Source organism: Medicago sativa, chromosome 5, assembly GCF_051527215.1.
Source record: "Medicago sativa cultivar Bolivia chromosome 5, Bolivia_mono, whole genome shotgun sequence".
Classification (NCBI taxonomy): domain Eukaryota; kingdom Viridiplantae; phylum Streptophyta; class Magnoliopsida; order Fabales; family Fabaceae; genus Medicago; species Medicago sativa.
The window spans coordinates 36,628,142-36,689,071 of record NC_140753.1 but is presented as its reverse complement, the minus strand read 5'-3'; the positions used below and the strand labels follow the sequence as shown (position 1 = coordinate 36,689,071).

The following is a 60,930-nucleotide window of genomic DNA, read 5'->3' as shown; positions in this document are numbered from 1 at the left end:
CAAACCTAAAAAATGGTGTAACTGCAGGGACTAATGACACATTTAAGCCTATAAAAAATAATCAGATTGTTAATATTATAAAACGTTTATAAATATTAAATGAAAAATATGAGTATTAATTTTTTTTTAGAAATTTTTTTTGAGTATTAATGTAATGTTAGTATTATTTGTTTTATTAATTTATATTTTATTATTGAAAGTAAAACTAAAGAAGTGAAAAATGTCCATGTACAGGACCCATGTGTAGAAAGGGGAAAATTGAAATTTAGGGTGTCATTTCAACCCAAATTGAAATTGAAATTGTAGCCAAATACGAAATTTATCATGCAATCTTTTCATCTCTGATCTATGGTGTGATTTTAAATCAGCACCCTGGTATTTTGACTACTTCTAATGTGCCAAGTAAAAGGGAATCCCCTCTTACTTTTAATTACAGGTTGTTTGTCGGGTCACATGTCCCAGACATTTCGGTGCCCGTTGGTAAGGAAGCTGGGAGATTAACCTCAAAGGATAATATTGTTGTTGAGCTCAAGGAAACGTGCAAATCCTTGGATAAAACTATCAAGGCCTACACAATAAGGAAGATCAGCCTTGAGAGCATGATAAAGGCTCTGACTGAGGAAGAGTGTGATGAGAACATTGCTGGTGATGAGGCAGGAAATGAGGATGTTGGGGATGCTAGGGATGATATTGGAGAGGATGGAGATGATGGGGAAAGAGATGCAAGTGCTGACTTCTGATTCTCCTTGTTTATCTTCTTTTTTTATTTTCCTCTGTTTTTTGGCTTTGTGGGCCATAGCCCTGGATATTTGTGCACTTATGTGCTTGGTCTGTAATAGCTAGTAACTCTGAATATTTTGCTGCTATGATGTTCTACTACCTTGGTTAATGCATCTGGATGTTTGTCAAATTATGCTAAAAAGGGGGAGTAGTAGTAGTATTGTTTTCTATGTGTTTTCTATGCATCATCTCTGAAGATATGTCATTTACGAGGAGTTAATTTTTATTGCTAGCCTGATGATATGAATGATGATATACGCTAGTATTGTGAAGACTTGTATTGTTTTGGGTTGAATGCATGTGTGTTTATTTTCTGGTATTCTAATATCGTGCATGATGTTCTAGACATCTTTCCATATGGGAGTTTATTTCTCTCTGGGTTGTTGTCATGTGAGAGTTTATTTCTCTCTGGGCATGTTATGATTTGTGAGAGTTTATTTCTCTTCGTGGAGTTGTATTTGTGAGAGTTTATTTCTCCCTGGGTATGATATTTTTGTTTAGTTTATTTCTCCCTGTGTGTTTGAAGCTTTTATGTGAGGCTGGATATTTCCGAATTCCGTTGTAGTATGCCTCTAGTGTTTTTGGTGAAGTTTTTTCTCGTGCGTTATTTTCATTTGAAGATTTCTTGTGAAGTAGCGTTGGCGAAGTTTTTCTTTCTTTCAAGATGTTTTCTGTGTTAACATGAAAGAAGGTATTTATGTATCCCTCATGCATACATTGGTTTATTATTAAAAAGTGTTTTAGCCAAAATTTGCCAAAGGGGGTTGTTGGGTTTTTATATTGTGTTGCCTGCATTTTGTTAAAACAAGAAGTTCTAGCAAGATGTTGGACCAAATGTCCTAGACATGTAAGTATGGCATTTTGTCTCAAGGTGTTATGCTTTGTTTCGCTTTCCTGGAAGATTTGCTTTTTGCGTGAGATCTCTGAAGATTTGATTGAAGATATGATTCACATAACTTGTTCTCCAAGAAGCGTGTATTCCTAGAAGCTGCTTATGTCAATTTGTGCATTGTCGTGTTTCAATTTTTATTGTCCTATATATAACAGCCCGATTTTCACTAGATTTAATTTAATTGTTTTTATATGTGTTTATATGTGCTCATATGTGATTAATTGCCTCTGTGTGTATTTTTGGTTGGGATTATTAGAATTCAGTGTTAGAAGGGTATTTTAGTCATTTTGGACTCAGGGGTATTTTGGTCATTTTGTGAGTAGGGGTAATTTAGTAATTTTAGTGAGGATTATTTTTAGTGCTTAGTGAGAACTATTATTATTTTACTAAGTTACTAGGGGGGTGTAGTAATTTATTTTATAACCGGTAAGTGATCGTTATTATTATTTTACCTTTAAATGAGTAGAAACATTTTGAATTGGTTAATGAGTGAGTTGAGCCCATTAGGACATTAAGGGTTAAGCCCAATTGTGTAGAGCCTATATAAACTCTAGTCTTTAGAGAAAATAGGGTTACACAATTATTTTACAAATTTTGAGAAGAGGTAGAGAGAGAAAGAGCAAGAGAAGAAAAATGGGTTTTGAAGAGGAAGAGCTAGGAGAGCTAGAGGAGGGTAGAGATTCAAGGGATTGGAGCTAAAGTGAAGCCTTAGATTCAAATTGTGAAGATTTAAGGTAAGGGGGTTAGATTTCAATCATAATCTCTTAGTTTAATTTCTTCCCTAATTCTATGCATAAGTGCTTATTTGAGATAAGTGATTATTATGAACTTGCTTGTTGAAATTTGTGCTCTAGTTTTAGTGATATGATTGGGTGTGTTAATTTGTTGATAATTGAATTGTTGATGATGAAATTGCATGTTCATGTTATATATAAACACAAACCGTTGAGGGTAGTTCTAGATCTGGTCCAAGACGAACTGTTGTAGGAGATTTATTGAAACCGTTGAATTCAGAATTGTTTTATCTTGGTTTTCGGGTGTCAAACATTGATTACGTTTGAACCTTTTTAACCTTTGATATCTCATTTTTTCTTGGGAAGGGAAAAAATAAGCAAAACCCTTGAGAATCGAGGTCCGGGAGTTGTTTTCGCTACGGGAAGGTGTTATGCACCCATAACGACTATAGTATCCTATAGGAACCGTCTTTACTTTCTACGCGCGCGCTTTATTTTTAAATGCTATTTGAAAAGTGATATTTACACCTAAGAGCTTACTAAGTCAAGAATTGGAGGGAGAAGAAAGTGTTTGAATTTTTATTTTATTTGAATTGAAGGAATTTTGATTCCTTGCCTACGTACCCGGTTAAGGGATCAAATCCGTCGTAGTTTGTTTCCAAAAAATGTTTTTGTTTTTGTTGATTGATTTTAAGTTTGAAAATGGGGTTTTGAAGAATGAGAGAGAGGCCTCAAAGGGCATAAGATTGTGAAATTGTGAGGTGGAATTAGTTATTTTGAAAAAAAAAGTCAAGTATGATTAATTTTCATTGAAATTTGATTAAGAAGATAAAGAGAAAATGCAAAGGAGTTTTGACTCCTATATTTTTTGGAAAAGGTTTTCAAGTGATGTTGTTCAAGTTTTTTTGGAAAATTGATTTTTCTAAGTGTAAAACCTAAGCATTCATCTAAACATTCAATCCTAAACATACATCTAAACATGCATATCCTAGCCATACATCTAAAGTAACCAAGTGAGGTGTGTGCTAGTGTCGGTGAGAGTGTCGGTGTACATCATTAGAGTCCATAGTCCTTTACATCATGCCCTAGTTTACATTCTATGGTCTTGCAAGAAATTAAAAACATAAGGTAAAGTACAAGAATTCCTAGGTATTACATTCTAATTTTTGCATGAACTTTAAAGTGTAAGAAAGATAAAGACCAAGAATATAAGATGGAGGATGAGATGCATGAAACATGAAGTAAAGTGGTTAGTAGCATAGGGTATTATAGAATGGAAATTATAAGCAAAAGAAACACTAAAAACTTGGCAAAAAATAATGAAACCCTTAACCTAAAAGTGGCAAGATATTCCTAAAACTTATCATAATATCAAGACAAGTGTATGACCTATAATCCTCACATCATGTCAACTCTCCTAAAGGTTTTATTACATTCAATAATATGAGGATTGTAAGGATACAAACAAGTCAAGAATCATGATATGTTCTAGACATATTTTGGCATTTTATTTTCACAAACAAACATTCACATGACTTGTAAGACAAGTAAACTCATACAATATATTCACATGCAGTGAAAAACACTCCAATACAGCAAGAAATCCATTACAAATTCACACTTCACAAATCAACATCATGTATCATGATTAGGGATCTAGAACATGTACTTTCCACAAATTTTTAATACAAAACATCACAAAATAGCAAGACAAGCATCATATTATTTTTTATCAATTTTAATATGCAAAATCATCGCAAAAAATATCACAAAACTAACAAGAAATATTCATGGAAAGTTTTTAGAATTTTAAGGACTTTTTAGACTCAAAAACATACAAGACTTCACAAATTTTATCAGAATAGTAAACAAATTAGCAAGAAATACTACATATATTTTCCTCAAGTTTTAACACATAGAAATATCACAAAAAATGTCAAGCAAAATATCAGGAACATATGGAAAATTTTTAGGAATTTTTTACAAGAGTTTTAGGCAAGGCAGAGGTGTGAATATCAAAGAGTAGCATAAAAATAGCAAGAAAGCATATAAAACCAAAAAAACTAACGGACCTAAGGTCCAAGCCCAAGCGCCAACTGGATTCGGATCTCAGGAAGCCACAAGAGCCACAGGATTGATCCAGAGACTCAAACCCTAAATCAAACGGTGTGCATACATGGTTCAGGTGGGAAACGAATGAACCGGTGTGGTTTAACTGAACCAAACGGTTCATCAACGCTAATATAAACGAAATGGAACTGGTTCATTCATTTCTCCCATTCACTTCTCTCTCTTCTCTCGTCGTGAGAGAAGCTCTCACTTCTCTCTTCACCGGTGTTCATCCTCCCCTGCCGGTTTCTGGAATGAAACGGTTGGAGACGATGAAGATTCATCGGAATCTTCATTGTCACCGCCGTGAATTCCAGATTCCGGCGACACTCAAACTTCTCCGATCTGTTTGGATCTAAACCCTAACTTGTTCTATTTCTTGTGCTGGTTACGAATATGAACATAGATTTGGAAAAATAAACGGTGAATCTTCGTAGATCTACAACTTAGGGTTTCAGTTTCAAACTTTTTCAATCTTTCTCAAACTTTTTCGAAAGAACAAGTTTTAAAACTTGTTGATCTACTCTGTTTCACCGTTTATTTTTTATTACGAACCTTCGATGATGATTTAAAACAAAAACGAGAAGAGTTCGTGTGTTTACCTGGTTTTAAATTGGAGATTCGAACGAAAGATCCTTGAGACTGCTTCAGATTCTCCTGGTGAGTTTGAACCGAAAATAAATCGGTGTTCTATCTTCTTCTTCTTCACCGGTTTAATTTCTCTTTGATCTCTCTTCTTCTCTTCCTCAAATCCTCTGTGATCACGCTGATTTGTCCTCTGGATGATTCGGTGTTAGAATTGCAGAGCTTATAGTCCGATGATGAAGATTCACTTCGAATCTCTGAGAACTGCGAAACAAATTGTTTTTAATTCGAACTGTTTTTGTTACGAAATTGCTGGATTTGAGTTTTATGTGATGAAATTGATAAGAATTTGTGATGGATTGGTGTGGATTTGTGAGGAATTGAGGTTAATTTGAGTTAGGGTTTATGATTTGGGGATGAAGTTCTTCATGAACTTCATCGTGTTCTTGATGGTTTTCTGGAAAACGGTTAGAGTTGGATCTTTGAGGCTGGAGAGAGAATTGTGAAATGTGTTTGTTGAGTTGGCAATTGGTGATTGATTATGTGTCCTGTTGCATTGATGACACAGCCTTATATAGGCTGACATGTGGACCTCTGGACCAATGTGTGACTGCCACATGATCTTGGACTGATGACTTGGACAAAAGGACTGGATTTGGACTTCTTTGCAATCTTTAAGAACTTGGGACTAATCTGCAATTACCTAGAAACAAAGGACCAAAATGCAAAAGACAAAAGGGACTAAAAAGCAAAAAACAGAATTATTAAAAAAGGACCAAAATGAAAATAACTAAAATTGAATTAAAAATGAATAAAATGGAAAAAACTTAAAGTGAAATGAAATAAAAAACACCAAAAGGAATAAAATGAACCAATTACTTGAATGAGGTACTTCAAAGTAACCTCTCTCTGCCAAAATTTTGTGTGAAAAGACCAAAATGCCCCTAGGGACTAAAACGACTCAAAATGACTCTGATGCAATTTGAAAGTGGTTTTTAACAAGGGATTAAAGCAAGAGTTTATACAAACTAAATGAAATAGAGACAAGTTTTTTGGGGATTTAAACAGAGCTTTAACACAGGAAATGACTAAAATGCCCCGAGGGGCTAAACTGACTCAAAATAACTCAGATGTAAACTTTGGAGTGGATTTTGACATGAAATTAGACAAAAATTCATTCAAACCAATTGAAATGACTCAGGGACAATTTTTCAAAGATTGAAAGAAATTTTAGCATAGGAAATGACTAAAATGCCCCTAGGGGCTAAACTGACTCAAAATGACTTCAAATATAATTTTTGGAATGGTTTTGGCAACAAGGACTTATACAAACCAAATGAAAAGACTTAAACAATTTTCAAGGACTAAAATGAGTTTGAATGCAGGAAATGACTAAAATACCCTTTTTCATGAATTTTGTAAACAATATTGAAATAAGATGCAGGGAAAGATGCAATTGATTAGAGACACATTCAAATGACTTAAAATGGAAGAAAAAGTTTTTGGATGGTTTTAACATGCAAGGAAAGAAGAATTGAGTCAGTATTTTTAGGTCTAAAATTAGGGTATAACAGCTGCCCCTATTTAAGTTTCTTCTTCCGGAGAGTCAAGAGACGAAGTCTTTGATTTGACGGGACGAAGACACTTAAATATTAACATTTGCACTGTTTTTGGACATAAAAATACGCTCTCAGATTTTCAAAATGTGAATGTCATGCAACGTTTTGATTATGAATGCAAGACAAACGAACTGGAGTCTACAGAGCATGCCATATCACTAGGGATTTAGGTAGACATTGATAGGGTAGACAAACCAGGAGACAAAAGATAGGTACAAGCTGTTGTTTGGATCGAACTTGCCACTTGACCGAGAGACACAAACAAGAGATGGGTACAAGCTGTTCTTTGGATCGAACTTGCTACTTGACCGGGAATAGAAGTACAAGACAGGTACAAGCTGTTCTTTGGATCGAACTCGGCACTTGACCGGAGACATAGACATATAGGAAGATACAAGCTGTTCTTTGGATCGAACTTGTCGCTTGATTGAAGATACAAACAGATAGGCAAATACAAACTGTTCTTTGGATCGAACTTGCTATTTGACCTGGAGGCATACACGAAAGGATGATACAAGCTGTTCTTTGGATCGAACTTGCGGCTTGATCAATTATCACAACATGTAGGTTGGTGCCAACTGTTCTTTGGATCGAACTTGTCGTTTGATCGATAACAAAACATAAACAGGGTACAAACTGTTCTTTGGATCGAACTTGCCGTTTGACCAGAAACATAGGCATATGAGCAGGTACAAGCTGTTCTTTGGACTGAACTAGCCACTTGACCAATAACAAGACATATAACCAGATACAAATTGGAAGTTTGATTTGAAAAGATACAAATTGAGAGTAAGTTGACATTGATTTGATTTGAAAATAGACATGACCATTGTTGTTGGCCCAAGAGTAAATTAAGAGTGAATTAACATTGATTGAGACATTGAATTGAATTGAAAGTTGATATTGAAAGAGACATTGAAAGTTGAAAATAGTCAGAGACATAGACATTGAATTGGAGAGTTGAAATTGAGTTGAATTGGAGATTGAAATTGAATTGAATTTGAAAGTTGAAATTGAGTTGAATTGAATTGAATTGAGAGTTGAGATTGATTGAAAGTGAAGATTGAGTTGAATTGGAAGTTGAGATCGGGAATGCAACATGTATGTATGGTATAACAAGATTATTAAATGTATGAGCACATAAAATGAATGATTATGCATGTATGAATGCTTGAAATGCATGATTGGTTTGTAGTTTGACAGAGAAATTTCACGGAGACAGACGAAACATTGGAATATTGGGCACGTAGTGGCTCGCGCTATAACATGTTCACATGGAAATCCTCTTTGGAGAGACCGTCGTTGAAAGACGTATCAAAACCATGGCTGAGGGCAATAAAACTTGTAGAGGAGGGACCCTTGGAAGATCCTTTGATACAGGTCGCCGTTGTTAGGCGTGTCAGTGCTGGGTAAACATTGGATGTTCGCATCTGTGGTCAATGCTTTTCATTCTTTCGTTCTTTCATTCTTTCATTTTTCAATCCCATTTTTGCATGAACCGCCCTTTCGGGTTTTCGATTCACCGGGAATAAATTCTTTTCATTGCCCCATTTTTGCCTGAATTGCCTTCATAGGTTGTCAATCAGCGGGGTGCTCATTTTTGCCTAAGCCGCCCTTTCGGGTTTTCAACCTAGCGAGCTTTTATTTTCATTTTCATTTCATTTTTTTTCTTTCATTCTGTTTTTTCATTCTTGCCATTGACCACAGATCATCCTGGGGAGTAACCAGCTCGTAACATGTATTGAAATAGACATCATTTATTCATGCATGTTTCACTGGAACGTACCCTATTGCTCAGGTTTGCTTTCAAAATAGACAAAAAGATTTTTCAATTTTCAAAAATGTTTGTTTCAGACATTGACATTATCAAATAGAAAGGAAATATTTTGTATATAGCATTGAAAATAGAAAGAAAAATGGAGTTTCAAATAATAGCACAGGCTCAAATTGATGTAGAAGAGTGAGAGTCAGCCAAAGGCATGACTTCACGGATTTACAAAGCTTGGAAAATGGTAATTTTATTGGTTGGTGGTACATTGAACATGATGACCGCTATATTTCATAGAAATTTTGAATTCACAAGTACAGAAGCTTCTGATGAAGACGATCATTGACAGCTGCAGATGCCCCAAAGGGTGATGGTGGTTTGCCAGATATAGTTACTTGTCTTTTATTATCAATCTCATTTTTGCATGAACCGCCCTTTCGGGTTTTCGGCTCATCGAGACGCTCATTCTTGCCTGAGTTGCGTACAATCTCAGCGAGCTTTTTCATATTCATTTTTTTTGTCCCTAACTTTTGCCTGGATCGCCCTTTCGGGTTTTCAATCCACCGGGAAGCGCATTTTTGCCTAGGCCGCCCTTTCAGGTTTTCGACCTACCACGCTGTTCTTTTCTTTTTAGACAAAGTATTTCTTGACTATATCGGCATTAACAGGATTTGGGAGTTCAACACCATCCATGTGTGTAAGAATCAAAGCACCACCAGAGAAAGCCTTCTTGACAACATAAGGACCTTCGTAGTTAGGTGTCCACTTGCCCCTTGGGTCGGGTTGTTGGCTTATCCTCCTTTTTAATACAAGTTCGCCTTCCTTGAATTCTCGAGGTCGGACTTTCTTGTCAAAAGCATTCTTCATTCGCACTTGATACAACTGTCCATGAGCCATAGCATCCATACGTTTCTCTTCAATCAAATTCAACTGATCGTACCGACTCTGACACCATTCAGCCTGAGTTAGTTTTGCTTCCATGATCACTCGAAGAGATGGAATCTCCACTTCCAGAGGGAGAACTGCTTCCATGCCATACACCAAAGAGAAAGGGGTTGCCCCGGTTGAACTGCGCACCGTAGTACGGTAACCATGCAAGGCAAACGGTAGCATCTCATGTCAGTCTTTGTAAGTAGTGACCATCTTCTGAACAATCTTCTTGATATTCTTGTTAGCGGCCTCAACTGCACCATTCATCTGAGGTCTATAAGGAGAAGAGTTGTGATGTTCGATCTTGAATTCTTCACATAAAGTTTGCATCATGCTATTGTTCAGATTGGAGCCATTGTCAGTGATGATCTTGTTGGGAACACCATATCGACAGATGATGTTATTCTTGATAAATTTTACTACCACTTGCTTGGTTACATTTGCATAAGAAGCAGCCTCAACCCACTTGGTGAAGTAGTCAATCGCCACTAGAATGAAACGATGTCCGTTGGAAGCCTTTGGTTCAATTCTTCCGATCATGTCAATGCCCCACATAGAGAAAGGCCATGGGGAAGAGATAACATTGAGGGCATGTGGAGGCACATGAATCTTATCAGCATAAATTTGACATTTGTGCCATCTCTTGGCATGTCTGTGGCAGTCGCGCTCCATAGTTATCCAGTAATAGCTGGCTCTTAACAGTTTTCTTGACATAGTGTGACCTGTAGCATGGGTCCCAAAGGTACCGTCATGTACATCATGCATCAATTTCTCAGCTTCTTGTTTATCAACACATCTCAACAAGACCATGTCATAGTTCCTCTTGTATAGGATTTCTCCGTCCAGAAGGAATTTACTAGCCCATCTTCTCAGGGTCTTTTTATCCCTGTTGGTAGCACCAGGTGGATATTCATGATTCTGCAAGAACTGTTTGATATTTTGATGCCAAGGTTTTCTGTTATTCACATCTTTATCAGCATGATCTGGCATATTTTCAATAGTAAACACATGAGCGGGTCTATCAAGACGTTGTACTTTGATTACGGGCACGTCATTCCAATGGTTCACACGAAACATGGAAGACAAAGTAGCAAGAGCGTCAGCCATCTGGTTTTCATCCCGAGGGATATGATGCAGCTCAACCTTGGTAAAGTATGTCAACAGACGTCTTGCATAGTCACGGTAAGGGATCAGCTTCTCATGATGAGTCTCCCATTCGCCCTTTATCTGATTAATAACAAGTGCAGAATCTCCGTAGACATCAAGGTGCTTAATTCTCAGGTCAATGGCTTCTTCAATGCCCAAAATGCATGCTTCATATTCAGCTATGTTGTTTGTGCATTCAAAAGTGATTCGAGCAGTGAACGGAATGTGGTGCCCCTGCGGAGTTACAATAATGGCCCCAATCCCTTTACCATAAGCAATGACAACACCATCAAATACCAATCCCTATTTGCTATTGGGATCCGGCCCTTCATTGACTAGTGGTTCTTCACAATCTTTCGCTTTCAGATACATAATCTCTTCATCTGGGAAATCAAACTTAATTGGCTGGTAATCATCAAGAGGTTGACAAGCGAGATGCTCAGCAAGGATGCTTCCTTTGATTGCTTTCTGAGCTTTGTACACAATATCATATTCAGACAACAACATTTGCCAACGTGCAATCTTTCCAGTAACAGCAGGCTTTTCAAAGATGTGCTTGATTGGATCCATTCGGGATATCAACCAAGTTGTATGATTCACCATATAATGACGCAAGCGTTTGGCAGCCCAAGTTAAAGCACAACAAGTCTTTTCAAGCATTGTATACCGAGTCTCACAGTCGGTGAACTTCTTGCTCAGATAGTAGATAGCATGTTCTTTCTTTCCAGTCTCGTCTTGTTGACCGAGAACACAACCCACGGAATCACCTAACACTGACAGGTACACAATCAAAGGCCTTCCTTCCACTGGTGGGACAAGGATAGGTGGTTCCAACAAGTATTTTTTAATGCTATCAAAAGATTCCTGACATTCATCATTCCATACAATAGGCTGATTCTTTCTGAGTAATTTGAAAATTGGTCCACAGGTAGTAGTCATGTGAGATATGAATCTTGAAATATAATTCAGGCGTCCGAGGAAACCTCTGACTTGTTTTTCAGTTTGAGGGGCCGACATCTCTCTGATGGCTCGGACTTTATTAGGATCAACTTCAATGCCTCTTTGGCTGACAATGAAGCCTAGCAACTTTCCAGATCTTACACCAAATGTGCACTTGTTAGGATTCAACCGCAGCTTGTACTTTCTTAGTCTTTCAAACATCTTTTTCAAATACACAATATGCTGCTCTTCATCACTTGATTTCACAATCATGTCATCAACATATACTTCAATCTCTTCGTGAATCATATCGTGAAACAGAGTAGTCATACCCCTCTGATACGTTGCACCAGCATTTATCAAGTCGAACGACATCACCTTATAACAGAATGTTCCCCATGGAGTAATGAAGGACGTCTTTTCCCTATCTTCAGGTGACATTCGTATCTGGTTATAGCCAGAGAAACCATCCATAAAGGAGAACACTTTGGATTGAGCAGTACTGTCAACGAGCACATCAATATGAGGCAATGGGAAGTTATCTTTCGGACTGGCTTTATTCAGATCTCTGTAATCAACACACATTCGAACTTTCCCATCTTTCTTTGGTACTGGTACAATGTTGGCAATCCACTCAGGATATTCAGCTGTCATGAGGAAACCCGCATCAATCTACTTCTGCACCTCAGCCTTGATCTTAAGAGCCATGTCTGGACGAGACCTTCTTAATTTCTGTTTGATAGGAGGACATTCAGGTCTTGTCGGTATCCGATGTTCCACAATCTTAGGATCTAGACCCGGCATATCTTCATAGGACCATGCAAAGACATCTGGATAATCCTGTAGAAGCTGAGTAATCATCTTTTTCACTTCTGGCTCAAGTGCAGCACCAATCTTGATCTCTCGTTTGTTCTCTTCAGTACCCAGGTTGATAAGCTCAATCTCTTCCTGGTGAGGCTGAATGGCTCTTCTTTCTTGCTCAAGCAGTCGAGTGATCTCATACGGTATCTCTTCATCATCCTCCTCATCTTCAGCTTTGTATACGGGGAATTCAAAATTTGGAGGAACCATAGGGTCACTGTGTTCAACGGGTTTATTGTGGTTCAATCTGCATAATATGATTGGGATGATTTTAGAAAAATGTTTTTCATGCAGATTTTTGAAATTAATAAGAAAATATAGATGTTTTGGTTTTTTCTGGCATTACCATTATTTCCAAGAAAAAGGCACTAAAAAGTAAAAAAACAAAGAGTCGCGGAAAAGACGACAACTTGTATTGATAACGGCAATGCCGAAACAAACATGCCCTTACAATGATATCACTTTCGCCTTGGGCAGAGCGAAAGGATTGTTATTTTGAAAACAAAAAAACATGAGCAACAAGACACATTACATGGAAGCATGCATGACTAAAGGAACATTAATGGCCTCCCAATTTCTCACAGTGCCTCCTGGTACAACAAATGTAGGCACATAACTACTTTCAGTAGCATCTTCAGCAATAGCATTAATGAACCCAGCACTATAGAAAGTTCCTGTGGAAACGCCTGAGGTCGGGGAGAATCCAAGGCCCTCTTTGCGCTTGTTTTCCAAAAATCTGTATCTCTTTGCCCCAGCCAGTAGCTTGCCCTTCTTGAACAGCTTTCTGGGCGTCTCTCAATGAAGCCATACTAGCACTAGCTCTTCGGGGTTCCGCACCTTCAACAGTCAAGCCTTGAAATGACGTCCCTTCAGCGGACCCTGCTTCAACACAAGAGAAAGATGACACTTGGCTAACCAGATACGTTTCTTCACCATGTACAGTGACAAGCTTACCATTCCTCACAAACTTGAGCTTCTGGTGCAGAGTAGAAGTTACTGCCCCAGCATCGTGAATCCACGGTCTTCCGAGGAGACAACTGTAAGAAGCATTGATATCCATGACCTGGAAAGTGATCTGGAATGTCTCAGGACCAATGGTAATTGGCAAATCTACCTCCCAAGAACATCCTTGTGAGATCCGTCAAAAGCCTTAACCAGATAGCTGCTTCCCCTTAGAGAGAGTCCATGATGACTCAACTGTCTCAGCGTAGACTCAGGCATTGCGTTTAAGGATGATCCAGTGTACACCAGCACATTGGATATCATGTCAGACTTGCAGTGCACTGAGATATGCAAAGCCAAGTTGTGGTGTTTCCCTGCTTCGGGGAGCTCATCATCACCAAACCCCAAGTTATTGCAAGCAGTAATGTTACCCACTATTCCATCGAACTGATCCACGGAGACTTCATGATCAACATAGGCCTGTTCCAGTACCTCCATTAACACTTTCCTGTGAGCTTCTGAGCTCAAGAGCAGAGACAAGATGGATATCTTTGACGGAGTTTGCAGCAGCTGGTCTACAATCTTATAATCGCTCTTTTTGATAAGCCTCAGAATTTCGTCCAGATTAGACTCTTCAATAGACTGGCCTGATGGGCCGGCATTCTTGTCAATAGGAGGAGCAACTGGTGGAGTTATTGTGGCAACAGGTGTAACCACCTTCTTCTGGAACAAAGGTGGGCGGACTTTCCCGCTTCTCAGAGCTGTAATTCCTCCAGCAACGTTATCAACCGTAGCTGGGGATACTAGAGGCACTTCCACCCCATTCTCAATCATAGTTGCATCATACTTGTAAGGGATTGCCTTAGTAGAGGCATAAGATACCGGACCAGGCAACCTGATTACTAAGGGTTCAACATTCCTTGGCTGAGATGCACTTTCAGCCGGAGAATCATGAAACACTGGCACAATCACGCAAACATCACTGGCAATCAAGTGTTTATCATCCATTAGGCTTTGTATATCACCTTGTACCACACAACAACCCATAGGATTTTGCAGACATTTTGAACAAGAAGCGTGATCGTGATTAAACAAAGAAGCTTGGCAAAGTTTGACATGCAGTGGCACCAAAGGAGTAGCAACATTACGGACGTCTAAAGTAAGAGCCTCTTGAGGAACATGAACTTTTTCGAAAGCCTCGATCATGTTAACGGCAGCATGGTTTGGAAGTGGATTGTCGAGAACATGAGGAACACTATTTTCAAAAGTTAACCGTCCTCTGTCTATCAGATCCTTTACCACATATTTCAGAGCGTAGCAACCCTCAACATCGTGGCCTTGAGCACCTTGATGGAATTCACATGTGAGATCCTATCGGAACCTCGGAGGCAACGGTGTAGGCGGAGGCTTGCCTGGTCTGGAGACACAGTGGCCTTTAGCAAGTAGGGTTGGGAGCAGATCAGCATACCGCATTGGTATTGGTGGGAAATAAGTCTTGGGCCGAGGACCCTGTTGCTGCTGCTGTTGTTGTTGAGCAGGAGGCAGCTGTTGTACTTGCTGAGCAATGGCATTAACGGGCACTGGCGGTTGACCCGGTGGCAGAGGATATTGCTGGTAGAATGGTGGGAAGAAAGGATGTTGAGCGTACTGCATGTATTGGTAGGGCCGGGGTAACTGAGCCGCAGCTGTAGACTGGTTACCAGATACCATCCCTACTTCAGATTCTTTCTTCTTATGGTGGTCATTACCATACTTTTTAGGTGCGCTAGCTGAAGACTCACCCTTTTCAAGAACAATGATACCTTCTCTGACAGCCTCCTCTAGACGGGTTCCCATAGTAACCATGTCGGAGAAATTATTCGGAGCAGAGACTATCATTCTTTCAACATATTCCTTCTTCAAAGTTTTCAGGAATGTCTGTGTTAGTTCTTCCACATCAAGTCGAGGAGAAACACGGGCAGCTGCCCCTCTCCATCTCTGAGCATATTCACGGAAGGTTTCATCTGACTTCTGAGACAAAGACTTAAGAGAATCCCTATTTGGCTTCAAGCGGGTATTAAACTCATAGTGATTTTCAAAGGCAGCAGCGAGTTCCTCAAAAGTATGGATATTGTATTTGCTCAAACCAGTGTACCAGTCTGCCGCATCTTCCATCAAGCTATCTTGGAAGCAGTGGATCATCAACGCATCATTATCTGCGTAGTTGGCCATCTTTCGGACGTACCGAATGACATGGCTATGTGGACAAGAAGTTCCATTGTATTTTTCAAAATCTGGCACTTTGAACTTCTTAGGAACCTCAAATCGGGACACCAGGCATAGATCACGAGCCTTAGCAGAAACACCGTTCCCACGGCTAGCTTTGACCTCACGGAGTTCTCCAGCTAGCTCTCTTAACTATTTTCTCATAGCCTCCATTATAGGGTCTTGTCCACACGGAGTATCGACATCAATTACTTGTTGCACTGTGTACAACAGGATCGGTAACAACAGTAGTCACTTGAGGCATAGAGATAGGTGTAGAGGCAAAAGTTGTCACGGGAATCTGTCCTTGATTGCCAATACCAGAAATACCAGCCGCAGTATTAGGAGCGTAGAAAGCTGAGAGTCCATAAGGGCATCCATTGGGCATAACAAACCGAGCATCAGACATCACAGTAGATAGTGGGATAGATGGAATCATTTCAGTAGAAGCTGGAACAGATATGGCTGGTTGTTCTTGTGCAGCCATCATAGCGGACATAACGTCATGAGCCTTAGCCAAGTCTTCTTTCATAGCAGCCAATTCGGCACGGAGCTGAGCATTTTCTTCTTCAAAGTTAGCCATGTTTCTTCTCTTGTACAATCTTGTTTGATGAACTCTATCTGGTTGGTAAACTTTACGAGCATGAGCCACTTTTCAGACTGCGGCAGAAGAAACCAGGAGGCAATGAGCACGAGAGAAGTCTTTTTGTGACCAATGAATGCATATGATGCATGAGATGTGTTAATGTATATGCAAAAAGACTCTTTCTTTTTGTGTTATCGAAGGGTTTTAGACAAATTAGAAACTTGTAAACATTACTAAACAATTGAAACGTCAAAACCAGACAAAACAATCAAACATCATAGAGTCTTACAAGATGATTCCCTTTGAAATACTAAGCCAAGGGATAGACTTTGAAATGTAAAACAACATAAACAACTGGAAATAACAACAGGAAAAAGAAATCCTCAAGCATAGGAAGTGGAAGCATCATCCTCAGACTTAGACTCATAGCTGTAGTATCGGGTATAGAAGTTATGGGCACCCCTAGCCCTCTTGGAGTCCCTCATAAGCAACTTATCCTTTTCTTCAATTTCCTTCCGAGCTTTAGCCAGCTCTTTCTTCAATGTCAGAACCTCATGAGTCTTCTGTTCATCTTTTCCATCCAAAGTCATGATCAAGTTCTCAGCCTCATAGTATCTAGTCCTCCACTGATGCTTCTCCCGACTCTCCATAGCTAGATGCTCCTGATACATCTCCTGAGTAGGCGGAAGTAGAGGCAAAGGCATGGTTGGAATAGATGCAGACACATATCTCATGGCGGGGTAAGGCATACCAATCTTCTCAGCTTGGTTTATCACCCACTGTGTATAGGCCTCATGAGCAACACCGGACCTTACACCCATATGCTTCACCTCTTTCTTCCGGAGTTTAGACCAAGCTTCTATGAAATCTTCTCTTATTCATGTGGGTGCATTGGAGTAGTGGAAGAAGTAAGGAGATGTAGCAAGATTGATGGGCTTTTCTTTCATCGGGAAACCAAATTGTCGCAAGGCGAGCTCCGGGTTGTAGTTGATTCCACCCCGGGTACCAAGAAGAGGTACATTAAGAAACTTCCCACCACCGAAGATGATTTCCTTGACTTTAGCAGCGGGAGTGAGCCAAACCACTTTATTAGGGGTGAGAGCCATGATCCTCTGTGAAATAGTCCAATTCTCTGGATTATCATGGAAAGACTTTGGGAGGTGCGAAATAAACCACCTATAGAAGAGAGGTACACAACAAAGAATGTATCCACGACCCTTGCCGGATCGATCGTGAATAGCATGGTATGTGTCAGCTAGCAAAGTAGGAACCGGATTCTTGGAGTGGAAGATCATAATAGCATTCATGTCCACGAAGCCATCAAGATTTGGAAAGAGAATAAGCCCATAGACGAGGAGTGCAAGAATAGCTTTAAGAGTGTCTTGACAAGTAGTTTTGAGGTTGGCTTTCTCAAGTAGATACTCCAAAGTGAACCCTCGGATGTGAGCCTTAGTGACAAGATTCTTGGAGACATCGGTGGTCTTGAGATAGAGATCTTTAGCAATAACCAATGGAGTAGGAGGATTCTCAAGTCCTGCGAAAGGTACCCCCTTAGCAATAGATAGATACATCAAGCAAGAATAAGCCTCGAGTGTGGGCACCAACTGAAAGTCGGGAAAAGTGTAGCACCGATAGTCCCGATCATAGAATTGCACTAGAGTGTGCACAAGCTTCTCATCCACATTAGTCTGGAAAAGAGTAAGTAAAGCCCCATAGCGGTGTCGGAAACCAGTCGGATCCTCGATCTTGAGTGCCAAATCTCTCAAACTAACCAAATCCACTTCCTTGAACTTGTAGGACTTAGTCTTCCCCATTCCTACAATGTTTACAAATTCAATTTGTCTAAGCCCTTCGATAAAATGCATGGAAAAAGTTTATGCATGTATGCATGATTATGTTCAAGTACGGAGAAAACATGGTGGGTTGAAATTCAAAGTCAAAGAGTCATGGGTGGACACGGTGTCCGGTGAAACTAGGGCTTTAGGAGATAGTAACCGGGTTCTAAAAAGTTCCCAAGTTGCAACCTCTCCGACGTATATCATGGTGCCACGAGACAAACACTCGCTCCACGATTATCCGTAAGAAGGTCTAACTTGAGTGTAGTATCGCGTGACGACTAAAATTTGAGACAACACTCGGTTTAGCCTCCGCACTACATTCTAGAAAATGGCCATGGATGGGTTCGGTTATCTACGGTTCATAGCGTCATAGAACAATTAGAAGTAAAGTGCCTAAACGCGACAACACGCGCCGACAACATCACCCCCAAAATGCCTCAGCTATGTGGGATTGATCGCATAATCCAATACACGAGGCAACCCTCGGAATGAATTGTCGACTATATCCCCCCTAAATCCTAAGTTCACTCAGCCCGGGTGTAGGACTTTTGATATTCTCACCCCACACGTTTGCAAGAATTTAAACATTTATTCACATAAGGAAGCAAGTAAAAGAAGCAAGTAAAAACGAAGGCGCAAGCGTGGAAATAAAGACTAGGCGTAACTCTCGAATCTCCCCAGTGAAGTCGCCAGCTGTTTTATCTTGGTTTTCGGGTGTCAAACATTGATTACGTTTGAACCTTTTTAACCTTTGATATCTCATTTTTTCTTGGGAAGGGAAAAAATAAGCAAAACCCTTGAGAATCGAGGTCCGGGAGTTGTTTTCGCTACGGGAAGGTGTTAGGCACCCATAACGACTATAGTATCCTATAGGAACCGTCTTTACTTTCTACACGCGCGCTTTATTTTTAAATGCTATTTGAAAAGTGATATTTACACCTAAGAGCTTACTAAGTCAAGAATTGGAGGGAGAAGAAAGTGTTTGAATTTTTATTTTATTTGAATTGAAGGAGTTTTGATTCCTTGCCTACGTACCCGGTTAAGGGATCAAATCCGTCGTAGTTTGTTTCCAAAAAATGTTTTTGTTTTTGTTGATTGATTTTAAGTTTGAAAATGGGGTTTTGAAGAATGAGAGAGAGGCCTCAAGGGCATAAGATTGTGAAATTGTGAGGTGGAATTAGTTATTTTGGAAAAAAAAAGTCAAGTATGATTAATTTTCATTGAAATTTGATTAAGAAGATAAAGAGAAAATGCAAAGGAGTTTTGACTCCTATATTTTTTGGAAAAGGTTTTCAAGTGATGTTGTTCAAGTTTTTTTGGAAAATTGATCTTTCTAAGTGTAAAACCTAAGCATTCATCTAAACATTCAATCCTAAACATACATCTAAACATGCATATCCTAGCCATACATCTAAAGTAACCAAGTGAGGTGTGTGCTAGTGTCGGTGAGAGTGTCGGTGTACATCATTAGAGTCCATAGTCCTTTACATCATGCCCTAGTTTACATTCTATGGTCTTGCAAGAAATTAAAAACATAAGGTAAAGTACAAGAATTCCTAGGTATTACATTCTAATTTTTGCATGAACTTTAAAGTGTAAGAAAGATAAAGACCAAGAATATAAGATGGAGGATGAGATGCATGAAACATGAAGTAAAGTGGTTAGTAGCATAGGGTATTATAGAATGGAAATTATAAGCAAAAGAAACACTAAAAACTTGGCAAAAAGTAATGAAACCCTTAACCTAAAAGTGGCAAGATATTCCTAAAACTTATCATAATATCAAGACAAGTGTATGACCTATAATCCTCACATCATGTCAACTCTCCTAAAGGTTTTATTACATTCAATAATATGTGGATTGTAAGGATACAAACAAGTCAAGAATCATGATATGTTCTAGACATATTTTGGCATTTTATTTTTACAAACAAACATTCACATGACTTGTAAGACAAGTAAACTCATACAATATATTCACATGCAGTGAAAAACATTCCAAAACAGCAAGAAATCCATTACAAATTCACACTTCACAAATCAACATCATGTATCATGATTAGGGATCTAGAACATGTACTTTCCACAAATTTTTAATACAAAACATCACAAAATAGCAAGACAAGCATCATATTATTTTTTATCAATTTTAATATGCAAAATCATCGCAAAAAATATCACAAAACTAACAAGAAATATTCATGGAAAGTTTTTAGAATTTTAAGGACTTTTTAGACTCAAAAACATACAAGACTTCACAAATTTTATCAAAATAGTAAACAAATTAGCAAGAAATACTACATATATTTTCCTCAGGTTTTAACACATAGAAATAGCACAAAAAATGTCAAGCAAAATATCAGGAACATATGGAAAAAATTTAGGAATTTTTTAAAAGAGTTTTAGGCAAGGCAGAGGTGTGAAGATCAAAGAGTAGCATAAAAATAGCAAGAAAGCATATAAAACCAAAAAAACTAACGGACCTAAGGTCCAAGCCCAAGCGCCAACTGGATTCAGATCTCAGGAAGCCACAAGAGCCACATGATTGATCCAGAGACTCAAACCCTAGATCAAACGGTGTGCATACATGGTTCAGGTGGGAAACGAATGAACCGGTGGTTTAACTGAACCAAACGGTTCATCAACGCTTATATAAACGAAATGGAACCGGTTCATTCATTTCTCCCATTCACTTCTCTCTCTTCTCTCGTCTAGTGAGAGAAGCTCTCACTTCTCTCTTCACCGGTGTTCATCCTCCCCTGCTGGTTTCTGGAATGAAACGGCTGGAGACGATGAAGATTCATCGGAATCTTCATTGTCACCGCCGTGAATTCCAGATTCCGGCGACACTCAAACTTCTCCGATCTGTTTGGATCTAAACCCTAACTTGTTCTATTTCTTGTGCTGGTTACGAATATGAACTTAGATTTGGAAAATAAACGGTGAATCTTCGTAGATCTACAACCTAGGGTTTTGGTTTCAAGCTTTTTCAATCTTTCTTAAACTTTTTCAAAAGAACAAGTGTTAAAACTTGTTGATCTACTCTGTTTCACCGTTTATTTTTGATTACGAACCTTCGATGATGATTTAAAACAAAAACGAGAAGAGTTCGTGTGTTTACCTGGTTTTAAATTGGAGATTCGAACGAAAGATCCTTGAGACTGCTTCAAATTGTCCTGGTGAGTTTGAACCGAAAATAAATCGGTGTTTTATCTTCTTCTTCTTCTTCACCGGTTCAATTTCTCTTTGATCTCTCTTCTTCTCTTCCTCAAATCCTCTGTGATCACGCTGATTTGTCCTCTGGATGATTCGGTGTTGGAATTGCAGAGCTTATAGTTCGATGATGAAGATTCACTTCGAATCTCTGAGAACTGCGAAACAAATTGTTTTTAATTCGAACTGTTTTTGTTGCGAAATTGCTGGATTTGAGTTTTATGTGATGAAATTGATAAGAATTTGTGATGGATTGGTGTGGATTTGTGAGGAATTGAGGTTAATTTGAGTTAGGGTTTATGATTTGGGGATGAAGTTCTTCATGAACTTCATCGTGTTCTTGATGGTTTTCTGGAAAACGGTTAGAGTTGGATCTTTGAGGCTGGAGAGAGAATTATGAAATGTGTTTGTTGAGTTGGCAATTGGTGATTGATTCTGTGTCATGTTGCATTGATGCCCCGAGGGGCTAAACTGACTCAAAATAACTCAGATGTAAACTTTGGAGTGGATTTTGACATGAAATTAGACAAAAATTCATTCAAACCAATTGAAATGACTCAGGGACAATTTTTCAAAGATTGAAAGAAATTTTAGCATAGGAAATGACTAAAATGCCCCTAGGGGCTAAACTGACTCAAAATGACTTCAAATGTAATTTTTGGAATGGTTTTGGCATAGAAATGAAACAAGGACTTATACAAACCAAATGAAAAGACTTAAACAATTTTCAAGGACTAAAATGAGTTTGAATGCAGGAAATGACTAAAATACCCTTTTTCATGAATTTTGTAAACAATATTGAAATAAGATGCAGGGAAAGATACAATTGATTAAAGACACATTCAAATGACTTGAAATGCAAGAAATTTTTTTTGGATGGTTTTAACATGCAAGGAAAGAAGAATTGAGTCAGTATTTTTAGGTCCAAAATTAGGGTATAACAAGAATATGGTAAAGTAGCTCCGGGATGGGGAACTACCCCTTTGATGGGTATTGCAATGGCTCTATTTGCGGTATTTCTCTCTATTATTTTAGAGATTTATAATTCGTCCATTTTACTGGACCAAATTTCTAATTAGAGAATTAGATTCACAAGAACCAACTAACTAGTTTTTCAATAGAAAGTAAAGTTTAGCTTAGCATTTAGGTCGTTGAATACTTGATGAATTATGCTCAATTGATGAATTGTGACATGTTGTTGTTGATTTGTGGTTGAATACATGATTATAAGTTGTGGTTGTTGTTGATAATCTCATATCATGGTTTGGATATGAATTATGATTAAGTTGTTGTTCCTTAATGAGTTGAATAAAAATGGGTTGATTATGATTTTGGATGTGAGCTTGATGATTTGAAGTGGTATAAGTGTTTATTACAAGTGTTATGATTATGGGTAATGTTTTGATTTAATTTGGGAGTCTTGTGTTTGAGTCTAGTGATTTAAGAGTGATTCTTAAGCGAAAAAAGCATTTTAAACTGATTTTTGAACTGCCGTGAAGCCCAAAATCGGCCACCTAATTGCCAAAATCGGCCACCAATTTCTGAGCTGATTTTCCAGTTTTGGTTCGACAAAAATCGGCCGCCGATTTTCTGTCTGGCAAATCTGGAAAACATTCATATTTTTCACCATTTTCCGTTTCGAGTTGCCTTTTGGTATAAACATTAAAGTTTTAGATAATTATGTTAGCTTTCCAATGGTTTTGGTTTGACTAGAAAATGATTTTTAGATTTTGAGTTATGATGAAAATACTCCAAGTGGGTCTTAGTAAAATTTTATGAAAATTCCGCATAACTATTTCTAAGTCAACCCAAAACTTAACTTCAAAACTAGAAGTAATAGGAGTTTAATTAAGAGGTTTAAGAGTATTTAACCTAAGCCTTGTTGAATCTAACTTGGTTTTATTTTGAAAATGAGTTGGTTTTGCAATATGGAAGAAATGATATGAATTTGTCGTAACTTTGTGATTTTGATGATTTTCTCGTGGTCGGCCGGTGAAACACACATGTATATTCAACTACACTCATATGTGATCTAAGTGTATACATAGTCGAGGCCCTAGATTTTATTTACTTGGTTTTGGTTCATTTGTCTCAATTATTTTAAAGTTGTAAAATGAGAGACGAACTTTGTCGAAAATAATCTTCAAGTCCAAATACCTTGTAAACCTTTCGTGAATAGCTTTTTATGATTAAATGGAGATATGTGAATGATTGTTAGGTGTTGAATATGATGTTTATCATAAAGTGTTGTATTTACTCTTACACTTGGATTGTGAGAAAGTGTATGAAGTTGCCGAGCCATATTATATAGTTGATGTTGATTAATGTATATATGACAATTGATGTTAATGTTTGTTGATAATATGGTGAGGACTCTTATTTGAATCGCGAGTTGTTGATTGTGTGGACGTAAATACTTGATAATACAATTGTTGATGAACTAGTCAATGTAAATGGAGGTGTACTTTTACATTGTTGTTGGTGGATGTATATGTTGAAGGTTTTGCATTATTGAGTCTTTGCTTGTATGTCTATGCATCATAATCATATTGAGTCATATGAGAAATGTAAAAGGAGGTGTACTTTTACATAGTTGGATTGTAAGAGGAGGTGTACTCTTACATAAGATGTTCTGTTGGCATCTAATGGTTGATGATATGGTACCACATGCATATACATGTCGAGTATAGGCGTATATCATATTGACATAAGTCTTATTTGTTGCATGTGAACGATGATTGTTGGTGATAATTGTGTTTGATGAGTACATACTTGTAATATTGGAATGGTTGTGTGAATGTGTATATGGAAGTTAATTTCTCATGTAAATTATTTGAAACTTGATTTGATTCATTTATGTTAAACTGTTTATATTGATTATGATTGACGTAAAGCTTACCCCCAGTGGTTTTGACCGCCTACCTATTTGTATGAATGGGTAGACGGAGTGCAGGAGTAGTTCCTTTCTGTGAGTTGCTTGGGGATTGCTTGGATAGCGAGAGCTAATCTCCGTTATCGGTTCTTTAGAGTCTTAGGTCTAGGCTCTGATTAGGTGTCAGTCTTTTGATTTCTGGATTTGCTTATGTTGTGGAGATTTTACCCATTTGTCGGGTCTTCGAGATTTTATTTATGAATTTATGTTGATCTTATGACATGTATACTTTGGTGATGTATGATTTATATCTGCTGCGACTGTTGAGAATTTTTATATATGCATGTTGTTGGAATTTTGTTGAAGACGTAGCGTCTATTTCTTGAATATATACTTTATTCACGTGTTTTATCGCTTTAATAGAAATAGGGCGTTACAGTAAACATTTTAAGAAACATTATACTTGCTTCTAGAAGATTGTAGCTAAAGACTTTATTGGATCAGCTGTTTTGTTTAGCCTGATTGATGATCAAGCCCATGCATTCTCTGGCTATATAAAGGAAGACTCAAACCTACATGAAGACCACTGAAGTCATCATTGAGAAAAGAGTCTTGTTAGGGTTTCGTGTATGTCCTTGTTATTTGTGAGCCACTCTTTGTGTCACCTTGATGCACTGAGATGGGCTGTTTTAGTTGAGTTGTAAGTTGTTATTTGTGAACCACTCTAGAGCTTTTAAGCAAGAGTAGGTTTTGTGTATTGGAGTGTTTCTCCTATTTGATTGTAATCATTGCTGAAATCATGGGTTGTGTGGCTAAGAGAAAGTGAGATGAGATCTCATATGTAGGGGAGTCTTAGATAGAAATACCACGGATAGTGATTAGGTGAGAAGGTTGTGAACTAGAAGTTGTTCACATAGGACTTTGAACTAATACTATAATAGTGGATTTCCTTTCTTGGCATGGATGCCTCTAGTCGTAGGCTGCACCGAACTGGGTTACCAAATATATTGTGTTCTTCCTTCCATGCAATTTTCTTTATTGTTGATAATTGTTTATTGTGTTACGTTGTCATAACTAAGTGTCCAGGACATCCCATAAGACATTCCTGGTGTCCCAAACATCTTATAGCACATATGTCCATTGCGTGCCAGAATTTCACATGGTCGATGTTGACCGTTTAGACGATCCCTAAAATTTTGTTGCTGTTTTTTGCAAGGATCGTACGACGGTCGGTAGAGACATTTGATATCAATACAAACACATGTTTCATATTTCACAATCCAAAAATACGTACAACATGGTTCAGATTACAAAATTCGAACAAAATGTATTTTCGAAAACAAATAAGACGCACGAGAAAGTATTAGGGTGAAAAATTAATAGTCTTTTTTTTTAGTAAAGGAAAAATTACTGCATTTCATTCATAAATAGAGAATACAAGGTAGTAGGAACATCATAAAAGACATGGGGGCTAGGATACGATAGAGCAGCTCTAGCAATGTTATGAGCCACACTATTTGCTTGACTCCTAATAAACGATCCTACATAGTCGGGATTACTTAACAAGAGAGTTTTGCATTCAGAAACTAAATCACCAATTTCATTAAGAGGAAGATTGGTGTTTCCTACTAGATCAACCAAGAGCTTACTATCTGTTTCGAATGCAACATGGCGGAGGTCTTTGGATATGGCCATTTTGAGAGATTCCAAGAGACCTATAGCTTCAGCTTCCAAAACAGTGGCCGACAAAAGTTTGAAATCTGACTTACCGAAGAGAAGCTTTCCAGAAGAGTCACGGAAGCATAAACCATAACACATTACCAAATTACCATTGAAGAGGGCTGCGTCAACATTGCACTTGATTGTGCCGTGAGGAGGCTTTTCCCAGGCAAGGGACAGTTCGACGTGGTGCTTCGGATGTTTGGCTTTTTGGACGCAACTCAATTCATGAAGGACTTCTTGGGCGCGAGTGACTGTGTGAGTTGGAGTAGTGTTGTTGTATTCCCAAAGTAGCAAGTTGCGACTCTTCCATAAACTCCAAATGATCATAGCTGCTAATGGTCTTTGATGATCATGAAGTTTGTGCAGCAAGTCAAAAAGCATTTGTTGAAACGAATCGGCCCTATAGAGTAAGTTTTGAATAATGTTGCCTATGCCAAGGAGGTTCCAGCAAGCCTTTGCTTTATGACAAACAAAGAATAGGTGCATATGAGATTGAGCCAGAAGATCACAAGATACACAAGTTTCTGAACAAGGGATACCACGCTTGGATAGATTGTCTCTTCTAGGTAGACAGTGGTGGGCTGCACGCCAAAGAAAGGCATGTACTCTTAGAGGGACACGAAGGTGCCAAAGGAGATGCCATTGTGTTGAATTTGGTTGCGGCGAAGCTTCACTAAGGATGTTAGTGCAGATGCGGTAGGCCGTTTTAACGGAGTAGGAGCCGTCAACTGTAGCCTTCCAAATGCGAGTATCTTCTCTTTGTCGATTGTATAGACGAGTATATAAAATTGCGGCGGCATCACTAGGATTAAACAAAGAGTGGACAAGGTTATAGTTCCAAGAAGATATGTCCGGTAGCATCAAATGGTTAACAGTTAAATCCTCAAATTTGGTGGAGACGGAGTGGACGGTTTAAGGGACAGAAGGTCTCGCAGCCAAGGTGTGCTCCACACTTTAATTTTGGAACCATCTCCAATCTTCCATCTATGACCCAAGGTAAGTAAATGTTGTGTACTCCAAAGGCTTCTCCATGTGTAGCTTGGATTATGGCTGAGAGGGGCATCCAAGAAGTCCCTTCGCGGGAAATATTTAGCTTTGAGAATTCGAGAAAGTAGAGAAGACGGATCTGAAAGGAGTTTCCAACTTTGCTTACCAAGCATGGATAAATTGAAAGCTTCTATGTTTCGAATGCCGAGGCCCCCCAAACTTTTGTGGAGAGTTAACTTGTCCCAACGCATCCAGTTAATGCCATGACTACCATTCTTTTTTGAGCCCCAATAGAAGGATTTCATGATTCTTTCGATCTCCTCGCAAAGTGAGGTAGGGAAAAGGAAGGCACCCATACAATAAGAAGGTATGGCTTGGGCAACTGATTTAATCAAGATTTCCTTACCAGCACGTGAAAGAGATCGAGCACTCCACGCTTGACATTTTTCCAAATATGGTCCTTAAGATAAGAGAAGATTGCTTTCTTACTACGACCAACCATAGAAGGAAGGCCTAAGTATTTCCCGGAGCCAATAGTATTAGAAACACCAAGTAATGTGGAAATGTTTGTGATGACACCAGGATCTGTATTTGCGCTAAAGGCTATGGCAGATTTACCATAATTAATTCTTTGCCCTGATGCTGATTCATATTAGGAGAGGACTTCCTTCAGGCTTTGCGTTTCCGAGATTGTTGCATTGCAGAAAAGGAAGCTATCATCAGCAAATAGGAGGTGGCTAATGCGAGGAGCAATGCGACACACACGTGAACCGTGTAGTTTACCACGAAGCTCATAATTTTTTATAATGGATGATAGACCCTCGACAAATAAGATGTAGAGATAAGGTATTTTTGAGAAGGAAAAAAAAAAGCCCACGGGAAAATAATGGGATGGTAAAAACAATAACCTTTTTTTAATTGGTGTGGACTCCTACTTGATGAAGGACCCATCCAACAATAATGTATGTACTTTTAATTTGTTAGGTCACATGTCCCTCTGCTTTTTTCTCTTGTAATCTTTCTATATTTTTCCTCCCAAACTTACATGCATAATAATTGTATGACAGGGGTAGCATGAGCATGGACACGAGGGGTTACCGCTCATGACATTATTTTTTCCGATATCAAAATTATTATCTTTATTTGATAGTTAGTAATATATACAAATATATTTTTAACTCATTTTAATTAATTATATTCAAAATATTTTTGTAAAAGAATCTTATTAATGAATGAATTAATATTTGAAAAAAAATTAAGAAGAAAGGCATTTAAATAAATAAAATGACACAACTTTATCGATTCGTCCAACGTAACAAAAGTTATGGGATTGATCGTGTTGTATGACTACATGTGTAAATCTATATTAGAAAGAGTTCATCTAGTAAGTCGTAGGACTTACAACTGATATATATATATATATATATATATATATATATATATATATATATATATATATATATACATACATACATATATATGTATGTACACAGATATATATATGTACACACACACACATATATATATATATATATATATATATATATATATATACATATATATATATATATATACATATGTACATATATATACATATGTACATATATATACATATGTACATATATATATGTATGTACATACATATGTATATATATATATATATATATATATATATATATATATATATATATATATATATATATATATATATATATATATATATATATATATGAGGATGTATACTATGAGAATGACTATCTTATATGAGAATGGTGAGAATGATCATCAACCATTAGATCAAAGATAAATGGTTGAGATTAAAAAGTCACATATACACCTCACTTTATTATATCAATTCTCATAAATTCATTTCCCTTTTCATCTTCTTCAACCCAAAATATCTACAATCATTTTTCACAATTTACTTGAGTTTGGGTTTCGGAAAACAACCCATTTACCTTCTCATAACCCTTTTATTTTTTCTTTCTATTATATTGATCATAATATTTTATGTTGGTTTCTAATAATTCAAAAGAAATAGCTTTGGTCGTTTTGTATTGAAATTCTTAGTTGGTTGATTCTCAAAACATATAATCCCAAATAATTCAATTGTTAAAATTGATGTGGGGTTATCTTAATTTATCCAATCATAATTGTAAAAATAGTTAAAATTGATACAAACAGTTCTAAAATCTCTGCACTACGCCAAAAAAGGTGATTAATAGCACTTTTTTTAGCCTTTAATAGCACTTAAAAGTGCTTTAAGTGCTATTAAAGCCCCCGCTATTGTAGGGTATACCACCTATAATGGCACTTTTAAAATACTATTAAAAACCATGTATTAATAGCACTTTCCTTAAAAGTGCTATCTTTAGTCGTTTATTTTTACCCTGTCGTTAATAGCCCTTTTTATAAAAGTGCTATTATAAGTCTTTTTTTTAAAAAAAAAAAAAATAATAATTAATTCTAGAGATCATTTAAAATGATTATATATTTATAGAGGAATTTCATTACTCATAAAATAAATACAAAACAAGTCATTCAATGTATTCATTGTAAAAGAACCTAACACAATGTATATGTTATCAAGAAAAGCTCTTCAAATTCAAACAAAAAAAGCTCTTCAGGTCTTTTATATGTATCTTTGTTCCTCTTCATTTCCCTTATGCTATGTTCTGGTCAATTTCTTCAATATCTCTGATACATGCATACACATATATAGCTCTCGTCCAAATTACTTGAAACAAGCTGCAAAAATTCATACCAGGAACCTTCCATATGAATCCAAAATTTCACAAGCCTCAAATCTAACTAAAACTCCTACCAAATATTTAGAATACTAAAGATACTTATAGAATAGTAAGATCATAAGCTTTATAACAAGTCACGAGTATTACCTTTTCAAGATTACGCATATGCATTGATGTGGAGGATACACCTCAAATGACAACACATTTCAACAATTATACTTCATTTGATCAATATTAATATCAAACTAAAACCAAATTCTATACCCTGCAAATGATAAACAACAAAACATGATTATTACAAAAGGCTGAAACAAATGAAAGTGAAGGGACTAAGCATCATGGTAAATAGCATTTGAAAGCCATACTTACGCATAGGCTGTTATACGACAGTTTACACTAAACTATAATTGCCAAAATTTCCAAGGCTAGTAACCATGGAGTAAATGAACTTGAGAACTCAATGGTCAAACCTACAAAATTGAAGAATTTAAGGCACCAAGGTGCCCATGACATGCCTTGTTTGAATAACCTGCATAATTTACATGAATGAATGAAAGAGTGACATTTAATAAATATAAGCAAGTACATACTAAACATACATACTAAACATGCAAGAAAATTCCAATTTCACTATAAAAAATATCAAAAGTCACATTGAATTAATCTCAGATACTATGTAATCAATTATGGACCTGGTAAGACATTAAAGTATGAAAGACTATGAAAGACACAACAACAAAAATCAAAGAAGAGCACAAATTCGGCAGAGTTTTACCAATTGTTCTATGTGCTTGAAAACCTGAACTTCCTTCTCTTCATTTTAATCACAAGCCTCTGAACTTTGGCGTACAGCTGAATCCATTTCCCTTAAAATATTATAAATGGAACTCAGCTTCATTTTTTTGAACAAGAATGGAACTCAGCTTCTTAACTGAAATATATAAATATTTGAAAGTTTTAAACAGACCAAATTAAATATACATGGATATGAAAATGAACACGTAAAAAAAGTGAGCAAATATACATTGATATGAAGATTAAATTCCCTCACTTTGTACTAAATGACATAAGTTTCATTTTGAGTAAAAGAAGCCATGTGATAGCCATTTTCAATGCTAAGTCCCATATATAGACATACTTCATAGCCATTGAATCCCATCTAAATCAATACCCAAACCAGCCTACACCATAAAACAGCAAAAAAAGCTCTGAACAACTCCAAACACCCAAAGCTAAAAAAAATTCAAGATAACAAAAAACCAGCCAAAAACACCCACAAGGCCACAACGAGTTGGTAATACCACAGCTCCTAAAACTGAAAAAAAAAAAAAACAATGCGCCGAAACTCGCCAAGACAGCCGTTAGTCTAATTGGCTATATAAGCCTTAAGGTACTACTAGACATAACAATTCTTTCTTAATAAATATTATTTTCATTTCACTTTTTCTATATATTGTTTTCATTTATGAGTTCCATCAGGAATTGTGATAATGTGTCACTTGTAAAAAAAATAGACTAATGTCACTTATGAGTTCTATCATGAATTGTAATAATGTGTCACTTTTCTGTTAGTTTTAAGTTTAATAGCTTAAACAAATTTTTCTATCACAAATCAACTTCTTCTGCAAGTTGATATTGAATTATTTTTTTATTTTTTATTGCAAGTTCAAATTGAATTCTTTTAATGAGGAGATATAGGTTAACTTAATAGATAATACATATGTTTCAGTTTGAACGGACTGAAGTCAAACACACATTAGTACGTAGCCAAAAAGCTTCACAAAGTTCATGATAACAAATTTAATGAAAACTCAACATAAATAAAAGTGTCAAAAAGCTACTCAACCATACAATTTGCCTTTGAAACCCGGTGTAGCTGACACAAATGTGGTAGCCTCGGTTAGGCCACTAATACAATGTGTGGGTTTACACCAAAATATATATTCTTTTTATCAGCAAATAATATTAACAACAGTCCGAACACAATAACCCGAAAATGTTACAAAGTACAATCGGTCGAATCACTATGTAATAATAAACAACACAGAATACAAAGTCTAAACAAGTTTATCAAAACAAATCCAAACAAGACCTCCCCAAATAACAACACCAGTGCATAGTGAACAACCTCCAAAACAACATTCTTGACGATAACACAGATAGCCAACACAGGGTTGAAAAAACCTGCTTAAAAAATAGGAGGGTGCTTACTACCCCATCACACCCGGAGACATTAAAACACTCTAGCAATTCTAAGATAGACACAGACACGTAAAACCACCTACAGAATCCAGCAAAAATAGAAACACTGACACCAATACAGATTCAAATGGTTTCGACGGAGAACGATGTGCAAATTACAACTAAAATTAATGTAGAGACTAATTTGTTTGAATGTGTTCAAAACTCAAAATTGATTTAAAGGGGAGAACGTATACAATTAATGGCCCATAACATAAAGAAATTGTCCAAATTACTAAATTACATAAATATCCAAATAAAACCACCAACACCCCAAATGAAATTGATGAAAAAAAACCCAACAGGATTCAGGGTCTACACCATAAAATGCCTACACATGTGTCTACACTCAAAAAGAATGTATAGATAATACCAAAAAGGTACCTGATTAGATAAGATCAGATAAAACGTGCAGAAAACGGCTTCGATTAGTTCGACAGTCTCGTCAAAGGGTGCAGTGAATGAATTCATATGAGATGACGGGTCAGGGTTCTATTGTGAAGAATTTTTGGGTGGAGATGAGAGGGTTCAGTTAGAGGTTGAGATGATGGCATAGGGTTTAAAGGGTTCGGACTAGAGAAGTTAAGATTTGAAGAATCTCTGGGAAGATGTTTGAGAAGGTTAGGGTTCGATGAAGTGATTTTGGTAAAAGTTGTGTTTTGGGTGCAGAAAAGCGGAGAGGGGATGAAATATGACTTCAGCGCCAAACACAAAATTATTTTGCGGTTTTTTTTTTGTTGAAAACTTATATTTTTTAAATTTGGTATGGGCAAAGATAGCCATTCCCAATAAAACGCTAACAAATCATATAAGCCAATATTAGCGTTAACTAGAAAACGCTATCACACTCCTCTTTTTTTCATTTTTATTTTTTTAAATATCATATTAATAGCACTTCCTATAAAAGGGCTACTATAGGTGTCACATTATAATAGCACGCATAACCGAAATGCTATTATTAATATTAGAGTCAATATTTTAATAGCACTTTCCCTATAAGTGTTATTAAATTGGCGTTACTAAATGTCAAAATTGACGTAGTATTTCCATGAAGTTAGAAGAAGTTGAAGGCAGATTTACTATCAATTGAAATCGAAGCTCAAGATTGATGAACATTGTGAGTGACCAAATGAAACTGTGAGTTGGAGAAGATGAACAGGGTTAATGAGAATTGATAGAATAATGGAGGCATGTGTGTTCTTTAATTTGATTGGAATATTAATTTAATTTCGTTTAACTATGATTGTGGGGAGAAGAAGCTCAAAAGGGAAATGAATTTATGAGAATTGATATAATAAAGTGAGGTGCATATGTGACTTTTTAATCTGAACCATTTATTTTTGATCTAATGGTTGATGATCATTTTCACCATTCTCATATAAGATAGTCATTCTCATAGTATACATCCTATATATATATATATATATATATATATATATATATATATATATATATATATATATATATGGGTCTTGCTAACAAGTGCCCTAAGGGCATTGTTTAAGGAACCCAAAAAAAGAAACTATGTCTTGAAAATACAAGTCAAACACTTTTTAAAGTCTTAACCGTACAATTTCCAATGCAAAAATTGCTACTTTAAGATGCTTAAACAATGCCCTTAGGGCACTTGTTAGCATTTTCCTATATATATATATATATATATATATATATATATATATATATATATATATATATATATATATAGGGAGCTGTTAACTTGCACCCACCTAAAAACACTATGGTTCAAGTTAACAAGCGGCACCTACTTGTACTTTACTAAAACACAATTTTGTCTCTATTAAACTTTATTTGAATTAAAAAGACATTTTTGTAAATAGCATAAATAATATTTGTTTATAATTGAAAAACATGGGTGTTTTGGTAAATAACTAGTAGGTGCAGCTTGTTAACTTGCACCTAAGTGTTTTTAGGTGGGTGCAAGTTAACAGCCCCCTATATATATATATATATATATATATATATATATATATATATATATATATATATATATATATATGAGACAAGATCCGTTGACACCTGTTGTCAACGAATTTGTTGACACCAAATCTTAACCTTCAATTTTGTTTAATCTAAAGGTTCTCATTAACTCACTTAAAGTGTGCATCATCTTCCCTTTATTCCTTTTGGCACCATCTTCTTGCATCAACGTTGTCGGCTAAACTTATTTTCATCGTCTATGAAAAATTGATTTAACTCAAGGGCACAATTTCCATTCAATAATTGTTCACGGGAACATCGTCTATGAAAAATTGATTTAACTCAAAAAATTGCTGCTGCAGACAGGGGCGGAGGCACATAGTGCTGAGGGGATGCACCTGCCAACCCTCAAAATTTATTTTTTTTCACATATACCCCTATGCTTTTTGCATTTTGAACCTTCTCATATTTTTTTTTTGCACCAGCTACCAAAGACCCAAACCACTCTCACTTCACACATTTACACATTTCAACTACTCTCTAAACTTCTCTCTAAAACTATCCTCTCTTAACTTAGAAAACCCTTCTTCCTCCACTACCACCACTCTCATCCACTCCGGCGGCCGAACCACCACCAAAATCCGTCGCGCCACCACCCATCCCATTCCATCTTCAAGTGTTTCAGCTGCATATTTGAAAGGAATAGGTGATCTTTCAAAAAAAATGGTTGCACTCAAAAAGCATATTGATTATCCTTTAGTCTATCGACTTTTGAAGTTAGCAATGATCTTGCCCGTTGCCACATCAACCGTTGAACGAGCCTTTTCTGCTATGAAGATTGTGAAGTCTAGATTGCGTAATAAAATGGATGATGATTGGATGAATGATTGTCTTGTGACTTATATTGAGAGAGATGTGGCGGACAAGATTGATGATGAGTTGATTATTCAACGATTTCAGAACATGCAACCGCGCAGGGGACATTTGTAAAGAATGGATGGAGTTTTTTGAGTACATTGTAAATTGAATACAATGTAATTTTTTGGATATATATATATATATATATATTATATTATATTATATTATATTATTATAAGTTAAAGTTTAAATTTTGAACCTCCTGACCCAGGGTCCTGGAGACGCCACTGGCTGCAGATTACATGAAAGCACACCTTTCAAGCAAGATACAAGGGAAATCATTCTTGGATAATTTTAGGATCCATAAGGAGATTCATGATTAATTTTAGTTCATAGCTTTGAACTATACCTTAATGCCCTATATATGAAATAAGAGCACCACGTAGGGGTTTGGTCATGTCCTGTCAGACAATTGTGTTGTATGTTGTCCATGAAAAATAAGTAAATTTTGCTTACGGATTTTTTAAAAACTGTTTTCTTAAATTTCTATATCTCTTCGAATATCACTTTTCACAACACTTTCTACACACTTTTTTTTTTTAGTTTCATTACTGACTTGAGCGTCAAAGTGCTAATGTGCCTGCAGACACATTCGTTCCACCGCGAAGACTCAACACCGTCGTACCAGAAGTTGTTACCGTCACACCGAAACATTAACCGCCGCCCTTGCCACTCATAAGTTCTCACCGGACATTATCATTTGGCGCTATAAGGAGGGGATCGTTCGCTAACCACCACGGTCCAACGATCCTCCACCGCAAGAGCGGATCCAGACTTTAGGTACATGTGGAGCTAAAATTTCAAATAAATAATAATACAAACAATTTTTTTTAAATCGACAAATATTATTACCTTTGTTTGATACAATACATTACAATGAAAATCATCTCATATCCATTTGTTGAAAATGAGATAAAATGACATCATTGCTAATTGTTAATAGAGCATCTCTTAACCACTGATTACTCATTTTATTACATAGGTTACTCTTCACAACTTTCATAGCTGAAAAAACATGTTCAACACTTGTAGTTGCTATCGTGCGTGTGTGCTATATGTACGTATTTTATCTACTAAAAATAAAAAAAATAGGGAAAAGCATGTGGAGCTATAGTCCCACATAGCTTCAACATGCATCCGCCCCTGCTCCACCGTAACCATTTTTTATTACGCGCATCTCCACCGTAACTGTTTTCAGTTACACGTTCCTCCACCGCAATAATTTGTTTTTACCTCTTTAAAAAATTAAAATAATTGCATGTTGTCCTTGAAATATAAGTAAATTTTGCTTACCATTTTTTGAAAACTGTTTTCTTTCATTTCTATATCTCTTGAATCTTAGTTTGTTTTGGTCTTTAACTTTCATTTTAAGAAAAATAAATAAAATTCGTAATTACGAAAAGCATAGTTACATGTAACCAAAAAAAAAAAAATAGTTACATGATCATTGTATCGATATTGATTATGACAATGACACCACAAACATTATTTATTGCTTCCTAGCTCCGACACCGACATATCACATGGAAGGTTGAATGATAGGAATCATTTAAAAGTACAGAGCATGTTACTGCTTGCCCCCTTCATGGAGGCAAAGAAGAAATAATCAATTGCATTTTTCAGCATTGTTGCTGTTGGATTTGGATTCCGAAATATCTTGAAAGGATTACTTTTAGTACAAATATTTAGCCAAACTTATAGAAGTCTAAAACAAAATAAACTAAAATGAATTTTTCCATTATTAATCTGATTTGATAAGTACATTACTTCTAGTACAGATATTTAGCCAAACTTCTGAAGGTTGAAATATCAGGGGAATGGAAACAAAGAATAGATTTATCAATTTTATCTGCATTAACTAATAATGAATATATAAACTGTATCATTGATGTCATAGTGACTAAAATGAGTTTAATTGATGCCTAGCTCCAACATATTCATTTAGTAGAAACTTCTCAATGTAGCACAAACTCCCTTTGACCTTCTACTTGGTTCTGCATCATATTCACAAGATTTGTAATATATCTAAGTAAGATGAACCATGACATTGTGTCAAAAAAGATAAACCGTGATAGATGAGTGCTACGAATACTCTCTTTTCAACATTCTGATATCTATTTTTTTATTTAGTGAAATCAATGTGCTTCCCATATTTTAGAATAGAGAAATGATATTTGTACAACCATTTTCTAACAACTTTTGTGACAACTTTCTCTCTCATACTCACATACATATTTTTACTTTTCGTGTCAATGTGGTTGTCAATCAAATTGATGTTCAAATAACATTGCTCTTTAGAATAGATCCCACATAAAATGGTGGAACCCATATAAATTTCATCGAATAAAGGAGTGAGTGTTACCTTCTGCATTTGAGTACAGATTTCAATAATTTCAGCCAGTGGTGCCCAATCACCAAAATTTCTCTCAATAAACTGATAAGCAATGCCACTCTTTCCACTCCCTATTATAAAGAGTCCACCCTTTATTTCACCTTCACCTTTAAAATTGTACTCAATATTCATGGTTTTAGATCTCTTGTAATTAGAAAGTGCTCTAGGATTGAGCAAAAATCCTGATATAAAGTTCTCCTTGGGCAATTTTCCACCACCAAGAGCTTTATAAAAGTCCCTGTTGCGATCAAGAAGTACAACACCACCCCAGTATCTAGGCCAGAAATCTTTTACCTGTTTAACAATGAGAATAAATTAAGCCTTAAACGGCTTAATGAATTAAAATATGGCTAAAGATTGTTATTATTAATTACCTCTGATTCAATTTCCTCATGAAGAACTGCAAATAGTTGAAAACCAAGTGAATCAAATATGGGTTTTCTGGAATAAAGCTGGTGTGCCTCAGCTCTACACATGATGCACCTGTTTTCAAATTCAAGGGAAATAAATAGTAGCAAGCAACCCACTTTACTTTCAAATGAAGAGATATAAAACACCATAAAGATTACAAGAAAAATTACTTATATATTTGTCTTTTTGAGAGTATTAAAAATGTTCAAAAGATGGAGATCTTTTTAGGGCTTGAAAAGTTGCATTTTGTTTGCTCTTTCTCTCTAGCATTTTTGTGTGTTGTAATGTTGTTTATTTATCATATGAGTATGATTGAAGTAAAAGTGATTTTTGAAATACAAGCCAAATTGGCAATTTTCAGATGTACTATAACAATTCACCCTTGTCCTCGGAGGATATAAGGTTGGCTTCGTAATTAGGTAAGAAAGTTAAGCAGAAGACTTATAATTAAATAGTTCAAGAGTTCGATCTCCAATTAGTATCATACTAAAAATACTAACTTTTGTCGTTAAAAATGTTTACCCTGGTCTTCGGAGACACAAGAAAACAGCTGGTTTATCGCGCCAAAGTTCGGATGCCTTTAGTGGTGGTGTTTTCGTTTTCACCAATGGTTCCATTCCAAACTTATACTCAGGAGTTAATTTCTGAACTGAAATATTCTCAACAGCACTATATGCAGCAACTTGGTCAATAACTTGAGGTGGTTTCACACAACCACATACCCTAGGCTCAGCTGGTTCAGAAGCTACAATCCCTTTAAAAACATAATCTTTAATCTTAAAATCAATCATTGATTGCTCATCAGAAGCTGCATTACTTTTTAGATATGATCTTGTACTACTGTTACTTGAGGCATAATTTGATCCATTACTCTTTGGGACGCTATCTTCTCCTTGAATTATTATGCTGCTTCTTCTTCTAAGAGTAAGTCCACGTTGTTTGAAAGAATCATCGTGCCTGGTTTTGTTAATGAAACGGGCAATGTGGCCTCTTTTCATTTCAAACTGAGAAACAAGTTCATTAGTGCTTAGTTTGAGAAGCTCTACTAGATTTTTCTCACTGTTCTCCAACTTATCTGCATATTGCATCAATCCTCTATCATGTAGGTAACGTCTGATTCCAAGTGCTTCCTATGACATTAGAAGGTAAAATTTCAGAAGCATATAGTTCTTAACATTTTATAATATTTATAGGCACAAAAGGTAATGCGTTAATTAATCTTGGTCATGCGATCTCAAATCAAACATGAAGAATATTTCAAGAATATTTAGTTTAAGCTAATTTTAAACCGATGATCCAGATCAGTTAATGTTTTTATTTAAAGAGTGTTGTGCCCTAAGGGCACATGTTAATGAATCTAAAAAGAGCAACTTTGCATTGGAAAACATAGTATTTTAACTTTTAAGAAGTTGACTGTACGACTTTTAATACGTATATTTCTATAATAAGTTCCTTAACATTCGCCTTTGAGGACACAAGTTAACATTTGTCTTATTTAAATGAGTTAAAATACGGATTTAGGTTCTATAATTGCAAGTCGTAACAATTTAATTTGTGAAATTAATGAAATTTTCAAGTGATCTTGAAAATTAAAAATCCTCTTTCACGCTATCATATAGGATAATTCAGCTACTACAATGTGATCAAGAAATTTAAAATTTCATTAATTTCAAGACCAAATTGTTCCCTCTCTACAATTCTATAAACTAAAATGATAAAGGAGTTTGTGTGCTTAGTGATAAAAGTTAGATTGTGTAGAAGAGTATGATTAAATGACAATATTATAAGATGGTAAATTTAAAAAATGCTATTGATAATGATGATGACCAACCTTTTGCTTGTGTGTCATGTATAGCAAGTCCATGTCCTCTGAACCCATAACCTTTAGCGTTGGTACATCATCCCAACCTTCTTCCAACAATTTTTGGAAAAGTTCTTTCAATATTCCATTTCCAATGAATTCTTCCACTGAAAATGAAGCCATCTTTCCTTTCTAGAATTGTTTGCTCTGGATGAATGATAATCTTATCACAAGAATTTGACAAGAAATTCTAAATCTAAGGCAAAAGTATCATTCACCATATGTATATATAAGCCATCCCTTAATAGGTTATTAAATTTAATAACATGCTTTGGTTATTTATGGAAACAAATTAGTTAACTATGCTTTTGAGAACTGCAGTGGCTTAATTCCTTCAAATTGTTTTTATTTGCCGGCCAAAATCTGCTCTTTTGTTGCATCAAAATTGTCAATTGCACATGTACTTTTGTGTCACAAGACATTGGTTTCTTCCCCCTAGCATAAACCTTGAAATCGGATTTTAACCCGTTGACATCACATAAATATAAAAATAAGTAGTATGTACATAAGTATAATTCATGTGATGTTTTAGTACATATTTTTATTACCGTACATATTTACTATATGTATGAGTGTAATTCATAAAACACATTATGACAAGTAACACAAGATTTTAATAACCAATCCAACATTCCTTAAGGGAAATAACCAATCCAACATTTCTTATGGGAACGAATTCTTCACCTTTGGGATAAACGTTATGAAATACGACAAGAAGCTTTTTGGCAACACTCCGTTGTCATGGAATCGATCAAACACAATCCTCACCTTATTCTCCAGAAGATACCAAAACTCTTTTTTAAAAAAATAAAATTAAAACTATGCAGGTTCAAAATTTTATTTTCCTCACTTTCCTTCACCACCCTTTTAATTTTCTCTAAAGAAAAAGGAGGGATTATACCTCTATTTTCATCTTTGGAAAGCCTCACAAGCTTTGGATACTCCCACTCACTTGAAGCAACTCGCCTCCTAAAATACCCCACCACCGCACCCCTAACTGCCTCTGGGGATTGTAACCACTCGCCATCCACCTTAAGAGCTTTGATAGAATTACGGTTGATACGAGTTTTAACACATTTATGAAAAAACTTAAAATTAGCATCACCTTCTTTGAATCATTTAGATCTAGATCTTTGCACCAAACTTGCATCTCTACTCTTTAGAAAGTTTCCATAATTCTCCAAACAAAATCTTTCTACCTTCCACCTCCACATTTGATAACTAACTCTGCTATGTCTGCCACCAACCAATTAATTTTATTATCCATCCCACCTTACTACACTCTTTTAGGCTCAATTTCAACGCCTTTAATTTATTTCTCAACACAACTCTCATCCACTTTGACTCCCCCAAACCTCCTCCACCACCTTATTAAAACTCCTATTTTTGATTCAATGGTTATTAAATCAAAAAGGCTTAGGACCCAATGTTGGCCAACATGATGGTAACAAGAGGAAGCTAGAAGAGGGGTGAATAAATTTTTCGATTTAAAAACTTTTGTGAAAGTGTGGTTTGAAAAACTTGTTTGAAAGGTTATGACTAATGGATTAGACCAGAACTTCAATAATAATAGAATAAGCAATGAACAAGGATAATTCAACTTCGAATGAGATGTTCAACTACGAATTATTATTTAACTATGAATTTTTATTTGCAAAACAATAACAATCCATATCAGCTCTGCAAATTTCATCATCTATCATCTACACTTCAATAATTATCGATAGTGATTCAAACGAACTTACAGTGCGATGCACGGGTACCTACTAAGTCCCTACCCCAAACCCTACTTTTTTCTAAACCCTACTTTTTTCCCTTCTTTTATGAAAAAAAATTTTGCTGGGGATTGAGCCACGTACCTCATGATGTTCAACTATGAATTATTATTTAACTATGAATTTTTATTTGCAAAACAATAACATTCCATATGAGCTCTACAAATTTCATCATCTATCATCTACACTTCAATAATTATCGATAGTGATTCAGACTTACAGTGCGATGCACGGGTACCTACTAAGTCTCCTACCCTAAACCCTACTTTGTTCTAAACCCTACTATTTTCCCTTCTTTTATGAAAAAAAATCCTGCTGGGGATTGAGCCAGGTACCTCATGCTTCCAATTCACAACTCTTACCATCAGGGCACTGATGATTTCGATGACACATGATTACTTCAATGTTATGTATTCAACAGAAATTTTGGGTTTTATTTCTTTCAATCTCATGATCCCTAAATCATTTCTCACCACCATGTAATTGAAAGTAATAACCATAACCCCGCCCTTTTTGACGGGCCTAATTTGTTGGAACAAAATGTGTTTAACAATGAACCTTAAAGAGTTTTAATGATAACAAGGTATTAAAAATTGTAAATTGGACTAGCTAATATTTGTTCAAGTATACAGGACCCCAGTTAAAAATTGATATCATACAAAGGTTCTGAATGAGCAAATAAAGAGCACAAGAAATCAACGAAATTGAAGCTTAGATGCTCCTGAAGGCAAAGTGCTCATGAAGACTAAAGCTCTCCTGAAAGAAAAGTGCTCCTGAAGACTAAAGCGCTACTGAAATCAAAATGCTCCTGAAGATTAGTGCTCCTGAAGACTCGAAGTCCTGAAGCGCCACATCATCAGAAGCTATATCATCAGAAGCTGCCTCATCAGAAGCCATTTCACCAGAAGCTGAAGATCAACTGGATTTGCAAAATTCAAGGATTCAAGAGTTGTTTCATGGATCGAAATTCATCTAAGGACAGCAGAAGACTAGTGGAACTTTGCAACGGTCATTTCAAAGGTGTTTGAAGGCATGTGCTTGCAAAATGGACGAAAGCGTTGACATTGTACTTTGTACGAACAGTACAACCACCTTCTCCACTACTCTGTTTTTGTGTCCACGCTACAAGACAAGAAAACAGCTCCAGAATACGGCTACGCCTGCAAGATGTTCCTTCACAATGGGAATGGATTTCAAATTGGTTCTTCATAGGACAACAACCAAATCAGGCAAAAGATCATTGGTGAAAGATCAAGCTTCAACAACGACTCTTTTGACGTGCTGGCAATTTCACAACGTCTCTTTCACACCTCTATATAAAGGAGTGAAGACTTAGAGTTTGGCATACGACTCTACTACAATTTACAAGCGCCAAAACTCTGTTGAAATTGTTCTACATTCACTTAGAATTTCTGTTTTCAAGTTCATATCTTAGAAATTCTTAAGTCTTAGAGTCTGTATCTGATTGTATTGTGATCACCTCTGATTGTATATCAAGTGTTCAACCTCAAACATTATTCCTTGTAATCTTGTTTGTTTAGAAGTCTCTTGCAGGTGTGCTTGACCATAGAAGTCTCTTGATTGTGTTCTTGAGCATAGGAAGACTCTTGCAAGTGTGCTTGAGCAAAGGAAGTCTCTTGCTGTGTGCTTGAGCAATTGTAATCAGATATTACATTCTAGTGAAATCTCCTTGGAAGTGCAAGGGAGACTGGACTACTTCCGATTTGTGGAAGGAACCAGTATAATTGCTTTGTGCCTTTCTTCTTCTCTCTCTCTGTTTTATTCCGCTGCATTTAGAATTCACTTCAGGAGCTGTCTCACTTAGCTTCTGACCAGTGTGTTCAGTTTTTAGGAGAAACGAAGAATTTTTCAAAACACAATTCAACTCCCCTTCTTGTGTTTTTCTCACCTTCAATTGGTATCTAGAGCCTTGGTTCTGTTGGTAACACCTAACAGTGTAACAGTCCAAGATCTGAGAAAAACATGTCTACTTCTACCTCTGGATCTGTACCTGATCACTCTACTGTGGCTCATGATTACAATGTTGACAACAAGAAATCCAGTGTAGGAAAGATTCCTAGATTTAATGGAGACCCTGAAGAATTCTCTTGGAGGAAAACCAACTTTTATAGTTATGTCATGAGTTTAGACGAAGAACTTTGGGACATACTAGAAGAAGGTGTTGGTGATGACTTGGTTCTTGATGAAGAAGGACCTGTTGTTGATAGAAAGAAACATACTCCTGCTCAGTAGAAGATTTACAAGAAGCATCATATCATCAGAGGAGCACTTGTCACTGCTATTCCTAAAGCATAATACATGAAGATGAGTGACAAGTCAACTGCTAAAGCAATGTTTGCTTCTCTCTGTGCTAACTATGAAGGGAGCAAGAAAGTCAGAGAAGCAAAGGCTCTTATGCTTGTACATCAGTATGAGTTGTTCAAGATGAAGGATGATGAAACTATTGAGGAGATGTACTCAAGGTTTCAAACTCTGGTCTCTGGACTTCAAATACTGAAGAAGAGTTATGTTGCTTCTGATCATGTGAGCAAGATACTCAGAAGCTTGCCTGCCAGATGGAGACCAAATGTGACTGCCATTGAGGAAGCTAAAGATTTAAACACTTTAAGTGTCGAAGATCTTGTAAGTTCTCTCAAAGTTCATGAGTTAAGTCTTAATGAACATGAGTCTACTAAGAAGAGTAAATCAATAGCTCTTACATCCAAAGGCAAGTCGTCAAAAGCTCTCAAAGTGGTTGAATCTGAAGAAGAAGAAGAACCATCTGGTTCAGATTCTGAAGAAGACCCTGCTGAGATGGCTATGCTCTCCAACAGACTTCAGTATCTGGCCAAGAAGAACAGAAAGTTTCTGACAAGAATGAGTAACTCCAGAAGCTCAAAGAGAGAAGATCAGAAGGGATGCTTCAACTGTAAGAAGCCTGGACATTTTATTGCTGATTGCCCTGATCTTCAGAAGGAAAAGTCAAAGGACAAGTCAAAGAAATCAACATTCAAACCAAGCAAATTCAAGAAGAAGATTAAGCAGAGTCTAATGGCAACCTGGGATGATTTGGGAAGTGAATCTGGATATGATAAAGAGGAAGCTGATGAAGATGCAAAGATAGCTGTTGGGTTGGTAGCAACAGCGACTTCAGAAGCTGGATCAGATTCAGACTCAGAAGATGAAAATGAGGTATATTCCAAAATTCCCAGAAATGAACTTGTTGAGTCACTTAAAGAACTTCTTACACATTTTGAAGTAAGAACCAATGAGTTGAAGGATTTAAAAGAAAAATATGTTGATTTAGTGAAACAACAAAAATCAACTCTATTGGATCTGAAAGCTTCTGAAGAAGGACTTAGGGGCTTCGACTTCATTTGTAAAACGTATGAAGACAAGCTCAGGTTCTTATGTCAAAAGCTACAAGAAAAGTGTAATGAAAAACCTTTAAGCAACCATGAAATTGCTCTTGAAGATTTTATCATATCTGGCATTGACAGAAGCAGAGTGGCTTCAATGATATACAACATTTACAGAAACAATGGCAAAGGGATTGGCTTTTCAGAGAAACCTAATGAAATCAGTCTCAAAGCATGTTGTGAATGCATCAAGGAAGGATTGAAAACCTCCTTTGTACCTGAAGGTGCTGAGTTGGAAAATGTTGTCCAATCAGAACCTGAAGCTTCTAGCTCTAAGGCTAAGATTACTTCAAAGCCAAAGAACTCTAAGCCAAAGGCTATGACCAACTCTGATTCCAAGACTTCAAAGATCAGGATTCTAAAAAGATCAGAACCTGTTCCTCAGAGTCTGGTGAAATCAAAATCTGAGGTTCTGAAGTCTAAGTTTCAGAAGAAGACAGTTGCTGCTCCTGAAGTACCAAAACCAAAGGTTGTTAAACCTAAGGTGATGGTTAATCAGAAGCAACCCAACTTACAGCACAAGGTACAAGGAGTGAAAAGTAAAACTTCTAGTACTAACCTGAGAGGACCCATAAAATGGGTACCTAAATCTGAAAATGTCAATAATGCAGATATGTCTAAGAGCAAAGGTGAAACAAAAATAATGGTACCTGGACAGCGGTTGCTCAAGACACATGACAGGAGAGAAGTCCAGTTTCCTCAGCCTAACAATGAAGGAAGGAGGAAGTGTGAGATTTGGAGGCAACCAGTCTGGCAAGATCATAGGTACAGGAACTATTGGTAATTCCTCTACCTCAATTAATAATGTATGGTTGGTAGATGGTCTTGAACATAACCTTTTGAGCATTAGTCAATTTTGTGACAATGATTATGATGTGTTATTTGAGAAAGCCAACTGTACTGTAATCAACAAGGAAGACAAATCCATTGTGTTCAAGGGAAAGAGGGTAGAGAATGTTTACAAAATTAATTTTTCTGAACTAGCTGACCAGAAGGTAATTTGCCTTCTGTCAGTGAATGATAAGAAATGGACGTGGCACAGAAGGTTGGGACATGCTAACTGGAGATTAATCTCTAAGCTTAGTAAGTTACAACTTGTCAAAGGCTTACCAGATATTGACTATCATTCAGATGCACTTTGTGGTGCATGTCAGAGAGGGAAAATTGTGAAATCATCTTTTAAAACCAAAGACATTGTTTCAACCTCCAGACCCATAGAACTACTCCATATTGATTTATTTGGACCAGTCAGTACTGCATCCTTATATGGAATTAAATATGGATTAGTCATTGTTGATGATTATAGCAGATGGACTTGGGTAAATTTCCTAAAGAGTAAATATGTTGTTTGTGATGTATTCAGTAGTTTCTGCACTCAAATACAATCTGAAAAAGAATCAAAGATTTTGAAAATCAGGAGTGATCATGGTGGAGAGTTTGAAAATGAGTCATTTGAAGCTTTTTGTGAAAGACATGGAATTGTCCATGAATTCTCTTCTCCTAGAACTTCACAATAAAATGGGTTGTAGAAAGAAAGAATAGAACTTTACAAGGGATGGCCACAACCATGATCCATGAAAACAATTTAGCAAAACAATTTTGGGCAGAAGCAGTGAATACAACATGTTATGTCCAGAATAGGATCTATATCAGACCTATCTTGGAGAAAATAGCATATGAACTCTTTAAAGGAAGAAAACCCAATATCTCTTACTTTCATCAATTTGGATGTACATGTTACATTCTGAATAACAAACTCTACCTAAAGAAATTTGATGCAAAGGCCCAAAGAGGAATCTTCTTAGGTTACTCTGAAAGGTCAAAGACATACAGAGTGTATAATTCAGAAACACTCTGTGTTGAAGAATCTATGCAAGTTAAATTTAATGACAAAGAGCTTGAAGATAAAACTTCAAAGCAAGATGAAAGTTTTGCAGAGATACAGGTTCCTGAAGTTACTCCAGAAGCTGAACCCACATCAGAAGCACAAGATGAAGTTGCTTCTGATGAAGCACAAGATGGCTCACATCAAGCAGATCCTCCCAGAAACACATTCAAACATAAGTCTTCACATCCTGAGGAGCTAATCATTGGAAACAAAGAAAGTCCAAGAAGAACAAGATCATACTTCAGACAAAGAGAGTCTATGATTGGACTGATATCAATGATTGAACCTACAACAGTTGATGAAGCACTTTCAGATGATGGATGGATCTTAGCTATGCAAGAAGAGTTGAATCAATTTCAAAGAAATGATGTGTGGGATCTGGTACCCAAACCTCAGCACAAGAACATTATTGGAACAAAATGGGTATTCAGAAACAAGTTGAATGAGCAAGGAGAAGTAACAAGAAACAAAGCAAGACTTGTTGCACAAGGTTACGGTCAACAAAAAGGCATAGATTATACTGAAACATTTGCTCCAGTTGCAAGATTGGAAGCAATCAGGTTACTTCTTTCCTATGCAGTTAATCATGGCATAATATTATATCCTGGTTTTGAGGATATTAAATATCCTGATCATGTTTTTAAACTGAAGAAATCACTATATGGCTTGAAACAAGCTCCCAGAGCTTGGTATGATAGACTAAGTAATTTCTTAATCAAAAGTGATTTTAAAAGAGGACAGGTTGACACAACACTCTTCAGAAGGACCCTTGGAAAAGATATTCTTGTTCTGCAGATATATGTTGATGATATAATATTTGGTTCTACTAATGCATCTCTTTGCAAGGAATTTTCTAAATTTGTGCAGGATGAATTTGAAATGAGCATGATGGGAGAGCTGAAGTTCTTCCTGGGCATTCAAATCAATCAATGTAAAGATGGACTCTATGTTCATCAATCAAAATACACAAAGGAGCTTCTGAAGAAGTTCAAGCTTGAAGATTGTAAAGTGATGAACACTCTAATGCATCCTACGTGCACCTTAAGCAAAGAAGATGAAGGAGCTAAAGTAGATCAGAAGTTGTACAGAGGTATGATTGGTTCTTTGTTATACCTCACTGCATCTAGGCCAGATATTTTATTCAGTGTATACTTGTGTGCAAGATTCCAATCAGATCCTAGAGAATCTCATATGACTGTTCAAGAAAATCTTCAGGTATTTGAAGGGAACAACTAATCTTGGACTCCTTTATAGGAAATCCTTAGATTATAAGCTAATTGGATTCTGTGATGTTGGTGATAGGATTGAAAGAAAGTCAACCAGTGGTAATTGTCAATTTCTGGGTGATAATCTTATATCCTGGGCTAGCAAAAGACAAACAACTATTGCTATGTCTACAGTAGAAGCAGAATACATTTCCGCTGCAAGTTGTTGTACACAACTACTTTAGATGAAACATCAGTTGGAAGAGTATCAGATAATTGCTAACAGTATTCCCATCTATTGTGATAATACTGCTGTTATTTATTTGTCTAAAAATCCAATTTTGCATTCAAGAGCTAAGCATATTGAAATCAAACACCATTTTTTCAGAGACTATGTTCAAAAAGGAATTTTAGATATACAATTCATTGATACTGAGAATCAATGGGCTGATATATTTACTAAGCCTTTAACTGTTGAAAGATTTGAATTTATAAAGAAAAATTTGAACATGCACTTCGTGTCTGATTAAAGCTTGCTTGCTCCTGAATAGGATTTTAGGTTCTGAAGTCAGTTCAGAAGTTGTGGTCCATCAGAAGCTCTTTATTGAGGTTCTGAGGAAAATACGCTTCTGATAATGGCGTCAGCATCTAAAGTTCAGAAGCTGGATTTTATGCTCCTGAATAGTTGGGTTAGTGGAAATGCTGGAAGTTACTTTTGTAGCAACACTGGCCCACTAACTTGGCAGTTACTCTGAGAACTTCTGACGTGGCTTATCTGTATTGGTGTATAACTTAAAAGGGAAATGATGATTTAATAGCTTTGAAAAGTACTTTCACGCGCCCCCAATGTCATTAATGCTATGTTTGTTTGTCTCTTTTGAATTGCAATCATTTTTACTCTTAACACTTTGTCAATTCACACACTACTCACTCACAACAAACACTTCATCTTTCAAACCTCTTGCGAAGTAAGTGCAATCTTCAAACCCTAGAACCCTAAATCTTCTTCATCATCATCAATGGCATCCTCAAGCTCGAAACAACAAAGTGTTCCAGAATCTACTTCCAGTATGCAACAACAAGGCGCATCAGCATCTGGGTTCGTAAGCAAGCAAAGAACAATGTCTATTCCACTAAACTCTTTAATCGTTCAGATAGAATCGCTAGTGGATTTTGCTTCGCTCAAGAAATACAAGGTGGACACGGAAGCCTTGGTAGAAGCTCAGAAGCTATCTGAGTACTTCAAAATGTTGAATGGGCCAATGTACAAGAATCTTGTAAAAGACTTCTGGGTAAGAGCTGAAGTCTACGACGGGAAGGATGCAAAGGCAGAGGAAAGACAAGCAGTGTCTGGTAAGGTTAATCAGAAGGGAAAGACAGGGAAGGGAAAGGATCTTAAACCTGTCAGTGGTTTAGAGATCAGGTCAGTTGTGATGGGTATTCCAGTAACCATCACAGAAGAGGTTATCGCCAAAGCTTGCAGGGTGGTTCCTGAAGGCAGATTTGAGAAGGATGTCAAAAAGGAAGATATCCTTCTGAAAAGCTACGCCAACTTACTACTAAAAGGAAACTCAACTGCAAAGACTTCATAAATGGAGATTCATCACAGGATGCTGGTGAAGCTCTGTACTGACTACTTCATTCAGAAAGGAGGAGGGTCTGACCAACCCAACCATGAACAAAAGCTAGCAATCTACTTCATGGCTACCCTTGAGAAGATTAATCTCCTTAAATACATCATGCATCATTTATGCTGGGCAATAATTGAAGGCATCAACAAAAATAGGAAGCAAATACCATGTGGGAGATTGTATTCTGAGATCTTCCACAAGGTAAAATGCTGGAGATTCTGAGAAGATCAAAGGATGCTTCTGACAAATGCTTCAAGGTTTCTACTGCTGAAAAGTCTATCAGTAGCAGGTCCTTGTATTTCATGCATTTTATCGAGAAAATTCCTCAAGATGAGAATATTATGGAACTTTCAGAAGCAGAAACAGATGCAATAAGAATTTTCCTTCCATCATCAAGGAAAATAATCCTGAAGACCTAGCTGGACTTGTAGCTGCCCATGACAAAGAGTTAGGTGTCAACTCTCAAGATGAAGTTGCTCCTATTAAAACCAAAGGTAAAAGGGCCAGAACCAAAGCTGAGTCTGATGCTGCTGATGTTAAGGCCAAGAAGCAGAAAGTTGGTGCTGCTTCTATTCCCAAGAAAAAGAGAAGTAAAGGAGAAACTATTATCACCAAGGAACATTTGGAACATGTTCTTGATGAAATAGAGACAGAAGAGCATAAGCCCAAGAAGAAGAAAGCTCCTCTTCAGATTGAGAGTAATATGGTTGTGGTAACTCCTGCATAGGAGAAAATGGCTAATGAACATGCTACTGACATGATAGCGCCAAGGAAGGATTTAAAAGTACAGTACGAACTAGAAAGAAATGAGAAGCTTAAGTCACTTGGCTTAGAAGACTGTGATAAATTCTACAAGCAGAAGATTGCTGAAGTGAAGCAGTAGCTGGAGAAGCTGCTGGAGATGATTCAGAGGAAGAAATGATGATTGTTATTGAAGATGCTCAAGAAGTTGGAGCTTCAGAAGCTGTCTTACAAGCTGATGTTTCACAACCAAATGCGATAGAATCTGCTACTTCTGAAGCTGCTGATAACTCAGTAAAGGATCCTCAGGTATCTCAAGTCTTCACCACATCTTGTCCTTCATCCTCTATCCCCCCTGAAGACACCTCAGTTTTAGATCTCTTAGAAAGTCACTGTAACCTTACAAACAGCCTCTGAAGTGTCTTCTAAGGAAGACATTTCAGAATGTCATACCCTAATTTTGGACCTAAAAATACTTGTTCAATTCTCCTTTTCTTGCATTATAAATCATTTGAACTGTCTCTGATCAATTACATCTGTCTCTGCATTTTATTTCAATGATATTTGTAAAATTCACATACAAGGGTATTTTAGTCATTTCCTATGATAAAATTTCTTTCAGGCTTTTAAAAATTTGTTTGAGTCTTTTCACTTGGTTAGAATAAATCTCTGTTTCATTCCATGTCAAAATATCTCTCAAAAGTTGCATTTGAAGTCATTTTGAGTCAGTTTTGCCCCTAAGGGCATTTTAGTCTTTTCAAGTGTCAAAGCTCTGTTTAAACCCTTAAAATTGTCTCTGAGTCTGTTTATTTTGTGTGTATAAGTTCTTGCTTTAATTTCTTGTTAAAAATCCATCTTAAAATTCGTATCTGAGTCATTTTCAGTCGTTTTAGCCCCAGGGGCATTTTGGTCATTTCACACGAAATTTCGGCAGAGAGAGGTTACTTTAAAGTACCTCATTTAGGCCATTGGTTCGTTTTAGTCCGCTTTGTCAATTTTATTTGTTTCACTTTACGTTTAGTCAAATTTACCAATTTTAATTCAATTTTATTAATTTTCTTTTTTAGTCCTCAAACTCTTAGTAATTGCATTTTTGTCCCTCCATTTCATTTTTTTCTTTTCTCTAAGTTTTTTATTCGAATTTTAGTCCTCCAAGTCAAGTTTTTTGTTTTAGTTTTAGTCAATTGCAGATTGGTCCATTGATTTTTAGGAATTGCAGATCAGTCCCTCAAGGCCAAAAGTCCAGGTTTCAGTCCAAACAAGCCCAGGAGCACGTGGCAGGTCCCAAGTGGCTCAAAGGCCACACAGATGGCCTATAAATGCAAGCCAACTCATCATAAGTGTCAGAAGGATGAATCAATCAGTGACACATCATCAGAAAACTAACAGAATTTCTCTCTCCCAAGTCACCACCGTAACCAACTCAAGCCACCACAATTGAATCAAAAAACCACCGTAACAGACTCAAACCACCACAACCAGAATCAATCACCGCCACAAATTCCTCAAATTCATACCAAGTCTCTACCAAAATTCATCATCTAACGAACAAAATCATTTCAAAGTACCAGAAAATCGAAGCAAAATGTGTTCATTTCCGCAAAAGTGGTTCGAATTTTCAGAAGGTTCTCAGTGACTTTTTGCGAAAATCATCATCATCGAACCCTCACCTTCACAATTCAAGCAAGTGTTCGTCAATTGCAAGAACGAACCCCTTGCGATCACGAAGGATTCGGTGAAAGAGAGAAGAAGAGAGATTGTGTTCGAAGTGAACCAACGAAGGAGAAGAAGGTGAGGAACTGATTTATTTTCAGTTTCTGTGCAAGAACTTACCAGAAGCATCAAGAACATCCAAGATTTAAGGTTTTCTGAAGAATTTCGTTCGAATCTCCAAATCAACTCAGGTAAGTACACAAATCCTTCTCGTTTAGTTTGTAATCGTGATCGAAGGTTCTGAATGAAGGATTAAACGGTGAACTGAAGTGGAAATTCGAAAAGATTCGAAAAAAATGGAAACGAAACCCTAATTTCAAAAATCATGAAGATTCACCGTTTATTCTTCGAAATTAAGCATAGATTCATCATTAGCATGTAAAATAAGTCAAGATAGGGTTTAGTTTCGAAGAGATTAGAAGGAAATTTCGAAACCCTAAAACGTAGATGCAAGTGTAGATCTGTTCGAATCCATGCCTAATTTTGAAAAATCAGTATCAGAATCATAGAGAGGAGACCAGGACGAGCATAACGGTGTAATTTGTTTTAGAAAAAGTCTCAGGTACGGCGGCGCCACCGGCGAGCCACCGTACCTGCACCATTGTGCTCGTCGGAGAAGACGACGGAACTCTAGAGAGAGGTGACAGCTTCTCACACTAGATTTGAGAGAAGAGAGAGGAAGAGAAGTAGGAAGTGGCCTTGAACCGGCCTTTTGAGCTTTTAAAGGAGCGTGAACCAGACCGGTTCACCTGAGCCAGTCTGGTTCACCCCTGAACCATGTGCTAGCCACCGTCTGATCTAGGTTAGGTTGATCTGGATCAATCCAACGCCCCTGGTGCGTTTGGATGATCCAAGATCCATCCATCTTTGGGCCTGGGCCTGTTGTTCTGCGCAGACCACATTTCCTTGCATTTCTCTTGCTATTTCCTGTGCTGTATTTCGTATTTGCACCCCCTGGCATGCTTAAAATGTTTAGAAAATTTTAGAAATTTTTTCAGAGCTTCTTCAATATTCTTGTGATGTTTTTGTGCTGGTTTCATGCCGAAAAATTTGATAAAAAAATATTGAGATAGTTTCTAGTGTTATTTCTTGAATTTCATGTTAAAAATTGGTGAAAGTTAACCTAATGTTGTCTCTAATTCTTGATGAATATTTGTGACTCATGATATATGATTTGGTGAAGAATTTACCTCAGTTTGAATGTTTTTTACTGGTCATACGCATACATTGTTTGCTTGCTTGCTTTGCAAGTAATGTTGGTGAATAAATAGTGTAAATAGGTCTAAGTTCACAACAAAATGTGAGGCCTACTAACTCTCTTGAATTCTCATTTTTTTTGTGTTAACTTGGATTTCATGTCTTGAAAATGTGTTGAACCATGGGAATCATGAGTCATAGTCAAGCCTTACCTTGGTGATGAATTTTAGATCTATTATACATTATCCTTGTTTTTCTTACATCTTTCTTGTTCTTTTTGGTTATGATAGCTTCACTTACCTAGATCTCTATTCTCTATGCCTTATATTACTAACAATTTCCCTTATTGTGTTTCATACATCATGAGCATCTCATTTTCTATCTCATATCTTCATCCTATTATTTTTTTCCACACTTTAAAGTTCATGCAAAAAGTAGAGTGTAAAATTTAGGAAATTTTGTAATATTTCTTCCTCATACCTTTTAAATTCTTGCAAGACTATAGAATGTAACTAGGGCATGATGTAATAAGGACAATGGACTCTAATAATGTACACCGACACAAGCACCGACACATGCACACACATCACTATAGTATATAGCTAGAATATGCATGTTTAGATGTATGTTTAGGATTGTATGTTTAGATGAATGTTTAGGCTTTATACTTAGAAAAATCATTTTCCAAAAAACTTGAACAAACTTCACTCAAACTATTTTCAAAATAAACCTTGGGATCAAAATCCCATTGAATTTTCCTTTTTCATTTTCTTAATCAAATTTCAATGAAGAATAATCATACTTGACTTCTTTTGCAAATGACTAATTCAACCCCACTTTTTACAATCTCATGCCCTTGAGGCCTCTTTCTATTCTTCAAACTCCCATTTTCAAACTTAAAATCAACCAACAAAAAACAAAAACATTTTTTTGAGAGAGAACTACGGTGGATTTGATCCCTTAAACGGGTACGTAGGCAAGGAACAAAATTCCTTCAATTCAACTAAAATAAAAACCCAAAAACATTCTTCTCTCTTCAATTCTTCACTTAGAACACTCTTAGGTTTAAATAATACTTTCAAAATAGCATTTAAAAATAAAGCGCGCACGTAGAAATTAAAGACGGTTCCTATAGGATACTATAGTCGTTATGGGTGCCTAACACCTTCCCGTAGCGAAAACAACTCCCGGACCTCGATTCTCAAGGGTTTTGCTTACTTTTTTCCTTCCCAAGAAAAAATAAGATATCACCGGTTTAAAAGGTTCAGACGTAATTAATGTTTGACACCCGAAAAACCAAGATAAAACAGCTGGCGACTTCACTGGGGACTTGAGAGTTACGCCTAGTCTTTATTTCCACGCTTGCGCTCTTTTACTTGTTTCTTTTACTTGCTTTCCTATGTGAATAAATGTTTAATTTCTTGCAAACGTGTGGGGTGAGAATATCAAAAGTCCTGCACCCGGGCTGAGTGAACTTAGGATTTAGGAGGGATATAGTCGACAATTCATTCCGGGGGTTGCCTCGTGTTTTGGATTATGCGATCAATCCCACATAGCTGAGGCATTTTGGGGGGTGATGTTGTCGGCGCGTGTTGTCGCGTTTAGGCACGTTACTTCTAATTGTTCTATGATGCTATGAACCGTAGATAACCAAACCCATCCATGGCCATTTTCTAGGATGTAGTGCGGAGGCTAAACCGAGTGTTGTCTCGAGTTTTAGTCGTCACGCGATACTACACTCAAGTTAGACCTTCCACGTATAATCATGGAGCAAGTGTTGTCTCGTGACACCGTGATATACGTCGGAGAGGTTGCAACTTGGGAACCTTTTTAGAACCCGGTAACTACTTCCTAAAGCCCTAGATTCACCGGACACCGTGTCCACCCATGACTCCTCGACTGTGAACTTCAACCCACCATGTTTTCTCCGAATTTGAACATAATCATGCATTCATGCATACATGCATACATGCATAAACTTTTGTCATGCATTGTTATCGAAGGGCTTAGACAAGTTGAATTTGTAAACATTGTAGGAATGAAGAAGACGAAGTCCTACAAGTTCAAGGAAGTGGGTTTGGCTAGTTTGAGAGATTTGGCACTCAAGGTTGAGGATCCGACTGGTTTCCGACGTCGTTACGGGGCTTTACTTACTATTCTCCGGACTAATGTGGATGAGAAGCTTGTGCACACTCTAGTGCAATTCTATGATCCAGAGTATCGGTGCTTTACTTTCCCCGACTTTCAGTTGGTGCCCACTCTAGAGGCTTATTCCTCCTTGATGGGTCTATCTATTGCTAAGGGGGTACCTTTCTCAGGACCTGAAAATCCTCCCACTCCATTGGTTATTGCTAAGGATCTCTATCTCAAGACAACCGATGTCTCCAAGAATCTTATCACTAAGGCACGTATTCGAGGGTTCACTTCAGAGTATCTTCTTGGGAAAGCCAACCTCAATACCACTTGTCAGGACACTCTCGAGGCTATTCTTGAACTTCTCATCTATGGGCTTATTCTCTTTCCGAATCTTGATGGCTTCGTGGACATGAATGCTATTATGATCTTCCACTCCAAGAATCCGGTTCCAACTTTGCTAGCTGACACATACCATGCTATTCACGATCGTTCCGACAAAGGTCGTGGATACATTCTTTGTTGTGTGCCTCTCCTCTATAGGTGGTTTATTTCGCACCTTCCGCAGTCTTTCCACGACAATCCGGGGAATTGGTCTATTTCACAGAGGATTATGGCTCTCACTCCTAATGAAGTGGTTTGGCTCACTCCCGCTTCAAGGGTTAAGGAAATCATCTTTGGTGGTGGAAAGTTTCTTAATGTACCTCTTCTTGGTACCCGGGGTGGAATCAACTATAAACCGGAACTTGCTTTGCGACAATTTGGTTTCCCTATGAAAGAAAAGCCCATCAATCTTGCTACAGCTCCTTACTTCTTTCACTACTCCAATGCTCCCACGGCAATTAGAGAGGATTTCATAGATGCTTGGTCTAAACTTCGGAAGAAAGAGGTGAAGCATATGGGTGTAAGGTCCGGTATTGCTCATGAGGCCTATACACAGTGGGTGATAAACCAAGCTGAGGAGATTGGCATGCCTTACCCCTCTATGAGATATGTGTCTGCATCTGTTCCTACCATGCCTTTGCCTCTACTCCCACCTACCCAGGAGATGTATCAGGAGCATCTAGCTATGGAGAGTAGGGAGAAGCATCAGTGGAGGGCTAGATACTATGAGGCTGAGAACTTGATCATGACTTTGGATGGAAAGGATGAGCAACAGACTTATGAGGTCTTGACACTGAAGAAAGAATTAGCTAAGGCTAGGAGAGAGATTGAAGAGAAAGATAGGTTGCTTATGAGAGACTCCAAGAGGGCTAGGGGTGCCCGTGACTTTTATGCACGATACTGCAGCTATGAGTCTGAGTCTGAGGATGATGCTTCCACTTCCTATGCTTGAGGATTTCTTTTTCCTGTTGTTATTTCCAGTTATTTATGTTGTTTTACATTTCAAAGTCTATCCCTTGGCTTAGCATTTCAAAGGGAATCGCCTTGTAAAACTATATGTTGGTTGTTCGTTTCCCGTTTATGTTAATTGTTGTTTAGTAATGTTTACAAGTTTCTAGTTTGTCTAAAAAACCCTTCGATAACACATAAAAAGAGTCTTTTTGCATATACACTAACACATTTCATGCATCATATGCATTCATTGGTCACAAGAAACTTCTCTCGTGCTCATTGCCTCCTGGTTTTGCCCGCCGCAGTCTGAAAAGTGGCTCGTGTTCGCAAAGTTTATCAACCAGAAAGAATTCATCAAACAAGATTTCACAAGAGAAGAATGATGGCTAACTTTAAAGAAGAAAATGCTCAGCTCCGTGCCGAATTGGCTGCTATAAAAGAAGACTTGGCTAAGGCTCATGACGCTATGTCCGCTATGATGGCTGCACAAGAACAGCCAGCCACTTCTATTCCAGTTACTGCTGAGGTGATTCCCTCTATCCCACTATCTACTGTGGCTACTGATGCTCGTTTTGTTATGCCCAACGGCCGTCCTTATGGCCTCTCAGCTTACTACTCTCCTAATACTGCTGCTGGTGTCTCTGGTTTTGCTGGTCAAGGACAGATTCCTGTGTCCACTGCTATGCCTCAGGTGACTACCGTTGTTACCGACCCTATTGTACACACTGTGCAACAGGTGATTGATGTTGACGCTCCTCGTGGACAAGATCCCGTAATGGAAGCTATGAAAAGACAGTTAAGGAAGTTGGCTGGAGAACTCCGTAAGGTCAAGGCTAGCCGGGGAAGCAATGGTGCTCCAGCTAAAGCTCGTGATCTATGCTTGGTATCCCGATTTGAGGTTCCTAAGAAATTCAAAGAGCCAGAATTTGACAAATACAATGGAACTTCTTGTCCACACAACCATGTCATCTGGTATGTCCGAAAGATGGCTAACTACGCAGATAATGATGCACTGATGATCCATTGCTTCCAGAGTAGCTTGACAGATGATGCAGCAGATTGGTATACTAGTTTGAGCAAAGACAATATCCATACTTTTGAGGAACTCGCTGCTGCTTTTGAAGGTCAATATGAATTCAATACCCGTCTGAAGCCAAATAGGGACTCTCTTAAGGCTCTGTCTCAGAAGTCAGATGAAACCTTTCGTGAATATGCTCAGAGGTGGAGAGGGGCAGCTGCCCGTGTTTCTCCTCGACTTGATGAGGAAGAATTAACTCAGACATTCCTGAAGACTCTGAAGAAGGAATATAAGGAGAGAATGATAGTCTCCGCTCCGAACAACTTCTCTGACATGGTTACAATGGGAACTCGTCTAGAGGAGGCTGTCCGAGAGGGTATTATTGTCCTTGAGAAGGGTGAATCTTCAGCCAGTGCACCAAAGAAGTATGGTAATGGTCACCATAAGAGGAAAGAATCTGAAGTAGGGATGGTATCCGGTAACCCGTCTGCAGCTGCTACACAATTACCTCTGCCTTATCAATACATGCAATACTCTCAACATCCTTTCTTCCCGCCATTCTATCAACAGTATCCTCTACCACCGGGTCAACCACCAGTGCCCGTCAATGCCATCGCTCAGCAAGTACAACAACAGCCTCATGCTCAACAGCAACGGCAGCAACAACAGGGTCCCCGACCCAAACCTTCTTTTCCACCAATACCAATGCGGTATGGTGAGCTGCTCCCAACCCTACTTGCTAAGGGACACTGCGTCACTAGACCAGGCAAGCCTCCGCCTAATCCATTGCCTCCCAGGTTCCGTCAGGACCTAACATGTGAATTCCATCAGGGTGCTCAAGGTCATGATGTGGAAGGTTGCTTTGCTCTGAAATATATTGTGAAAGACCTGATAGAAAAAGGACGGTTGACTTTTGAGAATAGTGTTCCTCATGTTCTTGACAATCCGCTTCCAAACCATGCTGCTGTTAACATGATCGAGACCTTCGAAGGAATCCCCGTCCCTCAAGATGATCCCATGTTGGATGTCCGCAATGTCGTTACTCCCTTGGTACCACTACATGCCAAGCTTTGTCAAGCTTCATTGTTCAATCACGATCATGCTTCCTGTTCAAAATGTCTCCAAAATCCTATGGGCTGTCGTGTGGTGCAAGATGATATCCAGAGTCTGATGGATGACAAGCACTTGATTACCAGTGATGTATGCGTGATTGTGCCAGTATTCCATGTCTCCTGTTGAAACTGCATCTCATACAAGGAATGTTGAACCTTTGATGATCAGGTTACCTGGTCCGATGTCATATACCTCTACAAAAGCAATTCCTTACAAATACAATGCAACCATGATTGAGAATGGAGTGGAGGTGCCTCTGATATCCCCAGCTACAGTTGATAATGTTGCGGGAGAAATTACAGCTCTGAGAAGCGGAAAAGTCCGTCCACCCTTGTTTCAAAAGAAGGTGGTTACACCTATTGCCACGGTAACTCCACCAGTTGCTCCTCCTATTGACAAAAGTCCCGGCCCAACAGGCCAATCTATTGAAGAGTCTAATCTGGATGAGATTCTGAGGCTTATCAAAAAGAGTGACTACAAGATTGTTGACCAGCTGCTGCAAACCCCGTCAAAGATATCCATCCTGTCTCTGCTCATGAGCTCAGAGGCTCATAGGAAAGTGTTAATGAAGATACTGGAGCAAGATTATGTTGACCACGAAGTCTCTGTGGATCAGTTTGATGGGATAGTGAGTAATATTACTGCCTGCAACAACTTGGGGTTTGGTGACGATGAACTCCCCGAAGCAGGGAAACACCACAACTTGGCTCTGCATATCTCAGTACATTGTAGATCTGACATGATATCCAATGTGTTGGTGGACACTGGATCGTCTCTGAATGTAATGCCTGAATCCACACTGAGGCAGTTGAGCCATCACGGAATCTCTTTGAGGGGAAGCAGCTACTTGGTTAAAGCTTTTGACGGATCTCGCAAAGATGTTCTCGGGGAAGTAGACTTGCCAATAACTATTGGTCCAGAGACATTCCAGATCACTTTCCAAGTCATGGACATCAATGCTTCTTACAGCTGTCTCCTCGGAAGACCGTGGATTCATGACGCTGGAGCAGTCACTTCTACTTTACATCAGAAGCTCAAGTTCATGAGGAACGGTAAGATCGTCACTGTACATGGTGAAGAAGCATATCTGGTTAGCCAAGTATCATCTTTCTCTTGTGTTGAAGTAGGATCCGCTGAAGGGACGTCGTTTCAAGGCTTGACCGTTGAGGGTGCAGAACCCCGGAGGGCTGGTACTGCTATGGCTTCACTGAAAGACGCCCAGAAGGCTGTTCAAGAAGGACAAGCTGCTGGCTGGGGTAAAGTAATTCAGATTTTGGAAAACAAGCGCAAAGAAGGCCTTGGATTCTCCCCAACATCGGGTGTTTCAACAGGAACTTTCCACAGTGCTGGGTTTATCAATGCTATTGCTGAAGATGCTGCTGGAAGTAGTCACGTGCCTACATTTGTTGTACCAGGAGGCACTGTGAGAAATTGGGAAGCCATTGATGTTCCTTTAGTCATGCATGCTTCCATGTAATGTGTCTTGTTGCTCATGTTTTCTTCGTTTTCAAAATAACAATCCTTTCGCTCTGCCCAAGGCGAAAGTGATATCATTGTAAGGGCGTGTTTGTTTCGGCATTGCCGTTATCAATAAAAGTTGTCGTTTTTCTCACGACTCTTTGTTTCTTTTACTTTTTAGTGCCTTTTTCTTGGAAATAATGGTAATGCCAGAAAAAACCAAAACATCTGTATTTTCTTATTAATTTCAAAAATCTGCATAGAAAACGTTTTTCCTAAAAATCATTCCAATCATATTATGCAGATTGAACCACAATAAACCCATTGAACACAGTGACCCTATAGTTCCTCCAAATTTTGAATTCCCTGTATATGAAGCTGAAGATGAGGATGATGATGAAGAGATACCGTATGAGATCACTCGACTGCTTGAGCAAGAAAGAAGAGCCATTCAGCCTCACCAGGAAGAGATTGAACTCATCAACCTGGGTACTGAAGAGAACAAGCGAGAGATCAAGATTGGTGCTGCACTTGAACCAGAAGTGAAAAAGAAGATTACTCAGCTGCTACATGATTATCCAGACGTCTTTGCATGGTCTTATGAAGATATGCCGGGTCTAGATCCCAAGATTGTGGAACATCGGATACCGACCAGACCTGAAGGTCCTCCTGTCAAACAGAAATTGAGAAGGTCCAGTCCAAAAGATAACTTCCCATTACCTCATATTGATGTGCTTGTTGACAGTACTGCTAAATCCAAAGTGTTCTCCTTTATGGATGGTTTCTCTGGTTATAATCATATACGAATGTCACCTGAAGATAGAGAAAAGACGTCCTTCATCACTCCATGGGGGACGTTCTGTTATAAAGTGATGCCGTTCGGCTTGATAAATGCTGGTGCTACCTATCAAAGGGGTATGACCACTCTGTTTCATGATATGATTCACAAAGAGATTGAAGTATATGTTGATGACATGATTGTGAAGTCAAGTGATGAAGAGCAGCATGTCGTGTATTTGAAAAAGA

The 60,930-nt window shown here is 37.4% G+C and overlaps 2 protein-coding genes and 1 long non-coding RNA gene across 4 annotated transcripts; 1 reads left to right on the top strand and 2 right to left on the bottom strand.

Annotated features, from left to right (window-relative positions):
* Positions 1–29,240: 29,240 nt before the first annotated feature.
* On the bottom strand, positions 29,241–32,678 carry LOC146922057 (uncharacterized). Of its 2 annotated transcripts, XR_015012356.1 has the most exons (5): positions 32,143–32,678; positions 30,293–30,448; positions 29,887–30,046; positions 29,665–29,782; positions 29,241–29,515 (listed from the first exon to the last, which is right to left on the bottom strand). It is a non-coding gene; the product is annotated as an uncharacterized LOC146922057 (long non-coding RNA). The 2 variants fall into 2 exon arrangements; XR_015012355.1 differs by having other exon boundaries at positions 29,665–30,046.
* Positions 32,679–36,123: 3,445 nt separating this feature from the next.
* Positions 36,124–38,548, bottom strand: LOC146922056 (uncharacterized). Its single transcript, XM_085710814.1, has 4 exons — positions 37,940–38,548; positions 37,381–37,489; positions 36,977–37,300; positions 36,124–36,608 (listed from the first exon to the last, which is right to left on the bottom strand). The coding sequence occupies exons 1-4, from the start codon at positions 38,503–38,505 to the stop codon at positions 36,570–36,572; spliced, it is 1,038 nt and encodes a 345-aa protein (XP_085566940.1). The 5' UTR covers positions 38,506–38,548; the 3' UTR covers positions 36,124–36,569.
* Positions 38,549–48,584: 10,036 nt separating this feature from the next.
* On the top strand, positions 48,585–49,157 carry LOC146922055 (uncharacterized). The gene has a single exon (XM_085711443.1). It carries the CDS (start codon positions 48,585–48,587, stop codon positions 49,155–49,157), a length of 573 nt encoding a protein of 190 aa, XP_085567569.1.
* Positions 49,158–60,930: the final 11,773 nt, after the last annotated feature.

Bases quoted from the DNA above. Each gene is read 5' to 3' on its own strand.
- LOC146922055 (XM_085711443.1), top strand. From the start codon at position 48,585: ATGGCATCCTCAAGCTCGAAACAACAAAGTGTTCCAGAATCTACTTCC.
- LOC146922056 (XM_085710814.1), bottom strand. From the start codon at position 38,505: ATGCAATATGCAGATAAGTTGGAGAACAGTGAGAAAAATCTAGTAGAG. The intron at 37,301-37,380 runs GTAATTAATAAT...ATTGTTAAACAG, and splicing joins ATGAGGAAATTGAATCAGAG to GTAAAAGATTTCTGGCCTAG. The intron at 36,609-36,976 runs GTAACACTCACT...AATATGATGCAG, and splicing joins TCTGTACTCAAATGCAGAAG to AACCAAGTAGAAGGTCAAAG.